At 41.6% G+C, this 71162-nt stretch overlaps 8 protein-coding genes across 10 annotated transcripts; all 8 read left to right on the forward strand.

Moving 5' to 3' along the window:
- The first annotated feature begins 1562 nt into the window (after positions 1-1562).
- Positions 1563-7884, forward strand: LOC117801480 (protocadherin beta-3-like). The gene is made up of 2 exons (XM_034656140.1): positions 1563-1795; positions 2312-7884. The coding sequence occupies exons 1-2, from the start codon at positions 1761-1763 to the stop codon at positions 4158-4160; spliced, it is 1884 nt and encodes a 627-aa protein (XP_034512031.1). The 5' UTR covers positions 1563-1760; the 3' UTR covers positions 4161-7884.
- Positions 7885-8807: 923 nt separating this feature from the next.
- On the forward strand, positions 8808-12411 carry PCDHB16 (protocadherin beta 16). Its single transcript, XM_002912550.4, is given in 2 exon segments — positions 8808-11839; positions 11841-12411. Coding segments are annotated over 2 exon segments (2391 nt in total). The 5' UTR covers positions 8808-9598; the 3' UTR covers positions 11991-12411.
- Positions 12412-14001: 1590 nt separating this feature from the next.
- On the forward strand, positions 14002-17368 carry PCDHB10 (protocadherin beta 10). Its single transcript, XM_002912603.4, is given in 2 exon segments — positions 14002-15634; positions 15636-17368. Coding segments are annotated over 2 exon segments (2397 nt in total). The 5' UTR covers positions 14002-14303; the 3' UTR covers positions 16702-17368.
- Positions 17369-23022: 5654 nt separating this feature from the next.
- Positions 23023-27083, forward strand: LOC100467537 (protocadherin beta-11). Its single transcript, XM_002912549.4, is given in 2 exon segments — positions 23023-25692; positions 25695-27083. Coding segments are annotated over 2 exon segments (2643 nt in total). The 5' UTR covers positions 23023-24138; the 3' UTR covers positions 26784-27083.
- Positions 27084-33170: 6087 nt separating this feature from the next.
- LOC100483912 (protocadherin beta-14-like) lies at positions 33171-36787 on the forward strand. Its single transcript, XM_034656141.1, is given in 3 exon segments — positions 33171-34690; positions 34692-35559; positions 35561-36787. Coding segments are annotated over 3 exon segments (2397 nt in total). The 5' UTR covers positions 33171-33341; the 3' UTR covers positions 35741-36787.
- Positions 36788-42887: 6100 nt separating this feature from the next.
- On the forward strand, positions 42888-46580 carry LOC100483409 (protocadherin beta-18-like). The gene is given in 2 exon segments (XM_034656142.1): positions 42888-44487; positions 44489-46580. Coding segments are annotated over 2 exon segments (2394 nt in total). The 5' UTR covers positions 42888-43105; the 3' UTR covers positions 45501-46580.
- Positions 46581-48470: 1890 nt separating this feature from the next.
- On the forward strand, positions 48471-51050 carry LOC117801481 (protocadherin beta-3-like). Its single transcript, XM_034656144.1, has one exon. The coding sequence runs from the start codon at positions 48690-48692 to the stop codon at positions 50982-50984; it is 2295 nt and encodes a 764-aa protein (XP_034512035.1). The 5' UTR covers positions 48471-48689; the 3' UTR covers positions 50985-51050.
- A 1709-nt stretch (positions 51051-52759) lies between these two features.
- LOC100482906 (protocadherin beta-15) lies at positions 52760-69057 on the forward strand. 3 transcript variants are annotated; one of them, XM_034656143.1, is made up of 2 exons: positions 52760-56119; positions 66730-67986. In XM_034656143.1, the coding sequence occupies exons 1-2, from the start codon at positions 53861-53863 to the stop codon at positions 66835-66837; spliced, it is 2367 nt and encodes a 788-aa protein (XP_034512034.1). In that variant the 5' UTR covers positions 52760-53860; the 3' UTR covers positions 66838-67986. The 3 variants fall into 3 exon arrangements, with proteins under 3 accessions (XP_034512034.1, XP_011218236.1, XP_019651079.2); XM_011219934.3 differs by lacking the exon at positions 66730-67986 and adding an exon at positions 68346-69057 and having other exon boundaries at positions 52761-56119; XM_019795520.2 differs by lacking the exon at positions 66730-67986 and adding an exon at positions 64013-64069 and having other exon boundaries at positions 52764-56119.
- The last annotated feature ends 2105 nt before the right edge of the window (positions 69058-71162 follow it).

Raw genomic sequence — 71162 nt, forward strand, 5'->3', positions numbered from 1 at the left:
ATCCAACTTTATTTCTTGCAGTGCAGTTTCAGATCCATACATTAAAACACATTTTTAATTCTTAATGTTCTTCAGCCTATATTTAAATTCTTATATCATTTTATGTTTATTTGCATGAGCTGTACTATTAGAATTATATGAATTCTAAAGGTGTCCTTTTGAGATTAGTAGTGTAGAACACTACTAATCCTTAGTAGGATCTTGGATAAGTCACATCATTTCGCTTGAAATTATTATCAAATGAGATAATATATATAGAAGTATAAGTGCTGTTATTTTTATTATTACTAAGAGCAGTCCTAATAGATGATCCTTCCTGTTACATTCCTGATAATTGTGAAGATGCTAGATTGAACAGTTGATATTTGAATTGTTTCATTTCTCTGCCTAAAACCTTGCAATATCTTCCTTTTATTCTTAGAATAAAATCCAAGCATCTGTTATTTGCCCACAGTTTATCTCTCCGGCCTTCTCTTCCCACTTACTCTTGAGACACAAAGTTTTGGGTACACTGCCCTTTTATTATCTATAATGGCTATTCTTTACCGTTGCTGGCCTTTACGTATCAGTTTCTCATATATGTATTCTTCCCATTTTACAGTCTTAGTCTGTAAGACTTGGCCTGTAAGACACACGTCTTATCCTTCATCTTCTAGATTAAGTGGCACAACTTTGATGGAACCTTTTTCACCCACCACCCATTGAGTCAGGTCCTCCTATTGCATACTTTCAGTGTGCTCAGTATATTTCCTATGTAGCACTTTTCACAGTTTTTTTGAACATATATTTAAAGTCTGTTCATCCCATTAGATGGAAAACTGTATAAGATAAATAGACACGATTTGTCTTGTTACTACTATATGCCTAACTTCTACAAACTCAACAAGTACGTGTTTCCACAGATAAGTTACAGTTACACAGATGAAACAGTTAATACAGTTCATATAGATGAAACCAGTAATTGTAAAATTATTGTGAAATAAGAGGAGAAATCTCTATGTTCCCTGAGTGTAAAGATTTGAAAGGAGTTGGGCATTTGTGACCTCTGAGTATACACCCTGACACGACCTATTATAATTTTTATCACCTTGCATGAGGTCATCTTTTCATAGCATTTTTTCCCTGATTATAAATGCAATTCGTGCACATTTTACAAAATATGGAAAATAAGAGAAAAATGCAAGTAGGCTATGAAGCATATCATCATTTAGGGCAAAATCCTTTAAAGTTTATGGGTAATAATTGCAGATGGGCAGGAAGAGTAGCTCTACCAGTGAAATCATATAAATCATTAAAAACATGTAAATGAGGACTCTTACCAAAGACAGTGGTTGTTCTTTTTTAAGGGGACATTTCATTTCCCTAGGTTGTGTTTGTTTAACTCATTTAACACAAGAACCTCCTCCAGTCAAATGGGTTTGAGAAGGGGAATAAGTGATTTAAAAAATCAGCACCCTGCGCCGCTCTGGCCCCAACACCTTCTCTAAAATTTTTAAGCTACCAGCGAACGCATGGTGGCGCTGTTGACTAAGAAGGCGAATTAAACCACCGTCATTGTGCGCACTCTTTAAGGCACCGATCCAATTCGGTAAACTAGGGGGTTGTGAGCCTGGGCAGATTTTTAAGCAAGCAAATCTGAGCCCAGGAAAGGATTATTCGCTAGACCTTCTTCAAAGGTTGGAAGGCAAAAGGCTGCGTTTGCTAGCACTGCCGGAGGCTTAGTTTGTCAATATATCCGGGAAGAACGTGGCGAAAGCACAATGGAGGCCAGAGGGGAGCGTTTTCTTAGACAAAGGCAAGTCCTATTTCTCTTTGTTTTTCTGGGTGGGTCTCTGGCTGGGTCTGACTCAAGACGCTACTCTGTGTTTGAGGAAACAGAGAGGGGCTATTTAATAGCTAACCTAGCAAAGGATCTAGGGCTAGGGGTAGGGGAACTGGCTGTGAGGGGCGCCCAGGTTGTGTCTAAAGGGAACAAACAGCATTTTCAGCTCAACCATCAGACCGGCGATTTGCTCCTGCATGAGAAATTGGACCGGGAAGAGCTTTGCGGCCCCACTGAGCCATGTATACTGCATTTTCAGATATTGCTGCAAAACCCTTTGCAGTTAGTTACAAATGAGCTTCAGGTCATAGATGTAAATGACCATTCTCCGGTATTCTTTGAAAATGAAATGCAGCTGAAACTCTTAGAAAACACGCCACCAGGAACCATAATTCCTTTGGAAAATGCTGAGGACTTGGATGTGGGAAGAAACAGTCTCCAAAACTACACTATCACTCCTAATTCCCATTTCCACGTTCTCACACGCAGCCGTAGAGACGGAAGAAAGTACCCACAACTGGTGCTGGACAAAGCGCTAGACCGCGAGGAGCAGACAGAGCTCCTTTTGACGCTCACCGCGCTGGATGGCGGCTCTCCACCCCGGTCGGGAATCGTCCAGATCCACATCCTGATCTTAGACATAAACGACAACGCCCCTGAATTTACACAGTCACTCTATGAGGTTCAAATTCTAGAGAACAGCCCCATTAACTCTGTTATTGTCACTGTCTCAGCTTCTGACTTAGATACAGGAAATTTGGGGACAGTATCATATGCATTTTTTCACGCTTCTGAAGAAATTCGCAAAACCTTCCAGCTAAATCCAATTACTGGTGATATCCAGCTAGTCAAATATTTGAATTATGAGGTTTTGAATACTTATGAAGTGGACATAGAAGCTAAGGATGGTGGAGGCCTTTCCGGAAAAACCACAGTGATAGTTCAGGTGGTTGATGTGAACGACAACCCACCAGAACTGACCTTGTCCTCAATTACCAGCCCTATCCCTGAGAACTCGCCAGAGACTGTGGTGGCTGTTTTCAGTGTTTCTGATCTAGACTCTGGAGACAATGGGAGAATTATGTGTTTCATCGAGAACAATCTCCCCTTCATGCTCAAACCATCCGTAGAAAATTTTTACACCCTAGTTACAGAGAGACCACTCGACAGAGAGAGCCAGGCCGAGTACAACATCACCATCACCGTCACCGACCTGGGGACCCCCAGGCTGAAAACCCAGCACAACTTAACCGTGACGGTGTCCGACGTCAACGACAACGCCCCCGCCTTCAGCCAAAGCTCCTACACCCTGCGGGTCCGCGAGAACAACAGCCCCGCCCTGCACATCGGCAGCGTGAGCGCCACCGACAGAGACGCGGGCGCCAACGCCCAGGTCACCTACTCGCTGCTGCTGCCGCCCCACGACCCGCACCTGCCCCTGGCCTCGCTGGTGTCCATCAACGCGGACAACGGGCAGCTGTTCGCGCTCAGGGCGCTGGATTACGAGGCGCTGCAGGCGTTCGAGTTCGGCGTGCGCGCGGCCGACCGCGGCTCGCCCGCGCTCAGCAGCCAGGCGCTGGTGCGCGTGCTGGTGGTGGACGACAACGACAACGCGCCCTTCGTGCTGTACCCGCTGCAGAACGGCTCGGCGCCCTGCACCGAGCTGGTGCCCAGGGCGGCCGAGGCGGGCTACCTGGTGACCAAGGTGGTGGCGGTGGACGGCGACTCGGGCCAGAACGCCTGGCTGTCGTACCAGCTGCTCAAGGCCACGGAGCCCGGGCTGTTCGGCGTGTGGGCGCACAACGGCGAGGTGCGCACGGCCCGGCTGCTGAGCGAGCGCGACGCCGTCAAGCACAGGCTGCTGGTGCTGGTCAAGGACAATGGCGAGCCGCCGCTGTCGGCCAGCGTCACGCTGCACGTGCTGCTGGTGGACGGCTTCTCGCAGCCCTACCTGCCGCTGCCGGACGTGGCGGCGGCCGAGGCCCGGGCCGACCCGCTCACCGTCTACTTGGTCATCGCCTTGGCGTCGGTGTCGTCGCTCTTCCTGGTGTCGGTGCTGGTGTTCGTGGCGGTGCGGCTGTGCAGGAGGAGCCGGGCGGCGTCGGGGGGCGGCTGCGCGGTGCCCGAGGGCCCGTTTGCGGGCCACCTGGTGGACGTCAGCGGCACGGGGACCCTGTCCCACAGCTACCAGTATGAGGTGTGTCTGAGGGGAGGCTCAGGGACCGGCGAGTTCAAGTTCCTCAAACCGATCATACCCAATTTCCAGGGCCACTCCCCTGGGCCAGCAGTAGAAGAAAACCCCAACTTTAGGAATGACTTCGGTTTTAGTATTCGGTGACTGTATTCTTTTCATCTTACAGCTATTTAAAATTGGTAATTTCAAGATATGGATTCTCTGGCAACCTATTAAGAATATTTAAATCCCACTGCCTGCAAAATTTCTTATATTGTTTGTTTTAAAGAATAGTATCCTTTTTTTTTTAAAGAATAGTTTTAAAGAATAGTATCCTTTTTTTCATTACTATAAGAAGCGAATGGCTCTAAATCTTGCCCTCAAAACACTAATGAAGTCAGTAGTTGTACAAATTCTTGTGGAATGGCTTAGGAATAGATTAGGAAAAACAGTGAAAAATTAATTCTATATGATCAGTTGTATCCCTTTGAGTTTTTACTTTAAATCATTAGGTAAATAAGAGCATTAAGACACTAACACACGAAGAATGCCTAATGGGAAGGAAATAACTGGTACAGTGAGAATCTGGTTCTTGCTTTATTCTGGTCTCATAGCCCTTAACTCTGATAATTGTTTTCTTTTAAAAATATTATACTAACTGCACTTCCTCTCATTAATATACTCATTAATATACTCATTAATATACTAGGTGTTAATTTTAATGTAATTATTTTATTGCCTTCCATTTAGTGTCATTGCTGTTAACATCATGTTTATCCAGTGACATGAAACAGCATAGTCACAAAATGGACTTTTTCTATTCGAGAAACATTGAGCATGTGTGACAGAAAATGTAGTGGCCACCTAAATCCAGTCATCTTTCCTTCTTTAGTAACAGGTCCCAAATTTCATGTCAGGCATTAGTATATTTAGTCAAAAGAATACATTTTCCCACCCTGGCAGCTGGAATGGAGCACTTGACTAGGTTATTGCCAAAGGAATGTATATAGAAATGTTGTAGGAGACTTCCAGGAAGGCTATTTAAAGGGTGAGGTCCCATTTGGTCCTTCTCTAACTGCTCCTTACAGCTAGGAATGTGTAAGTCATAGCAGGAACACAATTAGCCATGTTGCATCATAAAGCAAAACTAAGGATAGAAATAATGTACAAAGACAAGTCAGTATAGAATAAACTTAAAAGAGATGTGAGTCTCTGGTAATTATGGAGTCATCCTGTCATCCCTGGAGTGCCTAGTTCTGAGGTGTTTTTTGTTTTTTTTTTACTAGAGAAGTAAAGAAACTTCTATCTCATTTAATCCACCATCATTTTAGATTTTGTGCTACCTCCAGTGGAATCCAATCCTAAAGCTTTAACAGTAAGATTTTTTATTAAAATGTTCTTCAGTATAGTAAAATGCACAGATCTTAAGTGTATGATTTGATATAACATCTTTTAAAGCTCTTATTCTTGATTTCTAATTTAGTTAAAAGTAGAGTACAGAGTGCTTTACATTCATTCTCTTTTTAATCTTATGCCAAACCCTAAGGAAGCTGGCATATTGCCCTCTTTTACACATGAGAAAACTGAATCTTAGAAAGGTTAGAAACTTGCTAACAATTCCAAAGTAATGAAAGGAAAAATTTGAAATATATTCTAAGTCTATTTGAATGGAATACTCCAGTTCTTAATCCATGTGTTATAATGCCTGGGAGGTAGCATTGTCTTCCTAACTAAGCAAAATGAAATCCATCTATTTCATGAACTGAACTCCTAGGCAGAAGTGTAACTTTGCATGTATAGTTTGTACTTGTTTCTTTACTATAGATTAAAACACTACTCTGGACCAGCAGATCCAAAGTTCTTATAGAAGCACTGACCTAAGTAAGCTGGGTCAGACAACAGAATTAATCTTCATTAGGAGCAAAGCAATCTGATAATTTTCCTTTATCTTTTCAACATATCACATTCATTATTGCAGAAACAAATGCCCTGAATAAGGAATAGAATTACCCTATGGTTATATTTATTTAATTTCTTGTACTATGCCTTCAGTCTCTTTTCTGTCAATCCTGATATAAATTTTTCATTTTCTTTAGAAAGTTGAAATTCACTTTATTATATATTTTTTCTAAGTCTCTAATTCAAATTAAATATACTGTATTCATTTTAGCACACTATTGTTTGAAAGCAATTGATATTTCTAGTATTAATTTTAAGTGAAACGACTAATTTCAGAAAAGTATGGGCAATGGTGTGGAGGAATTTTTTTTCACTAAATAATTTAGAGACTCTGGGTATTTAGTAAGAAACTGATAGGCTCTAGCTATTTTCTGTTAAAATTAATCACATGTCTTTGGCAACTCCTCAAAAATTATGTTGAAAAAAGATGTAGGGGGTCATTAATGACTTTATTCTGAAAGGATGGTTCACCAGATCTGAATCAGACATTTTCAGGGTGATAAATTGTAGGGTGATAAATTGCTGTTGACACAGCTGCTGGATGCATGTATATCTATACTTGTGTTATGTACTAGTTTTCCATTGCTGCTATAAAAATTACTGCAAACATAGTGGCTTTAAACTAAAAAAAAAAGTATTATAGTTTTTTAGGTGTCTGATATGGGTGTTACTGGGCTAAAAGTGTTGGCAAGAGTGCATATCTTTCTGGTGGCTCTAGACAAGAATCCATTTCTTTGTGTTTTCCAGCTTCTAGATGCTGCCTATATTAGTTGACTCATAGCCCCTTTCATCCATCCTCAAAGCCAACAACATTGTATCTTTCCTCTCTCTTTTTAAAGATTGTATTTATTTATTTGACAGAACATAAAAGAGCACAAGCAGGGGGAGTGGCAGAGAGAGAGGGAGAAATGAGCAGGAGCCCAAAGTGGGGCTTGATCCCAGGACCCCAGGATCATGACCTGATCTGAAGGCAGACACTTAACCTACTGAGCCACCCAGGCACCCAACATTGTATCTCTTTAACCAGTTCTTTCATATTCATAATTACCTCTGACCACAGCTAGCAAAATTTTGTCCCACACAAATGATCCAGGATAACCTTCCCTTCTTAAGATCCTCTACTTAATTACATCTATAAATTCCCTTTTGTCATGTAAGATACATATTTACAGATTTGGGGGATTAGGATGTCTTCGTGTGGATGGCCATTATTCTTGTCTACCACAGATTGGCTGCTTGGAAGAAAATTATCCAGTCTAGCAGTACCACTGGTGGTCAAAGGAAGGCAAATAAAGGCCTTTATAAGAGTAGTTTAGGCCTCATTGATTAGATGCTTTAACCCCAAAGTATTTAACATTAAGAAAAACACTGCCTTGATAAAGATATGAACCTTACTACAGTTAGATTCAAATTATAAAAATGGAAAACCTGAACAAACGAATGCAATCTTAAAGGGACTTGTATCTATAATATACAAAGAATTCTTACAATTCAATTATGAAAAGGCAAATAATCCAGTTTTAAAATGGACAAAGATCTGAATAGATGTTTCTCCAAGGAATATATGCAACTAGACAATAAGTCCAACATCAGTGGTCATCAGAGAAATGCAAATCGAAATCATAATGAGATACTACTTCATGCCCACTAGAGTGGCTAGAATCAAAAAGTCATGGGGCGCCTGGGTGGCTCGGTCAGTTGAGCATCAGACTCTTGATTTCTGCTCAGGTCATGATCTCATGGTGGTGAGATGGAGCCCTGCTCAGGCTCTACACTCAGCAGAGTTAGCTTGAGATTCTCTCTCTCCCTCTCCTTCTGCCCTTCCCTGGCTCATGCATGCGTGGGCATGTGCATGCTGTCTCTAAAATAAATAAATAAATAAATAAATAAATAAATAAATAAATAAATAAATAAATAAATAAAACAAAAGTTTTTTGACAAGTCAGATAACAAGTGTTGGGAGGATGTGGAAAAATTGGAATGCTGATATATTTTTAGTAGGAATGTAAAATGGTGCAGCCACTTCGGAAAATACAGAGCTACCATATGATCTAGCAATTCTACTCCTAGAGAAATGAAAATTTATGTCCACACAAATACTTGTATATGAATGTTTGCAGCAGCTTTACTCTGAAGAGGCAAAGGTGGAAACAACCCAAATGTTGATCAACAGATGAATGGATAATCAAAATGTGATATATCATACAATGGAATATTATTCATCCATAGAAAGGAATGAAGTTTGGATACATGCTACAACTTGGATGAACCTTGAAAACATGCTAAATGAAAAAAGCTGGTCACAAAACTCCACATATTATATTATTCCATTCATATGAGAGTTCAGAGTAGGGAAATCTACAGAAACAGAAAGTTATTGAGTAGGGCTCAGCACAGGAGGGATAGTGGAATAGGGTGGTAGCTAAAGGGTATGGATTTTGTGGGGTGATGAAAATGTTCTAAAATTGACTATGGTGGGGTGCCTGGGTGCCTCAGTTGGTTAAGCATCTGCCTTTGGCTCAGGTTATGACCCCAGAGTCCTGGGTTAGAGCTCTGTTTCAGGCTCCCTGCTCAGCAGGGACCCGGTTTCTCCTCTCCCTCTGCCCCTCCCAACCCAACCCACCCCCGCTTGTGCTCTCCCTCACATGTGTGCTCTCTCTCAAATAAAATTGACTGTGGTGATGGATTTACTACTCTGAATATACTAAAAGCTTCTGAATTGTATACTTTAAATGAATGAAATGTATGGTATGTGAATTATATCTCATTAAAACTTTTAAAAAGGAGTGAAACAAATTATTCTTGTCATTTTTTTTAAACGAATCCAAAAAAAAAAAAAAAAAGAATCCAAAAGCAAGGCAGGCCTAACCTTGCGATCTACCTACTACCTGTTTGGGAAATAATTTTCCAATAAATTGAAAACTGCAAAATTTCACAGCTCTCAGGCTTAGGTATTGTAAAGAAGAGGAAATATGTAATTTAATAAGGCATTGGTTAAAAACTCTCTTTAGAACTGACACTAATTGCAATTTTCCAGTGTCCACTCATTTGTAATTCTATAATATGTACCATGAAAATGATGTACTTGTGAAACTGTTCCCATGTTACTTCAAAAACATTTTTCTCCTAAATGTATATTCTTTTCAACTGAAATGTTAATTATTTTATTTTAACCCTCAACAGTTTTAAATGGTAACGTAAGTGACAGTTTACTCTTTGTATTCCTCCTGGGCAACAACACAGAGCTCTATCTGAACACACACACACACACACACACACACACACACACACACACCCACATGAAAACAGAACTCATTGTTTTATATTACAGAACACATTTTACAGAACTTATTCAGTACATTTAGGAGAATTCTGTAGAAAATAAAGAATTCCGTGAGAACACGTGGTGGCGCTGCAGGTTAAATGATGGAAAACAGAATTGCCTATGCAGCTCCAGTATCCAGCCAAACAGTTCACACTGCCCGGAAGCTCTGAACAATTTTCTTAGTCACAGCAGAAGTGAATCTGGAATCTCTTTAAAACTCTATTCAGTGGCATAGTTTTGATATCTGGACTGCAGTGCCAGGCTACCAGGATCCCAGGCATACATGAAGCTTCTCTGAATGAAATTTTCATGAAGAGCAATGGAGATTGGATGGATGCATTATCTGAGACAAAGGCAAGTCCTTGTTTTCTTTGTTTTGCTGAGCATGTCTGGGGTGGGTGCTGAGTTAGAGCCCTATTCAGTAGCGGAAGAAGTGGAGATAGGCTCCTTTGTGGCAAATCTAGGAAAAGATCTGGGGTTGGGACTGACAGAGCTGTCCACCCGAGGGGCTCGGATCATTTCTCAGGGGAACAAAGAGTATTTGCAGCTCAAGGTTCAGACTGGGGATTTGCTCATAAATGAGAAACTTGATCGAGAAGAGCTATGCGGTTCAACTGACCCTTGCTTACTGTATTTTCAACTGTTAATGGAAAAACCCTTAGAGGTATTTCAGGCTGAACTGAGGGTGGAAGACATAAATGACCATTCTCCCGTGTTCACTGAAAAAGAAATGATTCTAAAAATACCAGAAAACAGTCCTCTAGGAATTGCATTCCCTCTGAGTAATGCTCTGGACTTGGATGTAGGAAGCAACAATGTTCAAAACTATAAAATCAGCCCCAATTCCCAGTTCCGGGTTCTAACCCGCAAACTCAGTGATGGCAGAATGTACCCCGAGCTGGTGTTGGAAGAAGAGCTGGACAGGGAGGTAGAGCCTGAAATCGTATTAACCCTGACCGCGCTGGATGGCGGCTCTCCACCTCGGTATGGGACAGCGCAAGTGCTCATTGAAGTGGTGGACAGCAACGATAATGCCCCTGAGTTTGGGCAGCCCATCTACAAGGTGCATATTCCTGAGAACAGCCCGGTAGGCTCCCTCGTTGTCACTGTTTCTGCCAGCGATTTAGACAGCGGAATCTATGGAAAAATATCCTACACACTCTTTCAGCCTTCAGAAGATATTAGCAAAACTTTGGAAGTAAATCCTGTAACAGGAGAAATTCGACTGAAAAAGCAAGTAGATTTTGAAACAGTTTTATCCTATGAAGTAGACATCAAGGCCACTGATGGCGGAGGTCTATCAGGAAAATGCACTCTTCTCCTCCAGGTAGTGGATGTGAATGACAATCCTCCAGAAGTGACCATGTCTGCACTTACCAGTCCAATCCCAGAGAACTCACCTGAGATTGTAGTTGCTGTTTTCAGTGTTTCAGATCCTGACTCTGGGGACAACGGGAAGACCATTTCCTCTATCCAGGATGACCTTCCTTTTCTTCTAAAACCTTCAGTAAAGAACTTTTACACTTTGGTAACAGAGAGAGCACTAGACAGAGAAGAAAGAGCCCAGTACAACATCACCATCACCGTCACCGACCTGGGGACCCCCAGGCTGAAAACCCAGCACAACTTAACCGTGACGGTGTCCGACGTCAACGACAACGCCCCCGCCTTCAGCCAAAGCTCCTACACCCTGCGGGTCCGCGAGAACAACAGCCCCGCCCTGCACATCGGCAGCGTGAGCGCCACCGACAGAGACGCGGGCGCCAACGCCCAGGTCACCTACTCGCTGCTGCTGCCGCCCCACGACCCGCACCTGCCCCTGGCCTCGCTGGTGTCCATCAACGCGGACAACGGGCAGCTGTTCGCGCTCAGGGCGCTGGATTACGAGGCGCTGCAGGCGTTCGAGTTCGGCGTGCGCGCGGCCGACCGCGGCTCGCCCGCGCTCAGCAGCCAGGCGCTGGTGCGCGTGCTGGTGGTGGACGACAACGACAACGCGCCCTTCGTGCTGTACCCGCTGCAGAACGGCTCGGCGCCCTGCACCGAGCTGGTGCCCAGGGCGGCCGAGGCGGGCTACCTGGTGACCAAGGTGGTGGCGGTGGACGGCGACTCGGGCCAGAACGCCTGGCTGTCGTACCAGCTGCTCAAGGCCACGGAGCCCGGGCTGTTCGGCGTGTGGGCGCACAACGGCGAGGTGCGCACCGCCCGGCTGCTGAGCGAGCGCGACGCCGTCAAGCACAGGCTGTTGGTGCTGGTCGAGGACAATGGCGAGCCGCCGCTGTCGGCCAGCGTCACGCTGCACGTGCTGCTGGTGGACGGCTTCTCGCAGCCCTACCTGCCGCTGCCGGACGTGGCGGCGGCCGAGGCCCGGGCCGACCCGCTCACCGTCTACTTGGTCATCGCCTTGGCGTCGGTGTCGTCGCTCTTCCTGGTGTCGGTGCTGGTGTTCGTGGCGGTGCGGCTGTGCAGGAGGAGCCGGGCGGCGTCGGGGGGCGGCTGCGCGGTGCCCGAGGGCCCGTTTGCGGGCCACCTGGTGGACGTCAGCGGCACGGGGACCCTGTCCCCACAGCTACCAGTATGAGGTGTGTCTGAGGGGAGGCTCAGGGGCCGGTGAGTTCAAGTTCTTGAAGCCGATTATCCCTAATCTGCAGCTTCAGAGCACAGGGAGGGAAGTGGAAGAAAATTACCCCTTCAGAAATAGTTTTGGGATGTAATTATTGCTAGGAACCTATTTAATAAACACATTAACTTCTAATATTTTTTCTTGATTAACCAAATCGTTTATGCCCACCACCACCAATGAGGTGTTTAATTTTCTCTGTTTGGTTCATCTTCAATTTCCAATTTTATGCCTAACTTCACAAATTTCCTTTCTCTCATATTTTAGCCTAATGAAGTATTTTTTCAGTGGAATACCAATAAGTGAAATAGGCTCTACCTTCAAACATGGTATCATTAATAGTTTTTCCACTTTATAGAAGTCTTTACTGACTTTGTACTTATGTGTCTCATTTTAGTGTTCTAGAACTAGTTCAGTTATTAAAATAATCTGCCTTGATCTATGTATTTATTATTTGATATTTCTTCTCTTTTCCTTTTATAACTGGTAGGTTTTTTTTTTTTTTTGGTTTATCAACCTCAGTTTTTATTATAGCAATTTTTAAACCTTTATTACTTTTTTAAAAAGTTCCACTTTCCCTGTATTGGTACCTTCATATTTTAAATACTTCTGTTGTGTTATATGATATATAAATCTCTAATAAGTCTTATCTAAAGTTAGAAGAAACACCTAAGATACTGAGTGTGTATATATGTGTTTAAGTTTGGAGACAAAAAAGTGGAAAATTTAGGTGTTCAATAGCATCGTGTAGAAATATTTAATATTTTTGTTGTTTTAAATTCTGTATGAAAAAAAATAGAGCTCCCTGTTAAGTTTTTAATGGCTAACAACAGAGTCCCACTCAGTTGAAAAAAAAAAACCAAACAGAAGTTGTCAGAAGTTTGTATGGTGTGTCTTTTATGTCAGCAATTAGAGTTTTTGGAAGTGTCTAGCCCTTTCCCTGTACAATATCCCTCAATTTAATCTGTATTCCTAGCTTATTAAGGGAAAAATAGAGCTTCTTTCTAGATATTAGGCCTTTGAATACAATTCTCTATGAGGCAGATGTTACATTGCTGTTCTTACTTTTGCTATTGTTTGGATAGGCATTAGGATGGTCTATTCTTCTCCTCCCTTTTATTTGGCACAAATTAGATTCCACTAGATTTTAATTAAGAGGGACCTTAAAATAAATCAGTCTCTTCTTTTATTCTGTAAGTAATTTTAAATCTAATATAAGAAAAACAAAGTGAAAGAAAGGAAACAAATTGCTAAGAATGAGTGAGTGAAAGAATAATTTTCAAATGGTAAGGATTTAAGGCACTGAAAGTTGTTTCATATCCTATTAAGTAGAGTTTATTTATCCATGCGGGCCACCTGGTGGACGTCAGCGGCAGGGGGACCCTGTCCCACAGCTACCAGTATGAGGTGTGTCTGAGGGGAGGCTCAGGGGCCGGTGAGTTCAAGTTCTTGAAGCTGATTTGGGATGTAATACGGCAAGCACTGAGTGTCTGATTTGCAAACCTAAGATGACTAAGACATAGTTTCCTTCCTTACATAGGGACAGATTGGCCTGAAGAAGGGATAAATTGGTATGAAGCAGGAAGCAATAATATTTACAGGGCAATTATACAAGTTTTTATGGGTCACAGAGGAGGGACAGCCTAAATTCTTCTTTCCGAATGATTCTACTTAGCCAATGTAATTAGATGTTGCAAAAATTTGTTGAAGAATGTGTGAAACAAGTTTCTTTTGTCAGTTTTGGTCAATGTTTTTGGAACAGTAAAATCTGTTGTTTTATTCCCTATGTTTTTAGAAACGTAAAATCTGTTATGTTGGTGGCCTCAGACGTCACCACTATTTTCCCTTTGGTTCATGACATTGCATGGGAGTAGTGTCAGGAGTGAAAGACCTACTACAGAACTAAATGTTGCATGATGAGATGGGCAGTTAACTGCTAGAGACATTTTCCGAGTGTTGAATTTTTAACTTTTCCTATGAAGCAGTGAATAATCTCAACAATGTGGACAGTACTCTATCTCAACAATGCTTTCTACAAAATAAAAAGAAAAGGAAAACAAAACATTTAAAGGAGGCGCTAAAGAAAAAAATTCCAAATATTCACACGCACATTGGGTATAGCCGATTGAGTCTGTTGGAGGCCACGCGGTGGCGCTGCAGGCTAAAGAGACAAAAACAAAAAAACCGAACCCACCTTGAACTGGGAATGCTGCGGAAGTCATTAACAGAAAAGGAAGATGCGGCCAGATGAGCTGGGAGAAAACCTGTAGTGGTCCAAGACTGGGAAAAGAAAAAACCCAGACGCCTGCTATACATGGCGTAGGTCTGGGGGTTGCTACTGCTGGTTCTTTATGCTGGGAGCAGTGACTGAGACCAACATTGACAAAAGACGTGTTCTGAAGAAAAAATGGAGGCTGGAACGTTGTGCTGCCCAAGACAAAGGCAAGTCCTATTTCTCTTTCTGTTTGGGGGAGTATCCTTGGCAGGTTCTGGGTTTGGACGATATTCGGTAACAGAGGAAACAGAGAGAGGATCATTTGTGGTCAATCTGGCAAAGGATCTGGGGCTGGGGGACCAGGAGTTGGTTGCAAGGGGAGTCCGGGTGGTCTCTGATGATAACAAACAACACCTGCTCCTGGATTCTCAGACTGGAGATTTGCTCACGAATGAGAAACTGGACCGGGAGAAGCTGTGTGGCCTCACAGAGCCCTGTGTGCTGTATTTCCAAATCTTAATGGATAACCCCTTTCAGATTTACCGGGCTGAGCTGAGGGTCAGGGACATAAATGATCATTCACCAATGTTTCGGGACCAAGAGACAGTCTTAAAAATATTAGAAAGCACAGCTGAAGGGACGGCATTTCGACTAGAAAGAGCAGAGGATGCAGATGGAGGACTTAATGGTATCCAAAGCTACACCATCAACCTGAACTCTTTTTTCCATATTAAAATTAGTGACAGTGATGAAGGCATGATATATCCAGAGCTAGTGTTGGATAAGGCACTGGATCGGGAGAAGCAGCATGAGCTCACTTTAACACTCACGGCACTGGATGGTGGGTCTCCACCCAGGTCTGGGACCACCACAATACGAATTGTGATCCTGGACATCAACGATAATGCCCCCCAGTTTTCTCAGACAATCTATGAGACCCAGGCCCCAGAGAACAGCCCAGTAGGGTCCCTTATTGCAAAAGTCTCTGCGGGAGATGTAGATTCTGGAGTCAATGCAGACATATCCTATTCACTTTTCGATGCTTCTGAAGATATACGAACAACCTTTCAAATCAATCCTTTTTCTGGGGACATTGTTCTCATAGTGTTGCTGGATTATGAGCTAGTAAAGTCTTACAAAATAAATGTACAGGCAATGGATGGAGGGGGCCTTACTGCGACATGTACAGTTTTCGTGGAGGTATTAGACATCAATGACAATCCCCCTGAACTGATCATATCATCATTTTCCAACTATGTTGCTGAGAATTCTCCTGAGACCGTACTGGCTGTTTTTAGAATTAAAGACAGAGATTCTGGAGAAAATGGAAAGATGCTTTGCTACATTCAAGATAATCTGCCATTCCTTCTAAAACCCTCTGTGGAAAATTTTTACATCCTAATGACAGAAGGAGGGCTGGACAGAGAGAGCCAGGCCGAGTACAACATCACCATCACCGTCACCGACCTGGGGACCCCCAGGCTGAAAACCCAGCACAACTTAAGCGTGACGGTGTCCGACGTCCGACAACGCCCCCGCCTTCAGCCAAAGCTCCTACACCCTGCGGGTCCGCGAGAACAACAGCCCCGCCCTGCACATCGGCAGCGTGAGCGCCACCGACAGAGACGCGGGCGCCAACGCCCAGGTCACCTACTCGCTGCTGCTGCCGCCCCACGACCCGCACCTGCCCCTGGCCTCGCTGGTGTCCATCAACGCGGACAACGGGCAGCTGTTCGCGCTCAGGGCGCTGGATTACGAGGCGCTGCAGGCGTTCGAGTTCGGCGTGCGCGCGGCCGACCGCGGCTCGCCCGCGCTCAGCAGCCAGGCGCTGGTGCGCGTGCTGGTGGTGGACGACAACGACAACGCGCCCTTCGTGCTGTACCCGCTGCAGAACGGCTCGGCGCCCTGCACCGAGCTGGTGCCCAGGGCGGCCGAGGCGGGCTACCTGGTGACCAAGGTGGTGGCGGTGGACGGCGACTCGGGCCAGAACGCCTGGCTGTCGTACCAGCTGCTCAAGGCCACGGAGCCCGGGCTGTTCGGCGTGTGGGCGCACAACGGCGAGGTGCGCACGGCCCGGCTGCTGAGCGAGCGCGACGCCGTCAAGCACAGGCTGCTGGTGCTGGTCAAGGACAATGGCGAGCCGCCGCTGTCGGCCAGCGTCACGCTGCACGTGCTGCTGGTGGACGGCTTCTCGCAGCCCTACCTGCCGCTGCCGGACGTGGCGGCGGCCGAGGCCCGGGCCGACCCGCTCACCGTCTACTTGGTCATCGCCTTGGCGTCGGTGTCGTCGCTCTTCCTGGTGTCGGTGCTGGTGTTCGTGGCGGTGCGGCTGTGCAGGAGGAGCCGGGCGGCGTCGGGGGGCGGCTGCACGGTGCCCGAGGGCCCGTTTGCGGGCCACCTGGTGGACGTCAGCGGCACGGGAACCCTGTCCCACAGCTACCAGTATGAGGTGTGTCTGAGGGGAGGCTCAGGGACCGGCGAGTTCAAGTTCCTCAAGCCAATTCTCCCCAATATCCAGGCACAGAGCTCTGGGAGGAATAGTGAAGAAAATCCCACCTTTCGAAATAGCTTTGGATTTAATTTTCAGTAAGAATTCTTTTTATATTTTAATATACTTTTAATTGCTGTATTCTAATGTCCATATTAGCTTAATTTTAAAATTCCTAGTTATTATGCAAGTTCAAGCCTAATTTTAAGTGCTGTATATATTTTACAATGTTATTTCATCCTTTTTTGCATTCATCAGTAGCTTTAATTAGCATCCTTTTCTAAATAATAGTTCTAAGGTTTAATCATTTCAAAATGTGCAAGGATTTAGTTATTATTTCTTATCTAGAAAACAAGTTTTTATTTTTCTTCTAGTATATTTCATTGACTAATCTCTTGATCCTAATCACCTTCTACTTCATATAAGAAGACATACCTGCACTTCTGACCTTATCTAACATTCTATTTAATCATATTTTTAAAAACCATGTCATCTAGCATTTAAAAAGAAATATTTCTATATTACTCTGCTCATGACACAATGAGATCATCTTGTGAGTGATATTGGACTCACAAGATACTGTGTAGTTATATTATTATTTCATTTCCTTTAAATTACACTACTCTTACTATTTTCTAGTGTTCACTTTTGCTGACATATGTAAAAATAGGTCATGTCTTACAGTTCCAAGAAAATGTAATAATCTGCATGAAAATGAAAATAAAAACATTTTGAAAATTTGTGTGAGAATATTGGTGGGCTGTTGGGAAGATAATCACTTTTCATTTCATTTTGTAAATTTATTTTAGTTATTAAAAAAGTTTAACATCAAGATGAACTGAAAGTCATGAAGAAAAACAATAAATTCTTCAATCACCAGGCCCCTCCTACAGAGTAGTTCCTTTAGAATTGTTCTAAATATTTCTAAGTAATATGTTTATACTGCTGTATCATAACATTCAGTTTTATACTTTCATCACTTCTTCCTATGATAAAAAAGGATTTCACTTCCTTACTTTCCAACTAACACACATCCAAACATTGCATGTGCCCTCTCTCCTATTCTCCCAGTAGAGGTGTCATTTTTTAAAGTTAAACTAGTAGTTTTTGTCTATATTACCAAGATTACTTCAAAATACACATTAGTATGATTACATTTCCTTTCTTGAAAAACTTCATTCTGAGAGTTGATTGTTATTTTCACTTGCATCATTTTCTTTTTTTACTATTACTAATTTTTCATACTTTCATTTGAATAGCAGTATTTCTTTTAAATATTAAAAAAATGTCAGATTCGTATCAATTTATTTCAGATCTTCACCTAGATCCTTTTATCTCTGATTCATTAATACTGGTTGTTCTTTTTTTTAGTTTTTATTTAAATTCCAGTTAGTTAACATACAGTGTAACATTAGTTTCAGGTGTACAATTTAGTGATTCAGCACTTCCGTACAATACCTGGTGCTCCTCACAAGTGCACTCCTTAATCCCCATCACCTACTTCACCCATTCCCCCACCTCCCCTCTGGTAACCATCAGTGTGTTCTCTGTAGAGTTCATGGGGCACCTGGGTGGCTCCGTCTTTTAAGCATCTCTCAGTTTTGGCTCAGGTCATCATCTCAGGGTCATGATCTCAAGGTGCTGGGATCCCCAGTTGGAGTCTGCTTGGGATTCCTTCTCTCCCTTTCCCTCTGTACCCCACTCATCGAGCTGTCTCTCTAAAATAAATAGATAAATCTTTTTAAAAAAATAGTTTGTTTCTTGGTTTTCCTCTCTCCTGTTTTCCCCATGATCCTTTGTTTTGTTTCTTAAATTCCGCATATGAGTGAGATCATATGGTTTTTGTCTTTCTCTGACTGACTTATTTTGCTTAGCATAATACTCTCTGACTCCATCCATGTGGTTGCAAATGCAAGACTTCATTCTTTTTTATGGCTAATATTCCATTGTGTATATATACACACTGCATCTTTATCCATCAGTTGATGGACATTTGGGTTCTTTCCATAATTTGGCTATGGTTGACAATGCTATTATGAACACCAGGGTGCATGTATCCCTTCGAATTAGTATTTTTGTATTCTTTGGGTAAAATACCTAGTAGTACAATTGCTAGATCATAAGGTAGTTCTATTTTTAACTTTTTGAGGAACGTCCATACTGTTTTCCAGAGTGGCTACACCAGCTTGCATTCCCACCAACAGTGTAAGAGGGTTACCCTTTCCCCTAATCCTTGTCAACCCCTGTTATTTCTTGTGTTGTTGATTTTAGCCATTCTGACAAGTGTGAGGTGATATCTCATTGTAGTTTTGATTTGTATTTCCCTGATGATGAGTGATGTCAAGCATCTTTTCATGTGTCTGTTGGCCATCTGTATGTCTTCTACAGAAAAATGTCAATTTATGTCTTTTGCCCATTTTTAAACTGGATAATTTGTTTTTGGGTGTTGAGTTGTGTAAGTTTTTTTTACATATTTTGGATGCTAACTCTTTATTTATTTATTCATGAGAGAGAGAGAACGCCCTAGTGAGTGCATGACGGAGGGGGTCAGAGAGGGAGGGAGAAGCAGACTCCCTGCTGAGCAGGGAGCCCAACAAATGACAGATGCAGATGCTGGGCTCAATCCCAGGACCCAGAAGGCAGACACTTAACCAACTGAGCCACACAGGTGCCCCTTGGATACTAAGTCTTCATCAGATATGTCATGTCGTTTGCAAATATCCTCTCCCATCCCATAAGTTTGCCTTTTAGTTTCATTGTTTCCAACACTGGTTGTTCTATAGGCACCCGGGTTTCTAGTTTGAAACTAATTTTCCCTCAGGTTTTGAAAGCACTGTTCATTTTACTGATTGCATGTAGAGTTGTTGTTCAGAAGACTGATTCCCTTCTGATTCTTTTTAAAAAAGATTTATTATTTATTTTGAGAGAGAGAGCACATGAGTGGAGGAAGTGGCAGAGAGAGAGAACCTTTAAGGACTTCCTGCTGAGCATGAGAGCCCGAAGCTGGGCTCAATCTCACAACCTTTGCGATCATGACCTGAGCCAAAACCAAGAGTTAGAAGCTTAACTGACTGTTGGGGCGCCTGGGCAATGCAGTTGTTAAGCGTCTGCCTTCGGCTCAGGGCGTGATCCCAGCGTTCTGGGATCGAGCCCCACATCAGGCTCCTCTGCTGGGAGCCTGCTTCTTCCTCTCCCACTCCCCCTGCTTGTGTTCCCTCTCTCGCTGGCTGTCTCTATGTCAAATAAATAAATAAAATCTTTAAAAAAAAAAAAGAAGAAGCTTAACTGACTGGGCCATACAGGTGCCCCTCCCTTCTGATTCTCAGCTCTTTTAATGTCACCCCATTTTTTCATTCTGGAAGTATGAAAATATCACAGTATCAGTTACTTATCTATATATTTATTTATCTGGTCTTAAGGGTGTACCCTATTAACATTTAATCTCTCAGTTTCAGTTCTGAGAAATTTTCTTGTTATTTTTTTATCATAATTTCTCCCTCGAATTTTCTACATTCTCACTTTAACCGGAAGTTCATTAATTAAATATCGGATCTCTTGGATGATACTGTAAAACACTAATCTTTTTCTTTTCTTATTTTCTCTGTCTCTTGCTCTCCTTTTTGAACAATTTATCACCCAGCCTGTATATTTAAGAGCCCTTTTTGGTTCTCGGAGTGTTTTCCTTATTATCCTGTTATAGATTTGTAAATGTATTATCTTTTCTCATCTATAATTAATTTATTATTTTAAAATACATTATACAAAGAAGAATTATGCAGTAAAAACTACTGTTACACCCATTATTAAAATGAGAGTGAGTAACATGGAAGTTAAGAACACATCCAAGGTTATATAGCTAGTAAGGGGCACTTAAGCCCTAATCTATTCTCAATCTTACAATAAGAATACATACTTCATGCAGTTACTGTTAGGTGAGTAAATGCATATGTGTCACTTAGTACAATGGGTATCACATAATAATTCTCAATAAGTATTAGATCTTATTAGATTCTACTATTCTGGGGATATTAATAAGACATTTTTAAATACTTTCTTCTGTTTTCTCTATTATATCTCTTTCTTCCTGTTCCTTTTTGTTTTCTTTTTGGTGATGGTGGTTTGACGTTTCTAGTCATATTGTAGGCATTTCCTCAAATGTCTTGTGGTCTTTTTTTTTTTAAGATTTTATTTATTTATTCGACAGAGATAGAGACAGCCAGCGAGAGAGGGAACACAAGCAGGGGGAGTAAGAGAGGAAGAAGCAGGCTCCTAGCGGAGGAGCCTGATGTGGGGCTCGATCCAGATCCCGGAACGCCAGGATCATGCCCTGAGCTGAAGGCAGACGCTTAACCGCTGTGCCACCCAGGTGCCCCATTGAGCTATCTTCTCATATTTAAAAATGATGAGATACCATCCTGTCAGCTCTTTGTGAAAACATGAGGCCTTTGATGGTAGGACTTCATTCTAATGTAACCATGCTAGGATAGGGCTATTAACTTGGGAGACCCCTCCAAATATCAGTGTGTAAGTCTTTATCTGAGCTTCTCATATTCTCCAGGTTAGAATTCTACAGTATCTTCTGTGTGAGGGAAAATTAGATGGAAGGTCAGGTGTATACCTTGTGTCCTACAACCAGAGAATATTGCGTAGTATGGGTAATATGGAAATCTCATCATTCAAGATGCAAAATTTTGCTTAACCTCCCTCTTTTTAGTTTCACACCTCAACTTGCACTCATCTCTGCCTAAGGCCTCCAAAACTAGGGAGAGTCCCATTTAATTTCTCCAAAGAACTAGCTTCCCATTTTCTGCCTCTGAGATGCTTTCCTGTCTATGTAGGATGATGAGAGGGTCAGAGTAGTCAACTCTCCCATTTACATACTGTCACCTGGTAACTTCGTTTTTAGGGTTTTTTTTTTAAATTTTTTATTATGTTATGTTAGTCACCATACAGTACATCCTTATTTTGTTGTAGTGTTCCATGATTCATTATTTGCGTATAACACCCAGTGCACCATGCAATACGTGCCCTCCTTAATACCCATCACCGGCCTATCCCAATTCCCTACCCCCTTCCCCTCTGAAGCCCTCAGTTTGTTTCCCAGAGTCCATAGTCTCTTGTGGTTCATTCCCCCTCTGTTTACCCCCCTTCATTCTCCCCTTCCTTCTCCTACTGATCTCCCTGCTGTTTCTTATATTCCATAAATGAGTGAAACCATATGATAATTGTCTTTCTCTGCTTGACTTATTTCACTTAGCATAATCTCCTCCAGTCCCATCCATGTTGCTGTAAATGTTGGGTAATCATTCTTTCTGATGTCTGAGTAATATTACATTGTATATATGGACCACATCTTCTTTATCCATTCCTCTGTTGATGGGCATCTCAGTTCCTTCCACAATTTAACTATTGTGGACAATGCTGCTATGAACATTGGGGTGCATATGGCCCTTCTCTTCCCTATGTCTGTTTCTTTGGGGGTAAATAGTAGTGCAGTTGCTGGATCATAGGGTAGCTCTATTTTTAACTTTTTGAGGGACCTCCACACTGTTTTCCAAAGTGGCTGTACCAACTTGCATTCCCACCAACAGTGTAAGAGGGTTCTCCTTTCTCCACATCCTCTCCAACATTTGTTGTTTCCTGCCTTGTCGATTTTTGCCATTCTAACTGGAGTAAGGTGGTATCTCAATGTGGTTTTTGATTTGAATTTCCCTGATGGCTAATGATTTTGAACATTTCTTCATGTGTCTGTTAGCCATTTGTATGTCTTCATTAGAAGTGTCTGTTCATCTCTTCTGCCCATTTTTTGATTTGATTGTTTCTCGTGTATTGAGTTTGAGAAGTTCTTTATAGCTCTTGGATACCAGTCTTTTATCTGTAGTTTCATTTGCAAATATCTTCTCCCATTCTGTGGGCTGCCTCTTAGTTTTATTGTCTGTTTCCTTGGCTGTGCAGAAGCTTTTTATCTTGATGAAGTCCCACAAGTTCATTTTTTCTTTTGTTTCTCTTGCCTTTGGAGATGTGTCATGAAAGAAGTTGCTGTGGCTGATGTCGAAGAGGTTACAGCCTATGTTCTTATCTATGATTTTGATGGATTCCTGTCTCACATCGAGGTCTTTCATCCATTTGGAGTTTATCTTTGTGTATGGTGTGAGAGAGTGGTCAAGTTTCATTCTTTTGCATATAGCGTTTTTAGTTCTTAACTGATGCTTAGCTCTTCTAAATATTGTACCTAAATGGGATATTATAGAACAAACCCACTAGTCTTGTGTGAATATCTCAAAGGCAGGAACTTTATTTTAGATTTTTTTTGGAACTTCTAACTCAATTGCTCTTTTTTTAAATTTCTGTCATCAAAATTATGGGTGTTCACTTGTGTATTCTTAGTCTTTATGAGTTCATACCACTTTAGGGTTTTTTTTTCCTGTCATTTTAGTGAGTATTTTAAAAGGAAGGAGGATAACTGAGTGTAGTCAATCCACCTACTTTTCAATTTCTACCCTTTTGTAGTGATCCATTTTTCAATAATGTGTCTTACATTTTTAAAAATGTAATTTGAACTTACCATTTTTAAATGCAAAAAATTTAGATACCTCCTCGATCCATTCTTGAGAGCATTACTGAGACTTCACATCATTGGTGAGCTTCTATCATCTATTTCAAACAATTTCCCTCAACCTTGCACTTTGGCTAGGACTCAAACCCCCCAAAGCTTAAAAGATGGTCCCAGACAGTTTTAAAACAAAGCAAAGGCCAAAGATGGATCTTTGGATTCCGAGACTAAAATCTCCGCCTAGAATTATATACCTTTGTACCTTTTGAAATAATGATTGCTTCAAAAGCAGGTATATGATCTTAATTGTCTAATCAGAGTAAAACTAAGTTTTTGCTCTATGACTGGGAAAACGAATTCCTCTCTTTTGGGGCTGAAAGAGAAAACAGGTGACCATAGTTGTAGCTGAATAAATCTTGTGAACCTGAGGGAACGTGGTTTTAGGAGTAAGCCTGCTTTAAATGAAAGTAACATGTTTGTGTACTTATTAAATACTTTGTGTAAATTATGAGGAACTAGAACTAAATTATGTGTCCCACCCCAGTATTTTACTTCATTTTCTCCAAGTTCACAGTTCACTGCTGTGAAGGAAATGTACAGAGATGCCTTCTCACCCTGTAACAACTATCTGTGTTTCATCTCGCGGTTTACCCAAGTTATATCCTCTGCCAGGACTCCCGAAGTGACTCATGTATACATTCCCTTTCCATTACAACCGAATGAAGGCCAAGTAGTGATGCAATCTTGTTTCAGGTTTTCAATCTTCTCAGAAAGACTACAAACTCCTGGGGGACAGGAATCACATCGTGTATTTAAAACAATACTAACAGCATCAGGAACTTTAAAGAGTATAAAACAGTTCTTATGGAAGATAGAATATATTTGTAATCACTCAAACACAATGATAAAACAACATTTGTTTCTGAAGGACATTGATATTACTGGAATGTAGGTAGCTTTCACCAAACTGAAATCTTTGGAGACGCATGGTGGCGCTGCAGGATAACATCGCGGGAGGAAAAACTACACTGGATGATGGTCCGGACACTGTTACCCAGGGCGCACAGAGCGGTGGGAAGACAGAAAGAACACGCCTTCAAGGGGCGAACTACAAGCTACTTAACAGGGTTAAAATCCTTAGGCCTCCGAAGATTCGGTGGACATTAGCAGAGGCACGTTTCCCAGAACTGCGAAGAGAAGCTGAAGCGATTCTGCGGGAAGCTTTCCTTAAAGGAGTGATGGAGAACGGAAGGGCAGACACTCTGCAGATAAGGCAAGTCCTGCTTCTTTTTGTTTTGCTAGGAATGTCTCAGGCGGGTTCCGAGTCTGGGCGCTTTTCGGTGGCAGAGGAAATGCAGAGCGGGAGCTTTGTAGGCAATTTGGTTAAGGACCTGGGACTAGAAGTGCGTGAGCTGTTCTCAAGGGGGGCTCAGGTAGTCTCTAATGATAACAAAAGGCGTTTGCAGCTGGACATAAACACCGGAGATTTGCTCTTAAGCGAATCGCTAGACCGGGAAGAGCTCTGTGGCTCCACGGAGCCCTGCGTGTTGCATTTCCAGGTATTAATGAAAAACCCTTTGCAGTTTTTACGGATTGAGCTCCAGGTCAGGGATATAAATGACCATTCTCCAGTCTTCTTAGAAAAAGAAATGCTCTTAGAAATCCCAGAAAATAGTCCTGTTGGTGCTGTGTTCTTACTAGAAAGTGCAAAGGATTTAGATGTAGGAATCAATGCTCTAAAGAACTACACAATAAGCCCCAACTCTTATTTCCACATTAAAATGAGAGTCAATCCAGACAATAGGAAATATCCAGAGTTGGTTCTGGACAAGCCACTGGATTATGAAGAGCAGTCCGAGCTCAGTTTCATCCTCACTGCTCTGGATGGCGGGTCTCCGCCCAGGTCTGGGACGGCCTCGGTTCGAGTGGTGGTTGTGGACATTAACGACAATTCCCCTGAGTTTGAGCAGCCATTTTATGAGGTGAAGACTCCAGAGAATAGCATATTGGGCTCAATCATTGTCACCGTCTCAGCTCGGGATTTAGACTCAGGAAAAAATGGAGAAATATCATATTCTTTTTCCCATGCCTCAGAAGATATTCGCAAGACATTTGAAATTAATCAAAAGTCTGGAGAAGTCAGTTTAACCGCATCCATGGATTTTGAAACAATTGAATCATACTCAATAATAATTCAAGCTACAGATGGGGGCGGCCTTTTTGGAAAATCAACAGTCAGAATTCAAGTGATGGATGTGAATGACAATGCTCCTGAAATCGCTGTGTCATCAATTACCAGTCCAATCCCGGAAAATTTGCCTGAGACTGTGGTTATGGTTTTTAGCATCCGAGACAGAGACTCTGGGGACAATGGGAGGATGATTTGTTCTATCCCAGAAGACCTTCCTTTCATGCTAAAATCTTCGTTTGAGAATTACTACACATTGGAAACGGAGGGAATGCTGGATAGAGAGAGTGAGGCCGAGTACAACATCACCATCACCGTCACCGACCTGGGGACCCCCAGGCTGAAAACCCAGCACAAAGCGTGACGGTGTCCGACGTCAACGACAACGCCCCCGCCTTCAGCCAAAGCTCCTACACCCTGCGGGTCCGCGAGAACAACAGCCCCGCCCTGCACATCGGCAGCGTGAGCGCCACCGACAGAGACGCGGGCGCCAACGCCCAGGTCACCTACTCGCTGCTGCTGCCGCCCCACGACCCGCACCTGCCCCTGGCCTCGCTGGTGTCCATCAACGCGGACAACGGGCAGCTGTTCGCGCTCAGGGCGCTGGATTACGAGGCGCTGCAGGCGTTCGAGTTCGGCGTGCGCGCGGCCGACCGCGGCTCGCCCGCGCTCAGCAGCCAGGCGCTGGTGCGCGTGCTGGTGGTGGACGACAACGACAACGCGCCCTTCGTGCTGTACCCGCTGCAGAACGGCTCGGCGCCCTGCACCGAGCTGGTGCCCAGGGCGGCCGAGGCGGGCTACCTGGTGACCAAGGTGGTGGCGGTGGACGGCGACTCGGGCCAGAACGCCTGGCTGTCGTACCAGCTGCTCAAGGCCACGGAGCCCGGGCTGTTCGGCGTGTGGGCGCACAACGGCGAGGTGCGCACGGCCCGGCTGCTGAGCGAGCGCGACGCCGTCAAGCACAGGCTGCTGGTGCTGGTCAAGGACAATGGCGAGCCGCCGCTGTCGGCCAGCGTCACGCTGCACGTGCTGCTGGTGGACGGCTTCTCGCAGCCCTACCTGCCGCTGCCGGACGTGGCGGCGGCCGAGGCCCGGGCCGACCCGCTCACCGTCTACTTGGTCATCGCCTTGGCGTCGGTGTCGTCGCTCTTCCTGGTGTCGGTGCTGGTGTTCGTGGCGGTGCGGCTGTGCAGGAGGAGCCGGGCGGCGTCGGAGGGCGGCTGCGCGGTGCCCGAGGGCCCGTTTGCGGGCCACCTGGTGGACGTCAGCGGCACGGGGACCCTGTCCCACAGCTACCAGTATGAGGTGTGTCTGAGGGGAGGCTCAGGGACCGGCGAGTTCAAGTTCTTCAAGCCTATTATCCCCAACGTCCCACCCCAGTGCCCTGGGAAAGAAAGGGAAGAAAATCCTACCTTCCAGAATAGCTTTGGGTTCAATATGTAGAGATCACAATGTTATTTCCCCCAATTTGTGTGCATTTTAAATTTTATTCAGTGTACTTTTATATTTTCACAAATTCTACCCATCTTTACTTTTAAGTGAATGTTATCTTTATTTGTGGTTGTAATTAGATGGTACTTTATTCTGTAATCCAGGTCTTAATGGGTAGTTTGCCTCCTTAAGTAACACCACCAAATCACTTTTGTCCATGGCCCTCTCTCCAGTTGAACTTTCACCCACAATTACGATTTTGGTAAAATAAAGCAGACTACTTTTAAAGTATTTCTAGTGTTCAAGTATTTCTTAATTTCATTTTTTTTTTGCAGTTTTTCTTGTTGTGTAGTAATGGTTGCTATTCAGAAATGTCATTTTTCTTCCGTTAAATTCACTGTATTTTTATTAATACTTTAAAATGTTCACTGTTGGGGCGCCTGGGGGGCTCAGTCGTTAAGCGTCTGCCTTTGGCTCAGGGCCTGATCCCAGCGTTCTGGGATCGAGCCCCACATCAGGCCCCCCTGCTGGAAGCCTGCTTCTTCCTCTGCCACTCCCCCTGCTTGTGTTCCCTCTCTCGCTGGCTGTCTCTATCTCTGTCAAATAAATAAAAAATCTTTTAAAAAATAAATAAAATGTTCACTGTTGAAAATACACCTGAAAAATCATATCCTATAATAGAACTGTAAATGTAATCACTTTGTTAGAAAGGGCCAGAAGGCAATTTTGTTAACATCTCTTCTTTCTTCATTCTGGAGAGTGATTGAAAAGGCACATCAATATTGTGGCTACCCAGAAAGTCTTTGAATATTAAGTTATAATTTTTCAGATTTCTTGTTGATATTACAAAGCTATAATGCAATCCATTTGAATCCATCTGAATAATAATTTGTATAGCATCAAGTGGACTTGTATGCTAATGTTTATAACGTTTACCTTCTGGGTTCTCCCAGAATTTTACATGTATATATAAAATACATATATATGTATATACACTTNGTGTGTGTATATATATATATATATATATATATATATTATATATATATATATATGTATAGTGCCCAGTGGGCACTAGTAGAAATAATAGGCACTAATTTCTAAACTTAAGAGGCGCCTGGGTGGTTCAGTCAATTAAGCATCCAAATCTTGATTTTGGCTCAGGTCACCATCTCAGGGTTGTGAGATCGAGCCCTTTATTGGATTCGTGCTGAGTGTGGAGGCTGCTTGGGATTCTCTCTCTCCTTCAGCTCTTCCTCCTTCATTTGTACTTTCTCCTCCTCTCTCTCTAAACAAAACAACCACACCAAAAAACAAAAAAAGAAAGAAAAGAAACCCAACCCCCCCAAAACTTAAAAAATGACAGCCAACAGAAAAATTATGTTGTATATATTATGTAATATATGAAAATAATAGAAATGTTTTATGAACAATTCTTAGTTTTTTGGGGATGAAGCCTAAATTGCCCATATTATTCCAGTCTTTTCAATTTTCAAGTGTGGTTATAATCCACTAAATTGATTTCATGCCTCTACTAATGGGTAGCAATCCAAAGTTTGAAAACCACTTTTCTCAGAGATATATGTAGGTGTATGTAGAGCATTGAGAAGTATCAAAGATAATCCTTTAAGGTTCTAATTTTTTAAAACATTTTCAAACCATTGTAGGAGGAAGTTTTGTCTCATGTAGCATGGGCACCAACCAACTACTCTTGACTTTAGTGATCTGACTACATTACAGAAGAAAAAGCCTTCATGATTGCAGCAAGAGTTTTCCAGTGAATCTCATCAATAAGCCCAAAGTCTATATGTTGTGGAAGGAAACTGTAGAGAAACAAAATGAGTGAGGGTATAGAGGAAAGGAGGTATGCGTGTGAGAGAGTAAGCACATAAAAGATGAAATGGGTGAGGGTAAGGAACATGATGGCAATGTTGCCTCTAGTACCATAGACTAGAATCAATGCCAGAAAGTGCCTCTTCAATATATTTAAAAACTTTAACACTATAGCAGGGCTAGGTATTAGTTAATAACGTCAGGAAGTAGAATCTCTTACTCTAGCACATCCTAAATAATCTAATGTTTGCACTTTCTGAAAGCTGAGATTTCACTACCAGTTCTGAACTGCATGAAGTGATTAATTATTCTTTGAATTCAAGAAAAATAGAGGGAGCAGAAGTTTCTCCATGCAGGCTAATTAAATTCTAATTTTCTATTTTTATTTATTTATTTTTAAAGATTTTATTCATTTATTCGACAGAGAGAGAGACAGCCAGCGAGAGAGGGAACACAAGCAGGGGGAGTGGGAGAGGAAGAAGCAGGCTCATAGCAGAGGAGCCTGATGTGGGGCTCGATCCCATAATGCCGGGATCACGCCCTGAGCCGAAGGCAGACGCTTAACGACTGTGCCACCCAGGCGCCCCTAATTTTCCATTTTTAGAAGTGGAACTAGGAGCAAGTCCTTTCCCCCTAAGTGAAAGCTGCTTTACATAGAGAACAAAAATTCATACGAAATCCATAAGTCAAAGTAAAGTATTAAGATTACCTTCTGTCTTTACTGCACTCAGTAGGGAAAAGATGTATGATCACTAGCTTAAAAAGATAAAAAGCATTATAACACCTCAGCATGCCAGACAAGATACACAGACTACTGAAGGTGAAAAATATAAATGGCCAGTTTGTGCACACCAGAATAGCCATAATCAAAAAGACAATAACAACTGTTGGAAAGTATGCAGAGAAATTGCTGCACTGTTGGAAAGAATGCGAAGTGGCGCATTTACTTGAAAACAGTTTGGCAGTTCCTCAAAATGTTAAACATATAGTTACCTTTTGACATGGAAATTCAACTCCTATGTATCTATTCAAAAGAAATAAAAGCACATGTTCACACATGCACAATAATTGTATACATGCATGTTCATAGTAGCATTATTCATAATATTACCAAAAGTGGAGACACCCCAAATGTCCATCAACTGATGAATGAATAAACAAAATATGGTATCTCCATACAATGGGATTGTTATTATTCAACACCAAAGTGGAATGAAGTACTAATACAGACTACAACATGGACAAACCTGAAAATCATTACTCTAAATGAAAGAAGCCAGTTGCAAAATATCTTACATTGTCTGATCCCATTTATATGAAATGTTCTGGACAGGCAAATCTCTAGGGACGGAAAGCAGATTCGTGGTTGCCTACAGCTGTAGGGAGGGTAGGGGATGGAGAGTGACTAAGGAGTGAGAGGTTTCTTTTTGGCATGATGTTCTGAAATGAGACTGTGGTGATAATTGCACAACTTGCTTAATACCTTGCTGAGAAAATAGAATATATTGGGAGTTCTCTCAATTTTCTGTCCCCAAACCCACACACTGGATGGCAAATGTACTTCTAATGACCTGTGCTGTGGTCACTTTCTACCCAAGTCCAATCTCTTCATTTATTTTCCAGGTCCTATCTTTAACCACCTTCTAGGGGCTTCACATTGAGTTAATCCTCTCTTTGGTATCTCACTTTTCTTCCTCTCTGTTGAATATTACAAATCAGCATTTTAAATAAGTTCAATTTTCTCTAGGCTTAAAAAAAACCCTATCGAGTCTCAATTTTCCTAAAGATACCATCAATTTCTTTTCTAGCTAAATTTGAAAGGATTGTCATTTTTACTTCCTTATCCTTCTTGCTTTTCAACCAAGCACAATCTGATTTCACTGTGAGCACACCCAAAACTGCTATTGTAAAGGAGATTGACGTTTTCTGTAAAAGTTAGGTAAGGTTATAACTACCCAGTGGCTTGTAAAAGTGTGTTATCTCCTTCTAACAGTTCAAGTGTAAATGACTGGGTAGATGAGCCAGCTTTGCTCATTAAAATCCTTCCAGAACCAATTTGTGTTGCAAGTAATTGTTCCTACATTCCCTACTGCAGTATCATAATCCTCATGATGGTCGGTAGCCTCGTCACTGCCACATCTAGCTTCTAGTTGGCTGGGAGGGAGGAAACCCATCCAGATGTCTTCTATTCTAGACCTGGGAATGGCAAACAAAAATTCGATTCATAACATTAGTGAGAACTTAATTCAATTGGCCACACATAACTACTGCGTGCAATGCTATTACTATAAAGGGAGCAGGTTTTGGCAGATGTCTATTAGAATCCTCCACAAGGACCGTCTTCTTAATCCTATCGACGATTTTAAGGTTTATTGGGGGGGGACAGTTTCTGAAGCATTTACTACCATTGATCTTCCTCATCTCCTTGAAGTGCTATTTGCTTTTGGTTTCATGATTCTGAATCCAGGGCCTTCTTTGTCTTTTTAAAGATACTTTATTTGCTCTCTCCTCTAACGAAGGTGTTTTTTTCAGAGTTCTATGCTGAGCCTCTTCAGTTGTTACCTGACATACTTTTGCTTGGTTATCATAGAGTTCTCACAGTTCAACCACCATATATATGCTGGTGAAACCCAAAGTCCATAACTACCCCAGTTTGTATCCTATGCTTCAGTTATATATGTACATACAACTCTAACATAGGCACATGCATGTGTGAACACACATACCTATATCCCAGAGGCACTTACCTCAATATCAGCATATCCAAAATTGACTTCCTCTTTTTTCACTTCAATCTTTTTTGTTCCTCAGTGTTCCTTGTCTTAGAGAATGACACGGCTATCTATCCAGTTGTCTAATCCAGGGGTGTTTTAATCATCCTTGTGTCTTTCCTCTTTTTCTCCCCATGCAACCCATCAGTCACCAGATCCTACGTATCTTTCTAATCATCCCTCTTCTCTCCATCCACAGCAGCATTACCCTTAACCGGGCTGCCATTATCTTCTAACCAGTGTCTCTGATTCCAGTCATTCCTCCTGAAATTGATTCTCTATACTTCTTCTAAACTGATTTTTTAAAAATACAGATGTAATCATGTTAATTAAATGTTTAAAATCCTACAATGTATTTTAGTTGCCCATAAAATAGAATTTTAAATTTGTGATACAACCTGTATAATAATTTAAGTCCTCACCCTGCTTTTTTCCCTCAGTCTCATTTTTAAATTCTCCCCTTCTATGCTTTAAAGTTTAAGGCATATTTAACTTCTCTCTGTTCCTCAAAATGTCTGCCTAAAACACTCCTCCTCCTGTCTTGTTCCTTCAAATCATAGCTTATAGTTTATGACCTTAGGAAAGCTTTTACTGGTGTTCAAAAATCTGGGCTAGATTTTATTTATTTTTTAATAGATATTTAGCACTTACTAAGAACTTTGTAAATTTCAGTTATTAGATTCCTGTGCTAATAATCTTATAATCCTACCATTATCACCCCTATTTTATAGGTAAGGAAACAGGCTACATAATTAGCCCAATACTGAAGATAATGAGTAGTAGAACTAGGATTCTAATATAAATATTTTGGTTCCAGAATCCATGTTCATGGGCTATGGTGCCTCCTAGGTACAAGATGGCTCTTCTAGATGATTCTATATTACTCTTTACTTATGCATACATTGTGAAATATTTCAATTACCTGTCTGCCAAATTTTTAGCCAGTGAACTCCATAGAGGCAAGGATTAAATACGTCTTATTTATTCCATATTCTTACATGAGTGTTTTAAAAATATGTAAGTGAAAAAAGTAATGACATTACTAACTATAATTGACCGAATTCAAAAGTATTTACAAGAGTGAAGGAGAGCATATATTTGAAATTCTCAAGAAATGGACTTGGGGCGCCTGGGTGGCTCAGTCAGTTAAGCGACTGCCTTCAGCTGAGGTCATGATGTCAGGGTCCTGGAATCCAGCTCCACCTCGGCTCCTGGCTCAGCATTGAGTCTGCTTCTTCCTCTCCCTCTGTGATCTCTCTCTCAAATAAATAAAAAAATAAATAATCTTTTTAAAGAAGTTACTTAAAAAATAAATGGTCTAAATAAAATATTATTACTTCAGTTCAGGGCATCTGCCCCCCCATACCTCTTCGGTTCAGGACATCTTAATAGAGTCTTGTCAGCATTCAAAACAGCACTAATTACATGCCCTGTATAGACCTTGTTTGGATCCTGATTCAAACAAACCAAAAGTAAAAAAATTTTAGAGAAAAATGAGGAAAACCAAATACAGACTGGGTATAAGTTATATCAAGGAATTATTGCTAACTTTGATTTGATAATGGTATCGTTATATTTTAAAGTCTTTATCAGAGATATATGATTAAGTACTTAGAGGTAAAGATATATGATATCTGGGATTTGCTTTAAAATACTCCAGCTGTATTCATGAATTATTTGTTCAAAGAGAAAAAAAAAAAGATTTTACTGAAAAAAATTCATAGAAACACATGGTGGCGCTGCAGGATAAGATGAAATTGGTGCATGGGCAATTCTGTGGGCTTCATTATTCAGGGGAACAGAGACCATTCCAAGCCAATGAAAAGAGAGGTAGTAAACGAGCTTCAACTACTAAAGCTGCTGGAGGGCTATATACCCTCCAGGGGGTTCTTATTATAAAAAATTGAGTTTCAGTTCCCAAAATTAGGGCTGAAATTTTTTTCTGCAAAAGAGGTTGCTGGAAGGATCCATGGAGATCAAAGGCGAGCTCGCTCTGCGGAAAAGGCAAGTCCTGATTCTCTTTGTTTTGCTGGGATTATCTCAGGCAGGTCCTGAATCTGTGCTATATTCTGTGGCAGAGGAAACAGAAGTTGGTTCTTTTGTGGGCAATCTTGCAAGGGATCTAGGGCTTGGGGTGGAGGAGCTATCATCACGGGAAGCCCGGGTAGTGTCGGATGATAATGAAAAGCACTTACAACTTGATTTACTGACGGGGGATTTGCTCCTAAATGAGAAATTGGACCGAGAAGAGCTCTGTGGCTCCACCGAGCCCTGTGTGCTGCATTTTCAGATGGTATTAGAAAACCCTTTACAGTTTTTTCGGGCTGAACTGCATGTCAAAGACATAAATGATCACTCCCCTATGTTTCTAGACAAGCAAATACTTATTAAAATATCAGAAAGTACCAGTATTGGAACCACATTCCTACTGGAGAGTGCCCAAGATTTGGATGTAGGAACCAATAGTCTCCAAAACTACACAATTAGCCCCAATTCTCATTTCTACATTAAAATTCGAGACAGCAGTGATGGAAAGTTATACCCAGAACTGGTCCTGGACAGAGCATTAGATCATGAGGAGGAGCCTGAGCTCACATTAACACTCACAGCACTGGATGGTGGATCTCCACCCAGGTCTGGGACAACTTTGGTTCTCATCAAGGTCTTGGACATCAATGACAACGCCCCTCAGTTTGCTCAGAAGCTCTATGAAGTTCATGTTCTGGAGGACACACCCATTGGTTCATGGATTATCACCATTTTTGCTAACGATTTGGATGCAGGAAATTATGGGAAAATATCATACACATTTTTGCACGCATCAGAAGATATTCGTAAAACATTTGAAATCAATCCAATATCTGGGGAAGTTCATTTGAGATCATGCCTGGATTTTGAAGTAATACAGTTCTACACTATAAGTATTCAGGCAACAGATGGTGGGGGTCTTTCAGAAGAATGTACTCTTCTGGTTAAAGTAATAGATATAAATGATAATCCACCAGAAGTGACCATCTCATCATTTACAAAGTCAATTCCAGAGAATGCCTCAGAGATTCTGGTTGCTCTTTTTAGTGTCCGAGATCAAGACGCTGGGGACAATGGGAGGATAGTTTGCTCTATTCAGGATGAGCTACCCTTTTTTCTGAAGCCAACCTTCAAGAACTTTTTCACTCTAGTTTCGGAAAAAGCACTGGACAGAGAGACAAAATCCGAGTACAATATCACCATCACCGTCACCGACCTGGGGACCCCCAGGCTGAAAACCCAACTCAACTTAACCGTGACGGTGTCCGACGTCAACGACAACGCCCCCGCTCAGCCAAAGCTCCTACACCCTGCGGGTCCGCGAGAACAACAGCCCCGCCCTGCACATCGGCAGCGTGAGCGCCACCGACAGAGACGCGGGCGCCAACGCCCAGGTCACCTACTCGCTGCTGCTGCCGCCCCACGACCCGCACCTGCCCCTGGCCTCGCTGGTGTCCATCAACGCGGACAACGGGCAGCTGTTCGCGCTCAGGGCGCTGGATTACGAGGCGCTGCAGGCGTTCGAGTTCGGCGTGCGCGCGGCCGACCGCGGCTCGCCCGCGCTCAGCAGCCAGGCGCTGGTGCGCGTGCTGGTGGTGGACGACAACGACAACGCGCCCTTCGTGCTGTACCCGCTGCAGAACGGCTCGGCGCCCTGCACCGAGCTGGTGCCCAGGGCGGCCGAGGCGGGCTACCTGGTGACCAAGGTGGTGGCGGTGGACGGCGACTCGGGCCAGAACGCCTGGCTGTCGTACCAGCTGCTCAAGGCCACGGAGCCCGGGCTGTTCGGCGTGTGGGCGCACAACGGCGAGGTGCGCACGGCCCGGCTGCTGAGCGAGCGCGACGCCGTCAAGCACAGGCTGCTGGTGCTGGTCAAGGACAATGGCGAGCCGCCGCTGTCGGCCAGCGTCACGCTGCACGTGCTGCTGGTGGACGGCTTCTCGCAGCCCTACCTGCCGCTGCCGGACGTGGCGGCGGCCGAGGCCCGGGCCGACCCGCTCACCGTCTACTTGGTCATCGCCTTGGCGTCGGTGTCGTCGCTCTTCCTGGTGTCGGTGCTGGTGTTCGTGGCGGTGCGGCTGTGCAGGAGGAGCCGGGCGGCGTCGGGGGGCGGCTGCGCGGTGCCCGAGGGCCCGTTTGCGGGCCACCTGGTGGACGTCAGCGGGCACGGGGACCCTGTCCCACAGCTACCAGTATGAGGTGTGTCTGAGGGGAGGCTCAGGGACCGGCGAGTTCAAGTTCCTCAAGCCCATTATCCCCAGCCTTCCAGTCCCTGACACTGGTAGAGATATAGGGGGAAATGAGAACTTTAGGAATAGTTTTGGATTCAACATTCAATAACATAATTTATTTAAACTTTGAATCTTTTGTTACTCTTGACAACATGTGGATCCTTTTTTGCCGATCTGTAATGGATATTAGGTGTACTACAGCTGCATGCATTATCTTTTCTCCCGCCCTCCTCACAAATCTTTATTAGCGGCCATAGTGAAGTGGAAATATAATCTGTGTGTTGCCTGTTTTTTTTTTTCAATTGTTTGGTCAAAAATGTTATATTAATGGAGTTGTTGATAATTTTTTGTTGTGATAATGGCATTGTTATGCAAGACAATGCTACTAATTATTTGGAGGGGCAAACTGAAGTATTAAGAGTGAATGCTACAGTATATGTAACTTCTGGATATTTTATCAAAGCAGAGAGCAAAAATAAAAAATGCTGTTGGATCTGGGTGGAAGTATATTGGATTTTTTTGCACTTACTTTGCGCGTTTTCATCATGAAGTGTTAAAAAAAAAAGATATCCCTCCATATTTAGTACTAGGATACTTATTTGCTTGCTTTTTATCTTGTAGTGTTTTTCAAAAATTCACCAAGTGACAAAATAAAAGTGATCACATTGAAAATTATTGATTTCTTAAGTAATTTTCCTTTGTTGTTGTTGTATGCTTTGTGGGGAAGGAACTCTAGATCCTGTGTTTTGTTGATATGGCTGTTTTGTTTTCTTCAATACCATGTTCGCTAGTTTAAATTTATATTATTTTACATTGCTCGTGACTTAACTAGAATGTAGGTCAAGGTATCATTCTGAGCAAAATAACTCTCCATCAGAAGAGTCCGCATAAAAACTTCTTAAATTGAAATGAAAATTCAAAATGTTAAAGAAATGAATTAGGTTCACTTTTCCATTGATTTGTAATCCTTAATAATTTGTGGCCTCTCTCTGATATCCACAAAGAAGGAATGGGTCCGTATTTATGGTTTATAGATATCTATGGTGTTACAGGTTATGTCTCTAATATATACGTAGACAGTTTAATGGAAGATTATAGGTAGAGATTTTCATAGCTATAATGTAGTGTGGATATAGAGCTAGTGTGCCTTGCATTTTTGTAATTTTTCTCATAAAATTAGATATTATAGGCTAGATGGTGTAATAAAATAGAATTTGACATTGAGAAATGGGTGTAACAAATTTCAAGTTCCCTAGGATTCTTTTTTTTTCTTTCCCTCATGAAATTTTTACTGGTTTTATTTTGTTTTGCAGTAGCTATTTACTGGCTATGAGAATTTCATATAAATAGATACTTAATAAAATTTTGAAAAAAATGTTTGGGCCCTTTTAATCTCTCAGTCTCATAAAAAGTAAATCTTATGCTTCTTATGCACTAATAAGAATAGATAAGAACAGGGGCACGTGGGTGGCTCAGTTGGTTGGGCATCGGACTTTGATTTCAGCTCAGGTCATGATCTTAGGGTCCAGGGATCAAGCCCCATGTCAGGCTCTGTGCTCAGCAGGGAATTTGCTTGAAGATTCTTTCCCTTTCCCCTTGCTTCACCCCTTTCTCCCTCAGCTCCTCCCTGCTCTCTCTCTTTCTCTAAAATAAATAAATCTTTTAAGAAAAGAATAGATAAGAACAGAATATCCTATTTGAATAATTTAGGAAGAGACTTATAGACTACCATATAGGATAGAATCCAGAGTCAAATCTTCTTATATAAGATAATGTGGTTGTGATAGAGGAGGTGTCAAAAATCACTGTGCTTACTAATGAAGCATCAAACTTTACATCGGAATCTGGGGATGTACTGTATGGTGATTAACATAATATAATAAAATAAAATAAAAAAAATCACTGTGCTTAGGGGCAAAACATATCACTTAGCAAATGTTATTGGGAAATTTGGCTCACTGTATAAAGAAAATCCTCATCTTATGCCATATAAAAATAAACTTTCTGTGGGTCTAGGATCTCTTTGGGAGAGCAAAGTTAAAGTATTTTAATTGAGAAAATATAATAAACCTAGGTAAAAATATCTTTATAAACCTACTATCAGTTTGAATTTCTTAAACAAGTCTTTAGAATTATAAAAAATAGAGATAAGAATGGACAAATATTACTACCTCAAAACCAGAAGATAGCATAGGCAAGCCAAAAGGCAGGGAGAAGCTACTTGCAGCAGTTTAAGAAGGATTATATTCAGATTATTCAAATAACTGTTGCAGATTAGCAAAAATAAAAACGTCAGAGAGCCAGTGAGTTTTTTTAAGGTTAAAAGGAATAGGAAATTCAAAAAATGGAAACCAAAGTCTGAAAAGAACATGAAATGATGCTTGACCTCATTAGTTGGTGAAAAAAATACTAGAATAAGACGCTACTTTATATCCAGAGCATTAGTAAAGATGAGAAATTTGCATAACATCAAGTGGAACAACAGGAAATTACATGTACAGCCCACTTTGAGAGATTTTTAATAGTATTTAGTGAAATTTAGAGTGAACATACCCTGTGATCCAGCAATTCTACTTTGGGGTATATAAGCCGGAAAAAAATTTTTTTAAATTGAAGTATAGTTGACACACAATGTTATATTAGTTTCAAGTGTATAAGCTCAAAAATTTCTTTCACAGTTTCACAAATGAGATGCCTAAAAATGTTCATCTGGGGGAACAAAGAATAGGAGTGAACCCTACATATCCATCAGTAAAGCAACTGATAAAAGTGTAAAATGTTTCTGAAGGTGTATTATGCAGTATTACCAAAAGGAGTGAACTAGGTGTATATACAACCACATGGATAAATCCCAAATGTTTTAAAAGGAAGAAAGATACCAAGATTTAGAGTACAGTGTTGTAAATGTCCATATAATACATAATATCTTACATTTGTACAAACATATAAGTAAACATATTGGAAGGAGAGAAGAAGGAACAGATGTAGAAAAGAAGATGTATTTACATACAGGAGAATAAAGAATGCAGAGAGAAGTGGGAGCTATACCAATGTCAATGACAGAAATTGTCTCTTCCAAGAGATTGTTTAAGTTGATTGCAGCATTATAGAGTACTCCTCTTTAGTATTGATCAGTTGAAGTGGTAAAAAATGCATATTATTTCTCTATCTTCTTGAGGTCAATTGCCCATACTCCAGGAAGCTAAGAGTTTACTTGTAATTTTGAGACAAGTCTCATTGAGACTTATTTTTGGTAAGGATGGTACAGATTATGTAGACCAGTGCTTCCACTGAAAACAATTAGCTAATAAGACACTAATATATTATCAGGTCACAATTAATGTCTAAGGATAACCCAGAGAGATAAACGAGCTTAAAATCTACTTTTTCCCCAGAATATTTGGAATCCTGGGAAGTGTAAACTTGTATTTTGATGGTTTATATAATAAGGAGGAAATCAAAACATAACAAAGTGAAGTTCATAGAAGACCCTTGCATTAATAAATATGGATCCCTAAGAACTACAACTTTAAGGTGAAAGTAAACGGGAAATGGATGCGCCCTTGTGTGGAATTTTTTTTTTTAAAGATTTTATTTATTTATTTGACAGAGACAGAGACAGCCAGCGAGAGAGGGAACACAAGCAGGGGGAGTGGGAGAGGAAGAAGCAGGCTCACAGCGGAGGAACCCGATGTGGGACTCGATCCCCTAACACCGGGATCACGCCCTGAGCCGAAGGCAGACGCTTAACTGCTGTGCCACCCAGGCGCCCCCCTTGTGTGGAATTTAGCTCTGAATTTGATTTGTTAGCACTGAACTTGATTTAACATGATTGTTGAAAAAGTAGTGCTTCCAGATTCTGATGGAAACAAATGCAGACTTTCTTTTTTTTTATAATAATAATTTTTTATTATATTATGTTAGTCACCATACAGTACATCCCTAGCAAATGCAGACTTTCTATAAAAGAAAGTTCACCCTAAGGCTAAAAATATTCATGTAAATAAGTTTTATATTCTTTACTTGAACACAAAAATAACTGCATACACAAGGAAACATGACACCATGAGTGAGAGCCAGCAGAAAAAAACAGAATACAGAAATATACTTCAAACATTTTAATTAGCAGACATAGTCTAATAATATGCTAAACACTTTAATTGAAATAAAAGTTATGCTTAAAGATGTGAAGAGAATAAGAAATGTGATAGATTATTAAAGAACCAAATAGAACTCCTAGAACTAAAAAATATAACCAAAATTTAAATTCAATCAAAATTGAATAAAGGTTTAACAGGAAAGAAGATACAACCAAATAAATAATTTGTGAAGTGAAAGGTCATAATATAATTATCTAGCATACAGCTCAGAGAGTTGGAAGATGAAAAATATGGAGGAGATGGTTAGAAACATAGGACAGAGTACAAAGTTTAAGATAGGATCAGCAGCAATATTTGAAAAATATTGGAGGGTCACCTGGCTGGCTCAGTTGGTGGAGCATGTGACTCTTAATCTCAGGGTCATGAGTTCAAGCCCCATGTTGGGCGTGGAGCCTACTTTAAAAAATACATATAGGTATGAGATTTTTCCAGAATTGATTAAAATGTCAACAGATTCAGAAGACTCAAATAAACCTGACAGGATAAATTAAAGATAACTATGCCTGGAAACATCATTGTGTAGTTTCAAAAAGCCAAAAACAAAGAGAAATCTTTTTTTTTTAAATGAAAAGGCATAGGAAAAAGACATGTAATCTTTAAACACACAGCAGTTAGACAGACAGCTATGTTCCACGCTGACAATTTCTCAACAGTAGCACTGGAAATTAAAAGCAAAATATCTTCAATATGCTGAGAAATTAGAAAATCTTCCTGCCTTAAATACTCTGCACATAAGAGTCATTAAATGGGAGAATCAAATGAGAGCTATCAGTTTGGCTTTAAATTAAACAAGATCATAGGAGAGAAGTGGTGTAAAGACATCTGATTTCTCAAATATAACTCCTACAGTTTTGTTCTGTCTATCCCTCACCACAATTCTGAGTCTAGGAGTTTGACCTATCTCTGTTTCTAGGCTTCTTCATCTCTGGTGACATTCACTTATACTCTAGTCTTAGTCACCTGAGACCATGGCCACTTTCTAGAGATGGCAGTCTCTTAGAGCCACATCATCTCTGAAGTTGCAAAATCAAGCATACTCCTCTTAATTTACAACTTACCTTCTTTCTTGAAGGGCTTCAACCACCATTTATATCAATAAATCCCAGATTTGTTTCTGCAGCTCAAACCTTTTTTCTCAACTTCATTTATGTCATGGAAGATCATTTATATAAATACTTATATGGACTGCTCTATCGACAATGCAAATTCAACACGTTTTAAATTTAAATGGCCCCTACCTTAAAACTAAACATCCTCTCCAACTCTACACCTGTCCCTCTCTTCTCCTTTTCCTGTTTCCTCTATCAGTTAATACCACCAACACTCACTCAGTTCCCTAAGCCTGAAAAAAAAGTACACTTCTTTTCACTTTTTCTTATCCCACTCCCTCCAGGTCTAATCTGTTACCACATCTTGTATCTTTATCATTTTAATATAAGCTTATTACTGCATTTCTAGTTGAGGTCAATGTCATCTCCTTTTCTATTTTAAAGCCTTTAATAATCTTGCATTTCCATTGATGGAGAGGACTTATAGAATTATTTGCTTATCTCTCCAGTCTCAGTTCTTATTTCTTTCCTCTTGCTCTATGGCTCAGCCATATTGATCCTATTTCAGTTCTTCCAAAAACACTTCTTTCACCTCAGATTTGCACAATCATATGTTGGGATTATCTGGAAATTTTACCCAACACCCAGTTTTTTATCTAGAAAAGTCTTTTCTGTACTTTCAAATTCTGGTTAGATAACCTTTATGTGCTTAGAATAGCATGAACTTTTGATATCATGGTATTCATTATGCTCTATTTTTTAGGTTTAAATTTATTTTTATTTTTAGTGGGGAGGGGCAGAGGAGGAGGGAGAGAGAGAATCTTAAGCAAACTTCATGCTCAGTGTGGAGTGGACTCAGGGCTGAATCTCACGACCTTGAGATCATGTCCTGAACCCAAATCAAGAGTTGAATGCTTAACTGACTGAACCACCCAGGCACCCCTCATTATGTTCTATTTTTAAATGTGTAATCACTTTTCTGCCTCCATTTCTCAGGACAGAAACTGCTTACCACTCTATCCCTAACACTTATTACCATTCCTAGCACAAAGTATATGGTCAATAAATATTTCCTAGTCAGAGTAATGAATGGATGAATAAAATGTTTATGATTATGCCTCTGGAAGGCCTGGGTCTGCAAAATAGATTTCTTTTCCACAACTAAACTGGGTTCTAGTTTGTTCAATTTTTTTATGTCAAAAACTGGACATATCTTGTTTTATTCACTACTATTGAGCATTTATTTTCTACTTCTGCCAGTAAGTCTCCTGTGGAGTGTCCCTATGTAAATGGTACTATTTACCCAGCCTGAAATGTCCAGTCACCCCAAAACAACTATTTTCATAAACTAGTTTCAGTTACAAATGCATGACCTTATTCTTATTGTCTTGTCTTTAAAAAAAAAAAAAGATGTTATTTATTTGTTTGACAGAGAAAGACACAGCCAGTGAGAGAGGGAACACAAGCAGGGGGAGTGGGAGAGGAAGAAGCAGGCTTCCAGCGGAGGAGCCTGATGTGGGGCTCGATCCCAGAACTCCAGGATCACGCCCTGAGCTGAAGGCAGATGCTTAATGACTGAGCCACCCAGGAGCCCCTCTTATTGTCTTTTCTAGGAGTATTTATTGATAGCTAGAGAAGACTAAAACCTCTGGTTCCCCTTTCCAATGTTCCTGGCAACATTTTGCTCACAAAGTCAATTATGTGAAAGAGTTCTCTTAACTATTTTTAGTTGTTTTATATATTGTCTTCAAAGAGAGATCATAACTCATTTGAAGTTGGGGCTATATTTTAAATATGATTTTTATATCACCACAGCCCTAACAGGGTTGTGGTTTATTGTGTTAAAGACTGAATAATAATAGCATCACATATCACAAAGAATGCAACTCAGAAAATAAGAACATAGGAGAAAGTATAATTTAAATTAATCAACAAATACACAAATCAATATTTTGTCTCAAACTTATTTGACTGTTTAAAACCTGAGAAGCTGCAGAGTCGCGTGGTGGCGCTGCAGGATAAGATGGGGACTTTTTTGTACCATCCAATGCTCTGGTCTCCATTAATCAGTGGAACTGAATGCACAGGAGATGGAGGAAGGGGAAAGAGGCTTTCAAGAGAAAGCTAGGGAGCCAACAACACCCTCGTGACAGGATTACAAGTCTATAGATTCCCAGTGGTCCAGGCTGATAGATGAGAGCAATTTAGGAGCTGTTTGCGACTGAGTTGAAACATTCCTGCAGAAACACTTTTGGCTAAGGAGCCATGGAGCCAGGAGAGATTCGCCCTCAGCAGAAAAGGCAAGTGCTGCTTTTCTTTGTTTTCCTGGGAGGGTCTTTGGTGTGTTCAGAGCCCTGGCGCTATTCTGTGGCAGAGGAAATGCAGATCGGCTCCTATATAGGCAATGTGGTGAAAGACATAGGTTTGGGTGTGGAAGACTTGGTTGTGCGAGGGGCGAGAGTCATCTTTGACGACTATAAACCATATTTACAGTTGGATCAGCAGACTGGCAACTTGCTCTTAAATGAGCAATTGGACCGGGAGGCACTTTGCCATCTCAGAGAGCCATGTATATTGCATTTCCAGGTATTATTTGAAAATCCTTTACAATTTTTTCGGGCTGAACTTTGGGTTAAAGACATAAATGATCATACCCCTGACTTCCTAGACAAACACATACTTCTGAAAATCTCAGAAGGTACTGCTCCAGGAACCTCATTTCAAATGGACAGTGCTCAGGACTTGGATGTAGGAAAGAATGGTGTCCAAAACTACACATTAAGTCCCAATCCTTATTTTCACCTTAAATTACAAGACAGTGATGACGGCAGAAAATACCCAGAGCTGTTGCTGGACCAATCTCTGGATCGAGAAAAGGAGCCTGAGTTTAGATTAACGCTAACAGCCTTGGATGGCGGTTCTCCGCCTAGGTCTGGAACTACACTGGTTCACATTTTGGTTTTAGATATCAATGACAATGCTCCAGAGTTCGAGCGGCCTGTCTATGAGGTTCAGGTACCAGAAAACAGCCCTGTTGACTCCTTGGTCGTCAGGGTGTCTGCTACAGATTTGGATGCAGGAATATATGGAGAACTATCTTACTCATTTTCCCACGTCTCCACAGACATACGGAAAACATTTGAAATCCATTCAGTTTCTGGTGAAATCCATTTAAAAGCGCTTCTGGATTTTGAGTTAATTCAGTCATATACAATAAATATTCAGGCCATTGATGGGGGTAGCCTTTCCGGAAAATCAGCAATTTTAGTTCAGGTTGTGGATGTGAATGACAACGCACCAGAAATAGTCATGACATCTCTTACCAGCCCCATACCTGAAAATTCGTCACCTGAAATGGTGGTCGCTATTTTTAGCGTACGAGACCAAGACGCTGGGGACAACGGGAGGATGGTGTGCTCCATTCAGGATGACCTCCCTTTTCTCTTGAAGCCTACCTTCAAGAATTTCTACACCCTGGTAACAGAGGTACCACTGGACAGAGAAAGACAAGCCGAGTACAACATCACCATCACCGTCACCGACTTGGGGACGCCCAGGCTGAAAACCCAACTCAACTTAACCGTGACGGTGTCCGACGTCAACGACAACGCCCCCGCCTTCAGCCAAAGCTCCTACACCCTGCGGGTCCGAGAACAACAGCCCCGCCCTGCACATCGGCAGCGTGAGCGCCACCGACAGAGACGCGGGCGCCAACGCCCAGGTCACCTACTCGCTGCTGCTGCCGCCCCACGACCCGCACCTGCCCCTGGCCTCGCTGGTGTCCATCAACGCGGACAACGGGCAGCTGTTCGCGCTCAGGGCGCTGGATTACGAGGCGCTGCAGGCGTTCGAGTTCGGCGTGCGCGCGGCCGACCGCGGCTCGCCCGCGCTCAGCAGCCAGGCGCTGGTGCGCGTGCTGGTGGTGGACGACAACGACAACGCGCCCTTCGTGCTGTACCCGCTGCAGAACGGCTCGGCGCCCTGCACCGAGCTGGTGCCCAGGGCGGCCGAGGCGGGCTACCTGGTGACCAAGGTGGTGGCGGTGGACGGCGACTCGGGCCAGAACGCCTGGCTGTCGTACCAGCTGCTCAAGGCCACGGAGCCCGGGCTGTTCGGCGTGTGGGCGCACAACGGCGAGGTGCGCACGGCCCGGCTGCTGAGCGAGCGCGACGCCGTCAAGCACAGGCTGCTGGTGCTGGTCAAGGACAATGGCGAGCCGCCGCTGTCGGCCAGCGTCACGCTGCACGTGCTGCTGGTGGACGGCTTCTCGCAGCCCTACCTGCCGCTGCCGGACGTGGCGGCGGCCGAGGCCCGGGCCGACCCGCTCACCGTCTACTTGGTCATCGCCTTGGCGTCGGTGTCGTCGCTCTTCCTGGTGTCGGTGCTGGTGTTCGTGGCGGTGCGGCTGTGCAGGAGGAGCCGGGCGGCGTCGGGGGGCGGCTGCGCGGTGCCCGAAGGCCCGTTTGCGGGCCACCTGGTGGACGTCAGCGGCACGGGGACCCTGTCCCACAGCTACCAGTATGAGGTGTGTCTGAGGGGAGGCTCAGGGACTGGCGAGTTCAAGTTCCTCAAGCCAATTCTCCCCAGTTTCCTTGGTCTGGGTGAGGAGAGGATTAGTGAAGGAAACCCCAATTTCAGGGATAATTTTGAATTCAATTAAGTATTGATACGGGTCTACTGAGCCTAGTCTCAGTTAATTTGTGGAAAGTCCTTTCTTACTGCCTTGCTCACTGGGGTTCTTTTTATTTGGTAAGTAGCTATCCTATTCCAATTTAGTGCATGTTACTGGTGTTTCTAAAGGTGTTCATTTGTGGTATAAGGAATGCAAATTTCCTTTGTTTTCTTTTTGTTGATTAGTCTCACTATAACTTAATTCAACTTAAAGTGTGAAAGTAAATTTTGTATTTTCGGAAGTCTTTAATTTTTAAGTTAGACCACCGTTTTCCAAACTCACCTACCACAGTTCCTAGGTAATTTTGCAGAACTTAAAATTTAAAACATCTTTTTAAATGTTTGCAATCGCTACACAAGCTTATTCCTTTTCCAACCCAGAATATTTGTGTTTGTATGTTCTTTTAGACTAGTATAACTTCTATTCTGTTTGCTCACGTTGACTAAAACCATTAATATATGTGTATTCTTTAATAACAAAACAACATCTCACATTTTTCTAAATATGTACTTCCTTAAAGTGTCCATAAATGAAGATTATGATTTCTTAGAGATTGTGACAACCTTGACTGCTGGATTCTACAAACCATTCACATCAATAGTGCTCAGTCAACTACTAATATTCTCAAATGTAGTTAAATAAATAGCATGTGTCCAGTTGTTTTTAAAGCCATGTAATTCTTCATGCTTTCTGTTAAAATTTTTTCTTTAAACCTCTGCTCATTTCAATTCCCCGTTAAAAGTTACCAGTTTTAGCAATTACAACCCATCTGTTAACTTTGAGCACATCCTTAAAATCCAAGAGATATGAGGAAATAAATCTAAGTCTTTGTTCTTGACCAAATTTTAGAAACTTCAAATGTTAGTTTGGCATTGCATTTTTCAAAAATTTTGGAGCATTTATGATTCCTTTGGAAATAAGCCCGTGACTACTTCTGTTTTTCCCTTTTCAGTTTCCTAGGGTTTTCAAAGCTTTTTTTCTTTTTAGGTTCTTGAATATGTTTCTCAATAGCTCCCCATTTATTGTATGATTAGCACAGTAACTGGAGGATTATAGGTTCTTAATAAAAGTTTTGAATAAATGATTGAAAGAAAGAAGTGTCTTTATTTCACCCTGTGATATTTTGATATTTAAAGACACTAAAATACTCAGAGAACAAAATTTTGCTGGAATTAAATGCTCTCTGATGCATGAGGAATTACATATATAATTTTTGGTTACTAAATTAACCTGATTACTGTTATTGAAAGATCATGCAGTTGTCAGTCCCTGATGTCTCTTTTCTTCAATATATTTTTCCTTTCTCTCTTCCTATTTGAGTCTCCTCTCCTGACTTCTAGTTTAAGGGCTTTATATGGGGAAATTGTGTTTTTGATTTTATAATTTAAATTTCCTTGTATAATTCCCTAAATGATTCATCCAACTTTATTTCTTGCAGTGCAGTTTCAGATCCATACATTAAAACACATTTTTAATTCTTAATGTTCTTCAGCCTATATTTAAATTCTTATATCATTTTATGTTTATTTGCATGAGCTGTACTATTAGAATTATATGAATTCTAAAGGTGTCCTTTTGAGATTAGTAGTGTAGAACACTACTAATCCTTAGTAGGATCTTGGATAAGTCACATCATTTCGCTTGAAATTATTATCAAATGAGATAATATATATAGAAGTATAAGTGCTGTTATTTTTATTATTACTAAGAGCAGTCCTAATAGATGATCCTTCCTGTTACATTCCTGATAATTGTGAAGATGCTAGATTGAACAGTTGATATTTGAATTGTTTCATTTCTCTGCCTAAAACCTTGCAATATCTTCCTTTTATTCTTAGAATAAAATCCAAGCATCTGTTATTTGCCCACAGTTTATCTCTCCGGCCTTCTCTTCCCACTTACTCTTGAGACACAAAGTTTTGGGTACACTGCCCTTTTATTATCTATAATGGCTATTCTTTACCGTTGCTGGCCTTTACGTATCAGTTTCTCATATATGTATTCTTCCCATTTTACAGTCTTAGTCTGTAAGACTTGGCCTGTAAGACACACGTCTTATCCTTCATCTTCTAGATTAAGTGGCACAACTTTGATGGAACCTTTTTCACCCACCACCCATTGAGTCAGGTCCTCCTATTGCATACTTTCAGTGTGCTCAGTATATTTCCTATGTAGCACTTTTCACAGTTTTTTTGAACATATATTTAAAGTCTGTTCATCCCATTAGATGGAAAACTGTATAAGATAAATAGACACGATTTGTCTTGTTACTACTATATGCCTAACTTCTACAAACTCAACAAGTACGTGTTTCCACAGATAAGTTACAGTTACACAGATGAAACAGTTAATACAGTTCATATAGATGAAACCAGTAATTGTAAAATTATTGTGAAATAAGAGGAGAAATCTCTATGTTCCCTGAGTGTAAAGATTTGAAAGGAGTTGGGCATTTGTGACCTCTGAGTATACACCCTGACACGACCTATTATAATTTTTATCACCTTGCATGAGGTCATCTTTTCATAGCATTTTTTCCCTGATTATAAATGCAATTCGTGCACATTTTACAAAATATGGAAAATAAGAGAAAAATGCAAGTAGGCTATGAAGCATATCATCATTTAGGGCAAAATCCTTTAAAGTTTATGGGTAATAATTGCAGATGGGCAGGAAGAGTAGCTCTACCAGTGAAATCATATAAATCATTAAAAACATGTAAATGAGGACTCTTACCAAAGACAGTGGTTGTTCTTTTTTAAGGGGACATTTCATTTCCCTAGGTTGTGTTTGTTTAACTCATTTAACACAAGAACCTCCTCCAGTCAAATGGGTTTGAGAAGGGGAATAAGTGATTTAAAAAATCAGCACCCTGCGCCGCTCTGGCCCCAACACCTTCTCTAAAATTTTTAAGCTACCAGCGAACGCATGGTGGCGCTGTTGACTAAGAAGGCGAATTAAACCACCGTCATTGTGCGCACTCTTTAAGGCACCGATCCAATTCGGTAAACTAGGGGGTTGTGAGCCTGGGCAGATTTTTAAGCAAGCAAATCTGAGCCCAGGAAAGGATTATTCGCTAGACCTTCTTCAAAGGTTGGAAGGCAAAAGGCTGCGTTTGCTAGCACTGCCGGAGGCTTAGTTTGTCAATATATCCGGGAAGAACGTGGCGAAAGCACAATGGAGGCCAGAGGGGAGCGTTTTCTTAGACAAAGGCAAGTCCTATTTCTCTTTGTTTTTCTGGGTGGGTCTCTGGCTGGGTCTGACTCAAGACGCTACTCTGTGTTTGAGGAAACAGAGAGGGGCTATTTAATAGCTAACCTAGCAAAGGATCTAGGGCTAGGGGTAGGGGAACTGGCTGTGAGGGGCGCCCAGGTTGTGTCTAAAGGGAACAAACAGCATTTTCAGCTCAACCATCAGACCGGCGATTTGCTCCTGCATGAGAAATTGGACCGGGAAGAGCTTTGCGGCCCCACTGAGCCATGTATACTGCATTTTCAGATATTGCTGCAAAACCCTTTGCAGTTAGTTACAAATGAGCTTCAGGTCATAGATGTAAATGACCATTCTCCGGTATTCTTTGAAAATGAAATGCAGCTGAAACTCTTAGAAAACACGCCACCAGGAACCATAATTCCTTTGGAAAATGCTGAGGACTTGGATGTGGGAAGAAACAGTCTCCAAAACTACACTATCACTCCTAATTCCCATTTCCACGTTCTCACACGCAGCCGTAGAGACGGAAGAAAGTACCCACAACTGGTGCTGGACAAAGCGCTAGACCGCGAGGAGCAGACAGAGCTCCTTTTGACGCTCACCGCGCTGGATGGCGGCTCTCCACCCCGGTCGGGAATCGTCCAGATCCACATCCTGATCTTAGACATAAACGACAACGCCCCTGAATTTACACAGTCACTCTATGAGGTTCAAATTCTAGAGAACAGCCCCATTAACTCTGTTATTGTCACTGTCTCAGCTTCTGACTTAGATACAGGAAATTTGGGGACAGTATCATATGCATTTTTTCACGCTTCTGAAGAAATTCGCAAAACCTTCCAGCTAAATCCAATTACTGGTGATATCCAGCTAGTCAAATATTTGAATTATGAGGTTTTGAATACTTATGAAGTGGACATAGAAGCTAAGGATGGTGGAGGCCTTTCCGGAAAAACCACAGTGATAGTTCAGGTGGTTGATGTGAACGACAACCCACCAGAACTGACCTTGTCCTCAATTACCAGCCCTATCCCTGAGAACTCGCCAGAGACTGTGGTGGCTGTTTTCAGTGTTTCTGATCTAGACTCTGGAGACAATGGGAGAATTATGTGTTTCATCGAGAACAATCTCCCCTTCATGCTCAAACCATCCGTAGAAAATTTTTACACCCTAGTTACAGAGAGACCACTCGACAGAGAGACCCAGGCCGAGTACAACATCACCATCACCGTCACCGACCTGGGGACCCCCAGGCTGAAAACCCAGCACAACTTAACCGTGACGGTGTCCGACGTCAACGACAACGCCCCCGCCTTCAGCCAAAGCTCCTACACCCTGCGGGTCCGCGAGAACAACAGCCCCGCCCTGCACATCGGCAGCGTGAGCGCCACCGACAGAGACGCGGGCGCCAACGCCCAGGTCACCTACTCGCTGCTGCTGCCGCCCCACGACCCGCACCTGCCCCTGGCCTCGCTGGTGTCCATCAACGCGGACAACGGGCAGCTGTTCGCGCTCAGGGCGCTGGATTACGAGGCGCTGCAGGCGTTCGAGTTCGGCGTGCGCGCGGCCGACCGCGGCTCGCCCGCGCTCAGCAGCCAGGCGCTGGTGCGCGTGCTGGTGGTGGACGACAACGACAACGCGCCCTTCGTGCTGTACCCGCTGCAGAACGGCTCGGCGCCCTGCACCGAGCTGGTGCCCAGGGCGGCCGAGGCGGGCTACCTGGTGACCAAGGTGGTGGCGGTGGACGGCGACTCGGGCCAGAACGCCTGGCTGTCGTACCAGCTGCTCAAGGCCACGGAGCCCGGGCTGTTCGGCGTGTGGGCGCACAACGGCGAGGTGCGCACGGCCCGGCTGCTGAGCGAGCGCGACGCCGTCAAGCACAGGCTGCTGGTGCTGGTCAAGGACAATGGCGAGCCGCCGCTGTCGGCCAGCGTCACGCTGCACGTGCTGCTGGTGGACGGCTTCTCGCAGCCCTACCTGCCGCTGCCGGACGTGGCGGCGGCCGAGGCCCGGGCCGACCCGCTCACCGTCTACTTGGTCATCGCCTTGGCGTCGGTGTCGTCGCTCTTCCTGGTGTCGGTGCTGGTGTTCGTGGCGGTGCGGCTGTGCAGGAGGAGCCGGGCGGCGTCGGGGGGCGGCTGCGCGGTGCCCGAGGGCCCGTTTGCGGGCCACCTGGTGGACGTCAGCGGCACGGGGACCCTGTCCCACAGCTACCAGTACGAGGTGTGTCAGGGGAGAATCTGGGACCTGGGAATTTAAGTTTTTGAAGTCTGTTGTCTCCACCCAACAGAGGTCTGTGAACAATGTGGAGGAAAACTCAAATTTTGTAATAGGTTTGGATTCAGTTAGGAATTTGGGTGAAGGAATTTGGGTTCTTTCTGAGTATGATAGGTCTCCATTACTGTTTTTGGTCAGTATAGAATTTCTTGGGTGATTTGCTGATTCCATATTCCTATTAAGGAGATTAGAAATATTCTTTGAGTATATACTCATGTTTACTCTTTTTTATCCTTTCTATTTTGATGGAGACAAAGAATTTTCAACTTCATTGCATTACTGAAAAGTCATGAACATGTGTTGAATTTATCAACCTTTCATTATCAAGCACGTTGATTGAAGAGGACCCAGCCCCATCCTCTATTTGATTGTTATATGGAGACTCTAAATTTTTGATGTTGCAGTTATTTAGAAAGCACCATGATATTAATATAATGAAATATTAGTATAGCTTCTGCTTAATCTGATACTAAGCCTACTTGTCTTAAATTTTTAAAAGGAGAAATGTCTGCAAAAATTGCATGTTTTGGGGCGCCTGGGTGGCATAGCGGTTAGGCGTCTGCCTTCGGCTCAGGGCGTGATCCCGGTGTTATGGGATCTAGCCCCACATCAGGCTCCTCCGCTATGAGCCTGCTTCTTCCTCTCCCACTCCCCCTGCTTGTGTTCCCTCTCTCGCTGGCTGTCTCTATCTCTGTCGACTAAATAAAAAAAATTGCATGTTTTTGTTTCACAGTAGTATTAAATAGAAAGGCTACAATTTCTCCCATACTTAAGGGCATTTCCTCTATATCAACAGTCAGTATACCATATATATATGAGTATTATCAAAAGATTATTAGATTATTTCAAGATATTTAAGTGATAGATCCCTTGTGGTATCTGTCTAGCTCACGCCATAATTTTCAGGGAACTCTTCTCTTCAGAAGAAGTGCATGGTTGCAGCCATGTTTATTTTATTTGACCCATTTCCCCCTGTCTTCAGACAATCAGATAAGATGGTATTGCTAATTCAAACTGAGTAAATCTCTTTTGTTTAAAAAATAGCTTTAGAAATCAGATCTAAAACAGTTTCTGTTAGGAACTTAACAAGAAATTAGTAACGTGTTGGCTAAATACATGGAAGGAAAAACAGAAAGTCAGTGCACTTAGAGACAAGAAGAAAGGAGATGCCTAAAAAGTAACATTATGGATTTTCCGGTCCCTCCCAAGTCTGCTTTCTCCCCTGGCTTTTTGGAAACAAGTATGTGGGCTTTTAAGAAATCTCCCTTTAATTATGATAACCACGTGGATTTTTCCCCTGTCAAAAGCATGTTGAGATTCTTACATGGATTGAACTTTACTCTTCATTGGAGATTTTAAATTGGGGTTTTTATATTAATATAATACTATTTGGGATCAAAAGTTTGTGGATTAGTAGTCTGTAAGGGACAAGCACAGGCTTTCGTTAAAATATATGATTTTGAGAAGAACTGATGGCTATTTTAAAATTTTACAGTTCTTTGAGTGTCTTATGGAAATTCTTTGAAAATTATCCTATGTAAGAAAGTTTTGAATATTATTACTGTCATAATAGCATTAGTGTGAAATAACATTGACAATGTAAAATGTGTTCTAAATGAGATGTATACTTTAGGACCTTTATAGCCTGGTATTTATGTTCTGGTTTTTGTTTGTTTTTTTAGAATCTATTCCATTACATAGGGGATGCCAGAGTATTTTTCCATTTAATGAAAAACATTTAGATCATTCTGAAGTATTGCAAATTACTTTTCAAAAGAGCATAGAAAATGGCTACTTGGAAACATGGTGTTTGGTTTATCCAGCTCATATACTGTACTAGGATCCCAGCAAAAAAGGGGGCTTCTACATTAGGTGGAGAATCCATCTATCAGAATTTTAAAATTAATTGTGATTAAGTGATTGATCTATTAAACAAATATTGGTTGAGCATCTACCATGTGCCAGCGACTGTTCTAGATGTTGGGAGATGCGGACATGAACAAAACAAAGATCTCAAGCACAAGAAAGACACAGCAAAGAAAATATTAAATATGGACATTAAATATTGACATTAAATGTCAAGGAGGAAAAGCAGCGTAAGAGATATAGGAAAGCCCTCATATCCACTTTCCCATAGTTTGAAAGTTTTATAAAATCATAATTCTCTGACCTTATGTCAAATGATATCATAAACTAGTTAACTGGTAGCTTTTTCTTTGATGTGATTCAACTAATGGGAACCACCGTTCTGTCACATACACTGCCTAGAATTTGAAAGAAAATCTAGAGGAATTCGTCCTTTTTGCTGAGGGAATTTTAAGAAATCACATAGGTATATACTGTTATTTTCACAACATGATTTATCACGACTGTCTTCTTTCACTTCTTAAATTTCCTAGTGCCTCACCCAGACTACAGGTTGTAAAAAGTAGGGATCATGTTTGGGTTGTTCACTGATCTATCAGAACTGAGTACATAGATACCAACAACACCTCTTTGAGTGAAGGAATGAATAATTATAATTACATGGTTTTCTGATTACATAACCTCCTTCAAACCTTTTTCAAACTCCTAATAGCCCCCTGGATTATCAGAGAATACAATTGTAGCGATTCTTTTGGAAAACAACGCGTGGTGGCGCTGCAGGCTAAGGCTTAAAATTTTTTTTAAAAAAAGCCCAGGAACTGCTACGAATTCTACTTCCGATCTATAGCTGAAAACAAAAGCCTGTACGCAGAGTTCAGGACCAGTACGTCGTGCTACTCACCAACATTTCCGGACAGGTAACCGAGAGATCCATCACTGTACCTAAGGTAGAACTGGGCCCTGTTTCTGAAAAGGCATTTGTGGAAGTAAAGATGGAGGCCGGAGGGGAGTGCTTTCCTAAACAAAGGCAAGTCCTGATTCTCTTTCTCGTGTTGGGAATGGCTCTGGCAGGCTGGGAATCTCGTCGCTATTCCGTGATGGAGGAAACCGAGAGTGGCTCGTCTGTGGCCAACCTGGCCAAGGACCTGGGGCTGGGAGTGGGTGAGCTAGCAGCGCGAGGAGCCCGGGTGGTCTCTGAGGATAACGAACCCCGCTTGCAGCTTGATCTGCGGACCGGGGAGTTGATATTAAATGAGAAACTGGATCGGGAGGAGATGTGTGGCCCCACAGAGCCATGTGTAATGCATTTCCAAGTGTTACTGAAAAAACCACTGGGAGTATTTCGAGCTGAGCTACTGGTGAGAGACATAAATGACCATTCTCCAGAGTTTCCTGAAGGAGAAATGACTCTGAAAATCTCAGAGAATAGCCCCCCTGGGACCGTGTTTCCTCTGAAAAAAGCCCAGGACTTGGATGTGGGCAAAAACAACATCCAGAATTACAGTATCAGTCCCAACTCTCATTTCCATGTTTCTACCCGCACCCGGGGGGATGGTAGGAAATATCCAGAACTGGTACTAGACAAGGAGCTGGATCGAGAGAAGCAGGCGGAGCTCAGATTAACCCTCACAGCACTGGATGGCGGCTCTCCACCCCGGTCTGGCACCGCGCAGGTGCGCATCTTGGTCTTGGACGTCAATGACAATGCCCCTGAGTTTGCAAAGACACTCTACCAGGTGCAGGTTCCAGAGAACAGCCCTGTGGGCATGCTAGTTGTCAAGGTCTCCGCTAGAGATTTAGACACTGGGACAAATGGGGAGATATCTTATTCCTATTTTTATAGTTCTCAGGAGACAAGCACAACTTTTGAGCTAAACAATCTTTCAGGAGAAGTTCGACTAATTAAAAAACTAGATTTTGAAACAAGATCTTCATATGAGCTGGAAATAGATGCGTCTGATGGTGGGGGGCTTTCTGGAAGATGCTCCGTCTCCATTGAGGTAGTGGATGTTAACGATAACTACCCAGAAATAACTATTTCATCACTCACCAGTCCCATTCCTGAAAATTCTCCTGAGACAGAAGTGGCTCTGTTTAGAATTCGAGACCGAGACTCGGGGGACAACGGAAGGATGACTTGCTCCATCCAGGATGATCTCCCCTTCCTCCTGAAACCATCAGAAGAGAATTTCTATACTCTGGTTACAAATGGGGCGCTGGACAGAGAGAGCAAAGCCTTATATAATATCACCATCACCGTCACCGACCTGGGGACCCCCAGGCTGAAAACCCAGCACAACTTAAGCGTGACGGTGTCCGACGTCAACGACAACGCCCCCGCCTTCAGCCAAAGCTCCTACACCCTGCGGGTCCGCGAGAACAACAGCCCCGCCCTGCACATCGGCAGCGTGAGCGCCACCGACAGAGACGCGGGCGCCAACGCCCAGGTCACCTACTCGCTGCTGCTGCCGCCCCACGACCCGCACCTGCCCCTGGCCTCGCTGGTGTCCATCAACGCGGACAACGGGCAGCTGTTCGCGCTCAGGGCGCTGGATTACGAGGCGCTGCAGGCGTTCGAGTTCGGCGTGCGCGCGGCCGACCGCGGCTCGCCCGCGCTCAGCAGCCAGGCGCTGGTGCGCGTGCTGGTGGTGGACGACAACGACAACGCGCCCTTCGTGCTGTACCCGCTGCAGAACGGCTCGGCGCCCTGCACCGAGCTGGTGCCCAGGGCGGCCGAGGCGGGCTACCTGGTGACCAAGGTGGTGGCGGTGGACGGCGACTCGGGCCAGAACGCCTGGCTGTCGTACCAGCTGCTCAAGGCCACGGAGCCCGGGCTGTTCGGCGTGTGGGCGCACAACGGCGAGGTGCGCACGGCCCGGCTGCTGAGCGAGCGCGACGCCGTCAAGCACAGGCTGCTGGTGCTGGTCAAGGACAATGGCGAGCCGCCGCTGTCGGCCAGCGTCACGCTGCACGTGCTGCTGGTGGACGGCTTCTCGCAGCCCTACCTGCCGCTGCCGGACGTGGCGGCGGCCGAGGCCCGGGCCGACCCGCTCACCGTCTACTTGGTCATCGCCTTGGCGTCGGTGTCGTCGCTCTTCCTGGTGTCGGTGCTGGTGTTCGTGGCGGTGCGGCTGTGCAGGAGGAGCCGGGCGGCGTCGGAGGGCGGCTGCGCGGTGCCCGAGGGCCCGTTTGCGGGCCACCTGGTGGACGTCAGCGGCACGGGGACCCTGTCCCACAGCTACCAGTATGAGGTGTGTCTGAGGGAAGGATCTGGGACCAAGGAGTTTAAATTCTTGAAGCCTATCTTCCCCAATATTCTGAGCCAGGACCTTGGGAGTAAGTCAGAGGGAAATCCAACCTTCCGGAATAGTTTAGGTATCTGAAACTTTCCTGTTTACTTTTCCATCAGTTTTGTCTCCTTCACCTTTCTGTTTCTTTTTTTAATACAGTAGTAATTTTAGTTGAACTTTCCCCCTCTTTTTTCCATAGTAAATTTACTGTGTTTGTTGGCCTGATTATTCTATGATTATTTTTCCAGTTATTGTAGTATTAGTAGAAATTCTATATCAGGAAATTCATATTTCTGATTAAAATTTTCATACTCATTCCTAAAGAATAATATGAAAATTAACCTCTCAGAATAAACAATTCTTATTTTCAAAGTATCTTACTAACGATATGACACTACTTAAGAATGTCTGATTCCTGGGGCACCTAGGTGGCTCAGTTGGTTAATGAGCTGACTCTTGATCTCAACACAGGCTTTGATCTCAGGGTCATGAGTTCAAGCCCGTGTTGGGCTCCATGCTGGGTGTGGAGTCTACTTAAACATAAAAGAATGTCTGATTTCTTTTTACATACTCATTTTTAAATTACTGGAAGCCTTTTAGGTTTTATTAGTAACACACCTATGACTTTTGCATAGCCCCTTGTGTGTTTGATGTGGAATCAATTTGTATTTACCCATGCCCAGTTTTCCCAAGCCCCTTTTTGGATTTTTGTTTTACAAATAGACAGCAATGTGTATGTTTTCATGCTATTTATTTCAAAAAGTCACACTTGTAAGCATTAGATTTTCATTCTGAGATACATGTCACATCATGAAAATACATCTTTATCATGCATTCTTTCTCAGAAATTCATGTTGAAAAAACATATGGGTTCTTACATGTAACTTAAGTTATGATCCTGATAAGAGTCCTAGACAGATTTACTGATACCCAGATTGTATTTAAGATGTTTTTATATTCTAACAGCTCTAGTGCCAGGTAAGGCATTGCTTGCAATTATCTGCTATGATTGCAGAGTAGTTCTCAAGTGGCTTCCAAGTTCTAGGCCTAGAGAAGCTTTTGATGGCACAACATGCCAATATCTACTTGCCTTTGGATGATGACATTGTACTTGTTAATAGGGATTTGAAAGAATATATATTGCATAATTAATATTAGTTAACCAAAGAAGACTTACTAAAGGATATGTTGGTGAGGGTGTTGAATGATTTGAAGAAGTAATCAGCTCTATTGTCAGGATTCCTCTATCTCCAGGAATCCCCTTAATTTTGCAGATGCTATAGAATGGTGTGGTAGAATAAAGGCTCCCTAAAGACACCTGCATCCTAATTCCTGGAACCTGTAAAATATTAAGCCATATTGTAAAGGGGGATTAAGGTTCAGATGGAATTAAGGTTGCTAATTAGTTAACCCGAAAATGGAATATCCCAGATGCTCTGTGTGGGCCTGATTCATCAGCTGAAAGGCCTTAAGAGCAGATCGGAGTTTTCCCTGAAATGAAGAAGAAATTCTGCCCGTGGGCAGGGGCTTCAGCTTGTGCGCAGAGTTCCAGCCAGCCCTTTAATTGCCTGTCCTACAGATATTGGACTTGCCTAGCCAGCTCCCACAATTGAGTAAGTCACTTCCTTGCAACAAATCTCTCATTATGTATCTCCTGCTGGTTCTGTTTTCCCGGTTGAACCTCAAATGATACAGGTTTTGGTACATGGAAGTGGACTACTACTGTAACAAATAACTAAGATCATAGGAGTTGTTTTGGAACTCAAAGGTAGGTAGAGGCTGGAGGATTTTGAAAAGCGTGAAGGAAAAATACTTTGCTTTGAATAGTAGAAATATGGATATTAACAAGTCTGCTATCAAAGTCTCAGAAGGAAGTAAGGAGCATGGTGGAGAAAACATATGTTGCCATATGGAATACCTACCTAAATCAGGGTGCCTGGGTGGCTCAGTAGGTTGTGTCTGACTTGGTTTTGGCTCAGGTTATGACCTCAGAGTCATGAGATCAAGCCCCGCGTCAGGCTCCATGCTGAGCTTGGAGCCTGCTTAAGATTCCCTCTCTCCCTCTCCCCCGTCCCCTCACTCTCCAGTGCCAGCGCTCTGTCTCTCTCTCTCTTCAAACAAAACAAAAACAAAACAAAAAAACAAAAAAAACCCTATATCATTGTAAAGAGAATGCTGGTAGAAATATGGATGTTAAAGTCACTGATGGTGAGGGATCAGACAGAAATGAGGTGCAGCCCGGTTTCTTCTTGCTGCTTATAATGTGAGAGGAATGAAATAGATGGAGGGAAGAACTGTTAAGCTTTTAAAAGGGACTAGAATTTGGTAATGTGGTAAATTCTTTGACTATTCAGATTGCACAATAGGCTCAAATAAGGAAAGTATGTTCTAGATCAAAAGCCAAGGGGTCATAGGACAAACTTTTGCTAGTGCCTTGAAAGGATTAAAAGAGCATTCAGTCACACAGCAGGTTCTTTAAAGAGGTTAGGCATGTGATTCATGGAAATTCCAGCAGAAGTCAGGAACAGACATGAGATTACCCAGGAAAGAACGGTGAAGCAACCTATTGTCAAGGAGAGAGAATCCCTGTGACATACACAAGGGGCTCAGAAAGTTCTTGAGAATGTTATACCAACAGAAGTATTAGCAGCTTGAATTGAAGAGACAGAATGATATAAAAGAAACTTATTGTACTGCACAATTCTATAAGCCAGAAACGATTGGAAAAAAAATACTAGCCAAAACATATACTACTGTTTCATGAAAAAGGAAGGATGGCTCATAACACAGAGCCTGGAGCCCAGAGTGTGGAGGTCCAAACCCAGGCCTTGAAAGGAAAGAGAGTTTTCCTGGATGGATTTCAGCATTTCTTGGGGCATATGACTATTTCTACTTTCTATTTTCTGTTTTTTTTTAAGATTTTATTTATTTATTTGACAGAGATAGAGACAGCCAGCGAGAGAGGGAACACAAGCAGGGGGAGTGGGAGAGGAAGAAGCAGGCTCATAGCGGAGGAGCCTAATGTGGGGCTCGATCCCAGAACGCCGGGATCATGCCCTGAGCGGAAGGCAGACGCTTAACCGCTGTGCCACCCAGGCACCCCTATTTTCTGTTTTTGAAGTGGAATGGCTATTAACTGTTACCCTGTGCCTATCCCACCATGATATAGTTTGGAGAGCAGATAATTTGTTTAGTTTCACTGGTCCACAGATGGAGAGTAATTATGCCCAGGATGAGTAGTACCTAGAGTTTCACCCATACCTAATTTAGATGATATAAATAGTGAAATTTTGAGTTTTTAAGTTGATGAAATTCAGATGAAATTATGGACTGAGTTGATACTGTAATGAATGAGATCTCTGGGGACCTTGAGTATATATATATATATATATTTTTTTTTTTTTTACGTGGGTTGAATGTAAATCTTTGGGGGCCAGAGAGTGGACTTCCGGTAAGGAGAATAATGGTCCTACAAAGGATCAGAGTCCTAATCTCTGGAACTGTATCATTTGATATGTGGCAAAGAGGAATTGGATTTGATTATAGAAAAAAGGTTAATGATCAGCTGACCTTAAAATAAAGAGATTACCCTAGATTATCCAGGTGGGCCAATGTAATCACAAGGGCCCTTAACAAGAGGTTGTAGAGGGGAGAGTCTGTGTCAGAGTGATGTTTTACTGACTTTGAAGAGGGAAGGGAGCCTCCAGTGAAGGCATGCGGGCAGCCACTAGAAGCTAGAACAGGCAAAAATGAATTCTCCATTAGGGCCTCCATAAAGGAACACAGCCCTACCTTAAATGTAGCCCAGTGAGACCCATTTTAGACTTGACCTCTAGAGCTATAAGATTATAATAAACTTGTATTTTTAAGCCACAAAGTTTGTGGTAATTTGCTGTAGCAGTGATCAGAAACAAATACAAATGACTTCTAAAAAAGCCATTTCTGAACCCATTTTTCTTTGCCTGCCCCTACTCTCAGCCAAAATATTCACGTTCCCATAATCTCTTGCAGGTAGGAGTATCCTAGTACTCAGCTATTGCTAGTGATTTAAAAGTGCAATGGGGGCATTATGCTTAAGGGAAATTTTTTCTTTCCTTTTTTATTTTTAGCTTTTTCTTTTTCCTTTTTAAATTGAAGTAGAGTTGATACACAATGTTATATTAATTTCAGATGTACAACATAGTGATTTAACAACTCTACATTATGCTTTATCATCACAAGTGTAGTTACCATCTCTCACCTTACAACACTATTACAATACCATATTCCACCATATTCCCTGTGCCATACCTTCCATCCACATGAATTACACATTCCATAACTGGAATCCTGTATCTCCCACTCCCCACACTTCTTCACCCATTCTGCTCATTCCCTCTGGCAAACACCAGTTTGTTCCCTGTATTTGTGTCTCTTCTTGTTTCTTGGGGTTTTTGTTTGTTTGTTTGTTTATTCGGCGTTGGGGTTGTTTTTTTTTTTTTAGATTCTACATGTAAGTGAAATCATATGTTATTTGTCTCTGTCTGACTTCTTTCACTTGGCTTAATACCCTTAGGTCCATCCATGTTGTTGCAAAGGGTGAAATCTCATTCTTTTTATGGCTGAATAATATTCCATTGTATATTTATACCACATCTTCTTTATCCATTCAGCTATTGATGGACTCTTAGGTTGCTTCCATACCTTGGCTATTGTAAGTAATGCTGCAACAAACATAGAGGTGCATGTATCTTTTCGAATTAGTGTTTCTGTTTTCTTTGGGTAAATAACCAATGTGTAATTACTGGATTGTATGGTATTTCTTTTTTTAAAAGATTTTATTTATTTATTTGAGAGAGACAGAGAGAGAGAGCTCATAAGTGTGGGGAGGGGCAGGGGAAGAGGGAGAAGCAGACTCCCCACTGAGCGCAGAGCCCCATGCAGGGCTCAATCCCGGGACCCTGACATCATGACCTGAGCTGAAGTCAGACACTTAACTGACTGAGCTGTGCAGGTGCCCCTATATGGTATTTCTATTTTTAATTTTTTGAGGAAACACCATACTGTTCCACAGTGGTTGCACTAAGTTGTATTCCTTCCAGTAGTGCAGGAGAGTTCCTTTTTCTCCACATCCTTGCCAACACTTGCTATTTCTTGTCTTTTTGATACCAACCATTCTGAGAGGTATAAAGTGATATTTCATTGTAGTTTTGGTTTGCATTTCCCTGATGATTGGTGATGTCAAGCGTCTTTTCATATGTTTATTGGACATCTGTATGTCTTCTTTGAAAAAATGTCTTTTGAGGTCCTCTGCCCATTTTTAAATTGGATTATTTGTTTTTTGGTGTTGAATTGTACGGTTTTTTGAGAGAGAGAGTGAGAGAGAGGAAGGAAGGGAGGGAGGGAGGGAGGAAGGAAGGAAGGAAGGAAGGAAGGAAGGAAGGGAAGGAAGGAAGAGAAAAAGAGACCAAGCAAGCGAGGGAGCGAGCGCAGGTGCAAGAGCCTGACCCAGGGCTCCATCTCACAACCCCGAGATCATGACTTGGGCTGAAACCAAGAGTGAGAAGCTCAACCAACTGAGCCACCCAGATGTCCTGAGTTGTATAAGTTCTTCATGTATTTTGAATACTAACCCCGTATTGGATATATCATTTGCAAATATCTTTCTCCCATTTAGTAGGTTGCCTCTTTTGCTGTTGATGATGGTTTCTTTTGCTGTGCAAAAGCTTTAATTTGGGTATAATTAAGGCAAATATTTTTCAAAGGGCTAGTCTGAGGTGGCATGTTCCTAGGGTCTTTTGCCCATTTTCCTTTTTCATAACCAGCGTGGGTACTGGGGAGTAAGCCAGCAGCCAGCTTGCAACCATGAGATGAATACTCTGATCTACCGTGGCTGACTTTATATTTTTATTCAGTCATTTTATTCAGGCTAATACAAACATACACAAATAACTGAACTTTTCTAAGTTTTATTAATTTATTGGACAGAGAGAGACACAGCAAGAGAGGGAACACCAGCAGGGGGAGTGGGAGAGGGAGAAGCAGGCTTCCCGCTGAGCAGGGAGCCTGATGTGGGGATCGATCCCAGGACCCTGGGATCATGACCTGAGCCGAAGGCAGATGCTTAATGACTGAGCCACCCAGGTGCCCCAATAACTGAACTTTCAAAAGAATATTCCTGGCTAGTAGCACCCCAAAAGTTGAGTTGTGAAGAATAGAATTAAAAGTTGAACTGATAAGCTACTCTTTAAACCTGTGGGAGTGGTGTGCTGACAAAATGACTGTGATGTTTATGAAGTAACCCAGAACTGATTTCCATCTCAGGCAGGGAAGTAGAAGGGCCAAAAATTTTACTTAGTAAAATAAATTGCCAAAATGTGTGTCCTGAAAATCTTCATAAGCATATCATCAATCTACATGTTTTGGTAAAATATGTCTGGTAGAAGGATCAGAAATTCCTAACAATCTTCTCAATATACACAGAAGTGTGTTTTGTAACAAGCTCAGAGACCCCCCATGTTAGTATCCGTTATTCCTCTCCCTATTACTTCACAAATATTTTATTGGTAAAGGGTGGAATTTGAAGCCATCTCCAAAAGATGAATACTTATATCTTTCTCAGATTGACCTGGCATGCCTTGAAAAGAGCATTACTTCCAATCGATCAGCATAGTCATGAAAAAGCAATAAAAATCTTCCATGATACACTAATGGTAATGCCTCAAGCAATTTTAGAACTCCACAGCTGCACCCAGAGTGTTTGTGTATCTGTGTGTGTTTGTATATGTGTGCATTTGAATATGTGTGGGAAGGAGTAGCTTTAGTAGATGGTGGAGATAACGCGGCATGCACAGATATATACCAGAGTAACATTGCTTTTCCACATTATAAAGATATTTTTCCTTTAATGCATAAACATATGTAATAAACTTGGCATTAATAACATATTCTAGAAGAGATAATATTTGCAAACTAAAGGAATTTTCTTTTTGTAAATTTAACAATGCCAGCATTGTTGAATCTACATGTTTGATAGCCTTCTTGTCCTTGAAGGAGCATCCCAGGAGAGGAAACTATGCTGTAGGTATGGTCATTTTTTCCCCCCAGTGAGATCAGGAAACAGTAAAGTTGACATCAGGCTGTGACAGGATGTGACACCAGGATGGATTAGGGTGAGGCCAAGTTGTGCAAGTATAGGGTTAGATCCTTTCTTTATCTAATATTTGGATATAATATCTAATATTTGGATAGTTCATAATATATTGTTTTCATGAAGTTTTGTTTTTTTAGAATATTTCATGAAACAGTATCTATCTTTAATACTAAGTGTTGGAGAGATCCATTAATTTTCCTTCTGAGACACTTGCCTTACCCTAGTCCTGGTCCTATTGGTTGTTTCCAACTTGCAAGTTCAAGTGGCCATTGTAGTACTAGTGATGCCATCACAACTGGAATCTGACCACCAAAATCTGAATCAAGTCCCCCTCCATTCTGAATATGGGATAGCAGCAGCAACAGTAGAAGAATACAAAGGTATCCAAGGAGATCCAATGAACTGGAGTCCTGCAGACTGGGAAGAGAAGAGCACCTCTATGTCTGTGATTAACCAGGCAAATTTTTTTTCTTCCAGGTGGCATGTGGCTGTGTGAAAAATACATTTATTAGGTAGATTAAATTTGCTAATAATGTTGTTGAGAATTTTACATTTATGTTCATGGGATATCAGTCTATATATTCTTTTCATGTTATACTCTTATCAGGTTTAGTTTCAGGATTATACTGGCCTCATAACATGATTTGGCAATTGTTTCCTCCTTTCTTTTATGAAAGAGTTTGTGTAAGATATACAATATTTCTTCTTTATGTATTTGATAGAATTTACTACAGAAACCGTCTGTGGGGGCGCCTGGGTGGCACAGCGGTTGAGCGTCTGCCTTCGGCTCAGGGCGTGATCCCGGCGTTATGGGATCGAGCCCCACGTCAGGCTCCTGTGCTATGAGCCTGTTTCTTCCTCTCCCACTCCCCCCTGCTTCTGTTCCCTCTCTCACTGGCTGTCTCTATCTCTGTCAAGTAAATAAATAAAATCTTAAAAAAAAAAAAAAAAAGAAAAAAAAGAAACCGTCTGTGGCTAACATTTTCTTTGTGGAAAAATTTTGAATTGCAAAATAAATTGTTTAAGTAGATATCCTATAATTCCAGTTTTCTGTTTTTTCTTGTGTCAGTTGGTAACATGTTTTTTAAACAATTTGTCCATTTTGTCTAAGATGTTAAATTTATTGACATGAAGTTGTTTGTAATATTTCTTTATCATCTTTTCAATCTGTTTAGGATCTGTAGTGATACCCCTTTTTCATTGTGGATATTGGTAAAATACATTTTCTCTCCTTTTGTCTTTATCAGTATTACTTTATCAGTATCAATTTTATTAATCTTTTTTTAAAAAAATCTTTGTCATTTTCCTATTTCTGTTTTCTGCTTCATTGATTTCCACTCTTATATTTTTATTTCTTTTTCTATACCTACCTTAGGTTTAGTTTTCTCTTTTTCTAGTTTGAAGGTTTGGTTCATTGACACTAAGCTTTTTTTTATAGATGAAAATACTTAAATATATAACTTAAAGCTATAGATTTCTTTCTGTGCATTACTCAAGCTGCATTTCATGAATTTGGATACATGGTGGTTTTTTACCGTTCAGTTTGAATTTACTTATAATTTCCCTGTTGATTTCTTATTTGATCTATTGGTTAATTGGAAGTATGTTTCTTCATTTCCAAATATCCAGAGATAACATTTTCATATTCAAAATAACTCTGTTTTGCTCTAAGAACATACTCTGTATGATTTCAGTCCTTTAAAACTTATTGGGTTTTGTTGTTATCCAACATATGGATTATCTTGATGAGTTTTTCATGTGTAGTTGAAATAAATGTGTATGTAGCATTCTATAAATATCAATTAAACCAAGTTGCTTGATAATTTTAAATTTTCTTTATTCCCACCATTTTTTCCTGCTTGTTCTAATAATTACTGAGATAAAATGTTAAATTCTTAAATTATGATTGTGAATTGGTGTATTTCTCCTTTCAGGTGTAGCACTTTTTAAAACTTCATGTATTTTGAAGCTCTGTTATTAGATGTGCACATAGGTAGGATTATTTTATCTCCTGGATGAATTGACACTAATTATTATGAAGCATCCCTTTTAGTCTCTGGTAATACTGTTAATCTGATAATAAAGTCACCCCCATATTTCTTATGCTTAAGGTTCATTTGATATCTTTTTTCCCTCCTTTTACTTTCTCATTCTGTCTTTGTATTTTAAATACAACTTACATAAACTGCAGAGAGTTGGATTTTGTTTTTTTATCCAGTCTTGTCATTTCTGCCTCCTAATGAGAGAGTTTGTCCCATTTATATTTAATATAATTATTTATATGATTGTGTCTATGGCAATTTTTTTTAAGATTCTATTTTTTAAGTAATCTCTCCACCCAATGTGGGGCTCATACAGCCCCTAGATCAAGAGTCACATGCTCCACCAAATGAACCAGCCAGGCACCCCTATTGTAATTTTTGGTACCATCTGCTTTCATTCCTTTGTTTCTTGTTTACTGGATTTGATTTTTGTTTTGTTTGTTTTTGCTTAATTGTGTATTTTTTTGTATTCCATTTTATGCACTAAATTGACTTTTTACCCATAACATTTTTGGGGGTATTTCATCAGAGAATAAGAAGATACAGCCTTTATCAACACAGTCTACCTTAAATTAGCGTTATGTCACTTCATCATCAATGTGGAAAAACTTCCTATTAGGTAATCCTCATCGTTTTCTGTCATGACACAGAGGATCAACACAAGACAGGAGAGGTATGTAAGAATTCATATGGTGAAGAACCTCTGTAAGTAGATCAAATTGGAAAATATTTGAAAAATACCTTAATATGTAATGTGTAGAAGATATTGCATGCTAGAGAGAAATATAATGAGGATAATCAGTGTGAGAAAAACTTCAGCCAGATTTCAAATTTAAATGTGCACAAAAGGGGCGCCTGGGTGGCACAGCGGTTGAGCGTCTGCCTTCGGCTCAGGGCGTGATCCCGGCGTTGTGGGATCGAGCCCCACATCAGGCTCCTCTGCTATGAGCCTGCTTCTTCCTCTCCCACTCCCCCTGCTTGTGTTCCCTCTCTCGCTGGCTGTCTCTGTCTCTGTCAAATAAATAAATAAAATCTTTAAAAAAAAAAAAATAAAAAAAAATAAATGTGCACAAAAGTACTCATACTGAAGAGAAATGCTATGAATTCAGTAGATGTGAGAAAATAGTAATTAATCATTCATTTGTTAAAACACACATGGGATCACACACTGACACAAAACCTATCAATCTAAGGACAGTAAAGAGCCCTTCAGCTGTTCTTTGTATTGTAGGACTCACATGAAAATTCACACTGGAAAATAATATACAAAATGTGGGAAAGCCATTATCCATTCTTCATCCATTCCTATACATGTAAAACTCATGTGGAGATAAGCCTTATTTCATATAATGCAAAAAATGTTTTAAAAAAACCTTCCATTTTTTTTCATCTCTTAGAAAAATGTAGACAATCTCACTGAAGAGAAATACTATGAAGGTAAAAAATATGGAAAAAAATCCTCAGTTTTCCCTCATCCTTTAGGGACATGTGAGAACTCATATTGAAAATACCTCTTTTGACTGTAGAAGGGTATGAGAAAGTCTTTATTTCTTGTACAACCCTTACTGATTCACATTGAGATGAAGCCTTACGAATATAAGAAATGTAGGAAAACCTTCATTTATTCCTGAAAGCTTACTCTACAGGTGAGAAAACATATCAAAAAGGATCTCTATACATATAAGAAATGTGGGAAAAGCTACAGTTTCCCTTTTCCCTTTAATAACCACAAACACTGGAGAGAGGCCTTATAATTGTAAACAATGTGACAAATCCTTTTGTTTTTTGTATTTTACTGTACATATGAAAATGCACATTGGAAGAGAAACTGTGAATATATGAAATGCAGTAACTTCTGCCTTCTCATCTCTTAGGTCATGAGAACTCATACTAGAGAGAAGTCATATTAATATCTGGAGTGTAAGAAAGTCTTGTATCTAATTCCTTCAGGGTCTTGTGAAAATTCACGTTGGAGAGAAAGCATACAAGTGTAAGAAATGTGGGAAAGTGTATTTCTTAACACTTCAGTGCTTATTTGAGAACATACCCACTGAAGAGAAAATATATAAATTTAAAGAATGTGGAAAACCTTTCACATCTTTCTCATTCCTTAGTCAGCTAACGAGAACTCATACTGTGGTATGAAGAATGTGGAAAATCTTTTAGAAAAAGACATGGGGAAAGTCACATTGGAGAGAAACCCAATGAATGTAATCAATGTGGGAAAGCCTTCAGGTGCATCTAATCTTTTATTATGCATGAGGAAATTCACATTGGAGGAGAAATCTTTAAAATGTTGTAAATATGGAATTGTTTTATCAGTGTCTCATCTTTGAAGTGACTCCTAGCTCATAATTTCTGCTTTGTGTTTTCCAATATAAGCCATTATGAAATAACCATTGCTTTCATTGTATATGTAGCTGTATCATACAACTTATGATATGATATTTTCAGTATGGTTCATTAATATGTATTGTAATATGTATTGTATAATTTCTGTTGTGAAGTCTCCTTAGACTTATATAAAGTGTTTTTAGTATGTAAGTGTATTTGAAATTAGTTTTGGGGGTGCCTGGGTAGCGCAGTCGTTAAGCGTCTGCCTTCGGCTCAGGGCGTGATCCCGGCATTCCAGGATCGAGTCCCACATCAGGCTCCTCGGCTGGGAGCCTGCTTCTTCCTCTCCCTCTCCCCTGCTGTGTTCCCTCTCTCGCTGGCTGTCTCTCTGTCACATAAATAAATAAAATATTAAAAAAAAAGAAATTAGTTACTGTTTCTAATTCCCATTCCTGTATGTAATGCATGTGGTCATTGTGATATTGACTCTGGTACTTGTTGGGATAAGTTATTGATCTTTACTGTTGAGAGATCTGCAGCATTTTTGTAGCTAATGTAGTGTACAACCACTTGTTTTGGTCGATAAGTAGTTGATGTAAGTAAAAAATGGGCAAAGTTATCAAAAAGAATGGTATTATTAGACTTGGTAATTTCACCCTTTGTGCTTTGTTCCTCCAAGTTGGACACAATACTTCAAGTTGAAGAGAGAGCCCTTGCAACCATAAGAGTGAAAGCTAAGGGTAATGATGATTGTGCTGGATTGTGTTAAATGAGACTTAGAACCACATTTTCCAGACTCTTCTTTGCTATATGGTTGTAAGTTAGAATTGGACAAGAGGAACCTGCATGAGATTTGGAATGCAAAGTGAGAAGAAGCCATTAACCTCAAAAGGATGTGGAAGTAGCAGATTGACAGATCCAGAACTGTTCAGAAGTTCCATACTTCAAGCTTGACTTCCTAACTATTGGCTTTGTTGAACATCAGCCCTGAGCCAATCACTAAGCGCCTAACTTCAGTTCCCTCAGAGGTGGCAGCTTCCACAAACATCTCCATGATCTCACCTTTCAGAGTCCTACTTTGGTGGCTACATGTGCACAGCTGTTTGGATTTCCTACACAGTCAAACCTGCCTATTCTCACTGCTGTTTCATGATATCATGATTAGAGACTTTCTCCAATCCTCTGACTCCCTTTTCTCCACATTGTGAAAAGTATAATTTCTGTAGTGAGCACATAGTTCAAAAACAATATAAACAAATGAGAGAATTTGTTCCCCTTTTGCATTGTTATGTGGCTACACTATCCTTGTACTGCCTGTTTCTAGACTCTTCCAAGAGAGAAATAAGCACCTTGCTAATTTGTGGGTCATGTTGTGAGAATTTTATGTCACTCAAAACTGAATAAAATCCAAAATGATAAAAATAGTATGTGTTAAAACAATCAATCAATATAATTCATCGTTTAACAACATAAAGGAGGACATTTATGTGATCATCTTAATGCATAGGAAGTCCTTGAAAAATTCAGAATGCACTTTGTGAAAATTTTCAACACTCTAGAGGATGGGAACATCCTCACTGTGGTAAAGAATGTCTATAAAAATCCTACTACTAACATCATACTTAATGGTGAAATATTGAATGCTTCCCCATAATACTAGAGACAAGCAAGAAAGTTGTCACTGTTCTGCTCAACATTATAAAGAAGGGGTCTAGTCAATGTAAAAATGCAGGAAAAATAAATAAAAGTCACAGATACTTAAAATATTCATCTTTATTTACAGATGACATAATTGCATATGTTAAAAATCCTGAAGAAGCTACTGGGACTGAGTAGATTTAGCAGGGTTGAGGATATAAGATGGATTTGTAAAAATTGATTATATTTCCATAAAACTGCAACAAATGGGGAAAAAAGTTAAAAACTACCGTTTGCTATAGCATCAAAAAATAAATAGGAATAGATTTAACCAAAGATGTGCAAGACTTCTACACTGAAAATTATAAAACATTGCAAAGAGAAGTTGAGAAGATTTAAGTAAATGAAGAAATATGCCACATTCATGGATTGGAAGACTCAAAATTATTAAGATGTCTATTACTACCAAATTGATCTCTGTAGAGATGCAATCCCAATCAAAATCCAAATTTTTTTTTGTAGAAATTGGCGAGTGACAAGTAAACATACATGTTTTCAAGACATCTTGTATAGCTGTAGTAATAAAGATGGTGAAGTATTGGCAAAAGCATCAATAAACTAAAAATTGAATTGAGTGTAATACTAATTATTTGAAGAGAAAATCAACATTTTTTCCCAGTATCCTTATAAACTCATGGTGTTTATGGACTTAATTTGTTTTAATCAAGTATATATCTTTGGTCCACTTTTACTAATTAAATTATCTCAACTTGGCTGACAGGAAACTCCTTAAACTGACCCCTCTGGGATTTTGACCCAACCCATTATTTTGAAAGCATCCTTGCTTTCTGGCCATAGCAAGAGGTCACAAAATTATTCTTTGTTATTGCTGATCCAGACACACATTCAACTATCCTTACAAAGAGCTCTGGTTTCTTTTCATTGAGTAAAGGTGTTAGAGGACAAAATCTTGAGGTCCTGAAAAGTTGGAAGATTGAGAATAAGGAACTCTGAGTTAGAGGCATGTCGATGGACATACGAAAGTGAACATAAAGTGTGAAAATCTATATGTGCTAAGTTAATGATCACCAAAGGGCATCCCACCAAGAAGAGTCGCTAAACATTGAAACAGACAAAATCATATATCTGTTTAACTTTAGACAGCCTCTTTCATTAGCCATAACACTGCTAGCATGACGAGCACACGAACAAAGAGGCCACAGCGGCAAAGATGGAAGTGTCTGTGTCTCATTTACCAAGGCTGATCTAGCTGCTTTCATAGCCAAATGTCTAGCCTGCCAGCAACTGAGATCAACACTAAACTATTTATATGGCAGGAATGGCTTCAGTTACCATTGTTCCCAACAACCCACTTGGGGAATTTGTGCTTCCCATTTCTGAAGTCTGGGCTCTGCAAAGTTAGAAGCCCTTGTCCCTAAAGGGAAAAAATTCCACCAGAGAACATAGCAAGATCCCCAATATAATACAAGCTAAAGCAGTAACCTCAATCTTATGGTTTCCATGTGACCAGGGTCCAGCAGACAAGAAGAGAAGTGACCAACTTGACTCTGATCATCAGGAGGAAATAGGGCTGCTATTACACACTGGGGGCAAGGAAAATCTGTTTGGCACCCAGTGGACCCACTTGAGTGCCTCCTGGTCCATATTTGCCCAATTTCTTTGGTGATTGGATATATGCAACAATCTCATTGAGAAGGGCATGATGATCAGATCTCTCAGGGATGAAGCTCCGGATTACACCTCCAGGTAAGCTGGTGACACCAGGAGACGTTCTAGTGGAGGGTTAGAAGAAACCTAAAGTGGGCAATATGGAAGGGAGTTTTAACCCTTAAACCAG

This window comes from Ailuropoda melanoleuca, chromosome 3 (assembly GCF_002007445.2).
Source record: "Ailuropoda melanoleuca isolate Jingjing chromosome 3, ASM200744v2, whole genome shotgun sequence".
Lineage (NCBI taxonomy): Eukaryota > Metazoa > Chordata > Mammalia > Carnivora > Ursidae > Ailuropoda > Ailuropoda melanoleuca.

Bases quoted from the DNA above. Each gene is read 5' to 3' on its own strand.
- LOC117801481 (XM_034656144.1), top strand. From the start codon at position 48,690: ATGGAGGCCAGAGGGGAGCGTTTTCTTAGACAAAGGCAAGTCCTATTT.
- LOC117801480 (XM_034656140.1), top strand. From the start codon at position 1,761: ATGGAGGCCAGAGGGGAGCGTTTTCTTAGACAAAG. The intron at 1,796-2,311 runs GCAAGTCCTATT...TCTCACACGCAG, and splicing joins GAGCGTTTTCTTAGACAAAG to CCGTAGAGACGGAAGAAAGT.
- LOC100482906 (XM_034656143.1), top strand. From the start codon at position 53,861: ATGGAGGCCGGAGGGGAGTGCTTTCCTAAACAAAGGCAAGTCCTGATT. The intron at 56,120-66,729 runs GTGTGTCTGAGG...TTCATCTCTTAG, and splicing joins CCCACAGCTACCAGTATGAG to AAAAATGTAGACAATCTCAC.